Below are 51616 nucleotides of genomic sequence, written 5' to 3'. Positions count from 1 at the left end.
TTGAGTATTGAAATATCTGAAAATTCGAGCTATATAAAATGATGGAATACTAAAAAGCCTCGTAACGACTCGCGAAATTTCTAGCGTTGTAGACATACCCGGTTTCAACGTCCATTACGCACGATCAAGATCAACAACTTTCCCAGACAGGATAAATGGACGTGGCGGTTTGCCAACACAAAAGGGTCACAGCCACAATACTGACAAGAAACCTTGGAGATTTTAATCGAGGACAGCCTAGTTCCCAAAAGGATTTTATGTGTACAGGCGCTATTCGAGTGGTTCCATTTTTGTATGTTGACTCCATTATGAACCCCACACACTCTCGTATGATTTATTGATCATCTGCTGTAGAGGAAGGCAGAAACAACATTTGACGCCTAGGATCGCAAAAATGAACCATATTTGACCCAAAAGTGAACAAGAGATGTGGTGTTTAGATTAAGATTGGACGCGATGCTTTAGTCAGGATTGTAACCTTTTCAGCCCTAATGGGTATTTTATAAGTTTAAATACTTTAACTTTGTGCGAAATTACGCGGCGGCAAAAAAACGATTTCTAAAAGTAAACAATTACGTTTTTACGGCGGGTAATGTAAGTCAGTCCGAATGAAAGCCCGGAGCCCTTTAATCCGTGCATTTAAGACCTCCCGTAAACGGATTTCATGCGGATCGATTTTGCGCCAAATTTGCAAAAAGCCGAAAGCGTGCGATTAGAAGGAAAAAGCTCAAGGCATTTACGCCAGCCTGTCCGTCTATGCTCATGACGCCCGCTGCAGCCGCCGCATGCACTTAAACACGGGGCGCCAAAAACAACATTATAGCCCTGTGTATAAGGGGGCACGCGCCTCGGTGGTAGGGAATAGGGGAAGGCGGAGGTTGTTTGCGCGAGGAAATCCGAAAATGAGCGTGATTAGAATCGCAAACATCGCTTGGTGACTCGCAGGCGTCGTCGCTGCTTCTTCGGTTTCACTTGCCGCAATTTCGCCCGCCCCCGAACTCCCCTTGACCCGCTGTGCAGCGCTGTACGCCGTAATTCCCCTTGACCCGCTGTGCAGCGCTGTACGCCGTAATATGCCTGTGACGTGGCAGCGGCCTCTTGTTACTGTGCAAAGGTCACTGACACCGCTGCAACTGGGGCGTCTTTTAGATCGCGCTTACAAAAGCATAGGATACCTTAAACGTTTTCCAAAATATAGAACTTTGGCTATCAATGAACGAGCTCGGAGACAAGCGGAGATAATTTAGCTTGTCTGTACAAAGCCTTGTTTATTTTTGTTATCTAAAAAGTTTTTGTAACAAGGGTGGTAACTTAAATTTTACTTTCTTTGCCCTTGAATAGCACGCTTATAAGTGCTTGGCAAATGTCACTGACATCGCTTATAGCAGCGCTTCTTAAACTTTTTTAGTTTTGTTCTCCCCTAGCATCTATTTCCAGATTTCATTCACCCTTGTTTCATATTAAGAATTTGGAAATTCTCACCTGTTCACTGAACAGGTTGAACACTCGGAAAATCCACCCTGCTCGCAAGCTATCATCTATTTCTGACGGTTCACCCTGGGGTGAACGAGTCACCTTATTAGGAAACACTGTTTTAGATCGCGCTTCCACACTATAAGAGACATTAAAAGTTTTTTTTTTAATATAGAACTTTAGCTATTTATGGACGAGCTCGGAAATAAGTGGAGATAATTTTGCTTGTCTGTGCAAAGCCTTATTATTCATTTGTATACCTAAAAAAATGTTGTAATAAGGTTCGTAACTGAAATTTACTTTCATTGCGCTGTGATAACACGCTAATAAGTGCTTGGCATTTACTTGACTGCCAAATAACCCGTTTTACTTCCTAAGTAGAACTAAATGAAAAGCCTTTTCGAGCAAATTTGTTTGCCGACCAATTCAACCCAACTAAATTAAAAAAAGAGCTTGCGGCATAAATTGAAATAAATGTGCGGTTAACTTCTAGCAAAACAACATATCTTAACTTGGCAATCGCGCCTAACACACCGCAAAGCAATAGATATCCTAATGGTAAAAATGTGACGCCACAAAATAAGTCTTCTTGGGGTTCTTAAACTTTGTACTTTTTATTCTCTACGACAGTAAGTAAATATAGCGTTATCGTTTATCTTGCGGACAGTCTTCATCCTACGTCTTACATGCTTGCCTATGTGCCAATTTGTATAACAAATAAGTTTAGAAAAGGCAAAATTAGAAAGAGTTCTGCGGCACACTTAAGAGCCTCTCAGGCAAATATTTTAAGAATAGCTGTTTGAAACGAGCACATGATATAAGGTTTTATGTTCAAGTAATCATACAATAAGATATGAACAGGCTGGAAAAAAAATTAATTAATAGAAAATCATTCATAAGCCAAGCAATGTAAATCTCTTAATTCATTTTTATCTTTCGTATTAGGTGGGTTAAAATCTTCGGGAGATTAAGTGGGCGTACAGATTACGATGCGATCGCTTGCCCCAATAAATTGTTACGATAGGCCGAGACTAAAGTTTGTGTATATCCTGGCATTACGCTTTGCTAGCAGTGCGTCAACAAATCACGCTGCCTTATAATGAATTGCGCAAATTGCATTCTGTATAGGATTTTCCGGTCGATGCGTACAAGAAACATTGCTTGACTGACAGCTCAAATGCAAACTCGTCGCATATAGTCCTATGGGATCAGGCGTATACGAGATATTTCCATTATGTATAACGATGTGCACTTGGGCAACGAAATGCTCAAACATGTTTACGAAACTCTTTCAATCAAGAAATCCTTTAAGCTTTGCAAGTGTCAGAGCGCCCGACGAAGAATTTATAAACACATTTTTTCGAGGTACCCCGCGCAATGCCAAAATCAATAGAACCCAAACAGAGTTCGTTTAAATGCAATGTCCGCACTTGAACTTGAAACGCCTCCCGCGATGAGCATGTATTGCGTTTGTGTGCGTGGAACCTTCGTAGCAATTTGGAGAAGTAAATTGATTTCGAAGTTCTGAGCCACTTCATCGAAAGTGGAAGCATGTGACTTTCAGCCAAAGTGCATTTCTGACGTCAATAAAACTCAGAAGTAAAGCTTGAATCTTCGAGACTCGACGAAAATTGTGTAGCAAACGATTTGTTTTTGCCACGAGGAATAGTTCCCCAGTCTTTTCCTTTGAACGCAAAAGACGCAACCGCTGGGATCACTGATACTGAAAACTTTCTCGAATCTTGCAAGTGCAATTTCGCGAATTATCTGATCGCGTGTCCGGCTGATAGCTTATGTCTACGGCACGGCAATGCACCGCAGATAAACCGTTGAACTTGTTTTTCGGCTCCGGCGCATTTACTAGGGTCCTTATCGCTGGGGATTATTTCTAAACTTGAATGCGAAGGGGCGGTTGCGGTAAAACTTTTTAAATTGCTTGAAAACCCTGTTTTTATTGGGCTATATACACGATGTTATTATGGGCTTTCGGAATTTACTTTCTGATTTTCGCTTCAGCGGAAGATTGTGTTATTTTACCAACGGCTAAGCCAACCTATTTAACTCTCGTTGCTTTTAAAACTTTTTGAACAAAATTTATGTTAAACCAAATCAACGTTAATTGCCAGAAAGAAAGGCAGCACCAACAGGTCCATTCTAAGAATCAGAACAATTCTGACCAAGAAAATTTTTATATTAAATGTTTTGGAACCACAGGTTTAAAGCAATTGTCAATGTCTGTGAAAACCGAAAAATCCCAAAGTTTAGTAAAATAAAAAAATAACTTACTTTTCAGCAAAACCAATTGTGTTAATGTGGTTTAATAAATGTGATGATCATTTGTCAAACTGTTTAATTGTAAAACCTAATTTTTTAAATGTATTACAAGAAATAGCTGAGAGAAACAGTCACTGCATTGCGGTGTCAACAACATTGCCAGACAATCAGTCATTGCCCAAGAAATCAGAGACCTGAGCTAAACCCATTTATCTCGAGGCGCCTTTTTACGGGGATTCGGGACTTGACCCCGGACAATGCAGAGGTACTCGAGTCGCGTTGTTCCGCCGTTCGCAACAGATTTACACGTAAATACCCTCGATGGAATTGCGTTTGTTCGAAATGCACGACGAAAAGCAACAGCATCTCAAATTGAGCTGAAGCTATTTGTTATATGCCAGAACAGGGAACATCTCACAGCAGAGATAAATCGGCGCAAAATTTTATTCTGATAAACTAGCAAACCGCCAATAAGCCAAAAGTTATACGTGTAAAGTCAGGAGACATTTTTAATAAGGTTTATTTTAAGTATATATTGCAATCAACCTATAGGGATTCATGTGACCTCTAATGAATTCCAGAAGAAAAGAACACATCTTCTTCCAGTACTCCTACAAGCTATATACACTTGTTTAATTCAGAGATTAGGACAACCCAGATCTTTTCGGCTTTTTATTGCCACCGCAGCCGGTGACCCTACAATAGATTTAACGTTTCAGTTTCGTTTTATTCTTTTGCGAGATATTGACGAAGCATTTACGCGCTAATTACAAATTTACAAAGTGAATCCACAAAGTACTAAGAAAATGATGCAAGTATTGGCGTATGGTTGTTTCTCTACTCGCCCCTCACTGACCCTGCATAGCTCAGTTGGTAGAGCGACGGTCCCGGCTTGACCGGAGGTCGGTCGTGAGTTCGAACCTCACTGCAGGCCAGTTGTTTTTCTGGCTTGCTCTGCTTGCATCATAGATCGACAGATTCGGCGAGTCTGCGATGGCTTTTCGGTGAATCCTCAAAGTTAACATCTTCCGTTCTTTTAGAAACTAATTCATTTCCGCCCGAATTACTCGAAAAAAAAAACATAAAATTATTTTTTAATCTAGAGCATTGTACTCAAACATTAAGACAGGTAAAATACTCTTATAAGCAGCCTTTAATACACTAAGTAGTTAATTTGTAAACCGTCGGCAGTCGGCAGTTGTTACAAGGTCATTTTAGTTCTGTTTGTATCGAACCACAGGTGAATCACCCCTTAACACTCAAACCACCAATAGCGATCGATAAATGGCTTAATCCGCTTGATCGATTCCACCTAAAAAGTCACTTGGTGGGCAAGGCGTTAAATTCTCGTTTCGGAACGGTGAAAACTAATTATTTTCGACGAATTGTTTCGGAAATCAATCGATAGACGTTCAAACACTCACCCCTGATCAATATTGAATCGAAGCCCCTTGAAGATTGGTTTAGCGTCCTGCTGCTGAACTAACGCAATATAAAAAAGTACTACATACTGTTTATGAAACGACGAAGTTGGGAAATTGGCAACACATGCTTCACAAAGGGGGTTTCGGCAGTACCCAATGCCGACCACTTGGCATAGCAATTAAATTGAGCCGCCTTACGTTTCCTTAACCAAGATTTAGTGCTTTCTTTCCGGTTTAGTAGTTGGATAAACATTGGGAGCCATTTTGCCCTTTTGTCACGTGGCTATGCCCACCTCCCCCCCACCAAAAAAAACTGTATTTTGTGCCTATTTTAACTACATAAATTTATAAATTTTTTGCGCTTAGGTCTAATCTGGAATGCGTTTTTAGTTTGTCTTGTCCTATTTCGATCGAGTTATTTAGCTCACACACTTTGAAAATTAACGTTTGGGCGACTTAAACGATATTTAGGCCTTTGTTTCGCTTTGCGCGAAGCGATAACATCTTTGTAATATATAGCTTTTGTATCAAAAGTGAAACCTACTCAACCTAAAACTAAAAACAGCGTTCCAAAAAGTATACTTTCTTTAGGAAGGATTAATTTCATGACACCACGCTATGACGTAACTTTGTGACGTTATCTCTAAAAAATAAATCCTAGATCCACTCCTGCTCCTATCCTACTGTTTTAAGAAGTAGGCTGGCGAACAGGCCTTTTAATACTGGTTCAGATTTCCATCACATGTCAGTAACGACGCAAACTACAGAACAGGTCAAAGCGCGAGCCAGAAAGACAAGTCACCCATTAGCCGCAAGCCGTTGTCTGCGTGTTCCACTGTTTACACCGCACGAATGGCTAAATATAAGGTGCATTACACGCGGGGAAAGTTTCACGTTTAGGTGCGGGCATCACTTTTAAATGAACTCTGAATTTGTGTGTAATCAATTTTGGCATACCGCGAGGTGCCTCGACAAATAGCGCTGAAACGTGTTTATAAATACTTCGTCGGGCACCCTGGCTAACAAACTGATATAAAAGAATATTAGCCGAAAAATAGTAATTTCACAAATAAAACTATGAATACAAAGTTTACCTAACACTAAAATGTAACAATACGAGACTTCAGTTGATACCAACATGCGATGAAGTAAATGTTTAACAATCAAATTTGGTTTGTGAGCAGTATGGGTAAATCGGTTTGCCGAAACAGCGCCGTAAGTCAGAAAGATTCGGAAACCACTTTATTTTTATATTGGCTCGAGCAATATTTATCCACACGCTGTCGAACGAGCTACAATGCTGGACGGGGTTCCGAACTTTGTCCTTCGATTTGGGTCGCATATTCTGTCAGACGGCAGACAGGACGGCAAATAAAGGTGTCATAGCTGGCCCGGAGTGAGCAAACACATGAGCGATATATTATAACGTCAGCTTGCCTGTGCATAGGCACATGCCCGCAGCTAAAGAACAGGTGAGCTGCAGTCGTACTACGCAGCCTGCCAGCGGGAAAGAGCCGGTCTGCAAGGCCAGCCCTTATATTTTAGAAATGTTTCCAAAAGCCTTAGGAACTGAATCCGGTCGTTTTTATATGGCCATATCCATATTGGCCTTAGAAAGGAAAATTGCACCAAAGGCGTGGCATAAAAAATGGGCTTTTCGCCCTTTCAAACTCTTTTTGAATCATCAATTTCTAACACCGCTCATAAAGAGAATATGACGCAAATGCACGCTTGAAAAAGAGGTGGCTTGCACGTTTCGCAGTAGCCTTGTAACTTGTGCCAATACAGGCAATCGCTCTGTTGGTTGTTTGCTCTGAGTATGTGCAATGTTTTTGGCTTCGCTGATGGTTGTTCATCTTATCAGTTGCGGGCGCCTTGCAGTGACGAAAGCAACGCCAAGAGCGACAGCAGCCACTGCTCTGTTACGTCACAGGGTCGCTTTGATGGCGAATGAAACGTCACTATCTTGTTGTTTCGTTGGTTTTTCAATCAATTGCCCAAAAGTTTGCCTTGTAACATTGGGCTGTTGTTGGTTTTTCAATCTATAGCCCAGTGCTTCTCAACCGGGGTGCCGCGGTACCCCTGGCTGGGGTGACAAGGGTGTCGCGAAATATTTGAGAATCTTTAAAAATCTGATTTTTGCTTAACTGTTACAACTTTTTGTGTAAGATTAGAGTGGAATAAATCCACTTAAACTTCCTACGTTGCGCAGAGTTGATGTGTGTTGTTTCCAGTTCCGTTTTGTAGCATTCTAGTGATTTACTCACGGAAAAATGTTGTAGGGATGCCGCAATCTATTTTTTATTTCTGAGGGGTGCCGCAAGCCATAAAAGGTTGAGAACCACTGGCCACTGCTATAACCAAGTTTGTCTTGTAACAATCGGCCCTAACCGAGCATAAATAACACAAGCAGACTGTGTTTGAGACCAACAGCTACTAAATCAGGAAACAGGGTTTTCCCAATATAGCTGGCCATCATTCGACCTAAAGACGAACTCTATTTTAATAAACCAACTGTATTTTGTCAATTTCAGTTGTACCTCAGTGCCACTTATCTCAATTGAGATTATAAATAGTGTTTCCTCTAGGTTTTTAATGAATCACACGTAGGATATGCACTACACTCCATTGTTGGTGTTTAAAAATACTAAAAATTAGTTTAGCGATCGGTTGGCGGCTTTACGTGGCAAAAATAGGTTCGAATTTAAAATAGCGGTGGCTTAGTCTCACTCAGAAAATAGGTAACCTTGTCTATCTAGGGTTGTTTTTAGTAATAGCGTAAAATTGCTTTTGCGGATTCACAACCTGAAGCGTTTTTAGAATCCCCAACCCGTGTTCAATTGGCGCGTTCACCCAGTATTATTGCTGTTGGTAAAGAAATTAAAATTACAACTAAACTCATCGAATTTTTAAACGTCGTAATTTCACTGACTTTGAAAAAGTCTCCATTTACTTTTGCAGCGCAATTTCCAAAAACGCTGCTTTGGTGTACTTCTGGGAATTTGTTTCGTTATCCTGTGGGACACCGTATACGTCGCTTACCGGGGCGTGCCAATGTCTTTTCCCGGGCGGGAAACATAAAACCAAAGACATGACGGTGTCAAATTTTGACGACCCTCCGCGGATTAAAGTGTAAGCCATCTGATAAATGAGAGAGCGTTTTGTACGCACCCTCTGTGCGGAATTCAAGAATGGTTATACGCGCCCTTCCAGCAAAGAGCAACTTGGCGCCCGACTAGCAAAACATTATATTGGATTAAGATTTGTCAAGAAAATTATTTTTTTCACCCACAAAAATAAGAATTAATTTATCTAATTGCGTGTTTTTTTAATACTGGCACTATCGTCCCGTTTATCCTGCATTAAGTTTTCCTTCAGTTTTGTGCGAATTTATTAAGCAGAACATTTTGTGTTTGTTTTTTCAAAGACTGATAATGCCGGATTGGCAAAAAAGATTTCTCTAAAAAATAACTAGAACTTATAAATGACTGATTTTGACTCAGACAAGATAGTAAGTCTAAAGTATATTGCTACCATTTGAAGTCATTGTCGTCATTAACGTGCATTACGGCGAGGAGTTATCTTCTTTTTTGCATATCAGTTTGCATTGATTAGACAGAAATACGAAAATAAAAGTATTCAGGCCGTTGCATTGAACTTTTCTTTTTAGCTGTCTTAAATTCATTCCACGACGTTCAACGGTAATTGTTTTGTCCCACAAATTGTTGAAGGTCATGTTGGATTTACCGATGTGGAAACTTCTGATTAGGAACACATAAACCGAACTGTCAAAAGTTATGGGAACAAACTCAAGGTGTAAAGATAATCGTTCTCCCGCCCTCAAAACAAATCGCTTTATTGTCAGGATACGCATCCCATTTTTTTTACATGTTTTCCCGATCGCGCCGCGGACAATAGGAAAAAAAGCAGAAAAACAAAACAAAGCAAAACATCAACACAAAGAAGAAAACAGCGAGGCGGCTACAAAAGCACCAGGCAGTCCCCGAGTCTACTTTAGTGGTGCTAGAAATTGCACGAGGACAGAGTATTACAGGTTGTGTGTGTTCGGCTGTTCTCTCAGAAATTAATCTTATCCAGCCATATAGCAAGGGTGGAAAATGTGCTTTTATCGGGCATAGGTAAACAAAATGCAAGGCTAATATGCGGCCAACCAAGCTCCCTGAAGTGGTTTGCAAAAACGTATTTAATATATTTTGACAACTTTTTTGTTAGTAGTATGTTTAGTAACAAATGACAGCTGGTGGATTTACCTAAATTTCACTTCAAACGTTACATTTTATACTAGGTGAAGCATAGCGATTGCATCACAACAAAGTCAGTGTTTGAACAATTTTGACGTAAAGAATCTTTTATCACGCTTTACAATTTTATCCTGAAAAAAAAAACTAAAAAAAAAAAAACGCCGTTGTCTTAAACGCCGTTGTCTTTTCTAATGACAGTTGTGGCACGCAAAGATTTCGCAAAAAAACTGAGCCCACGTTCAGTAAAACTTTTAGGCAAGCCTGGGTTACATTGTTGCACCAGAAAACGACGTTTCATTAACGTGCAAATGTGAATGTACGTCGCGCGAATCGTTGCGTTTCTCTGGAACTGAGACCGCTTTGTGCAAGTCGCGAGAAAAGGCGACGCTCTATCGCCGATCACATCACACCCGGGTCGGGCTGCGCCTTTTTTCGCGCGATGTTTACAAGCCTACGCGGGGCTGGCGGTGCGCGGCTCTCGGCAGAACATCGCAGTGCGGTGCCGACAGCACCTGAATGCCGCGGCGAGAGAAGGTCGTGGTTTTAAGCTGTGCTTCTAGGCAGGTGTGTTGTAGAATTGTTTCGCAAAGGGCGCGTTTTTGCGCCGGGCGTCGCCGTTTAAAGTTTATGTTTGTAACCCGCGTCTTTTTACTGTTGTTGCTGGACAGACTCAAAACAGATTTTGAAACGCAGTTTGAGGGTTTCGGGGACTGCGTTGTTGCTGTGTGGATTTCTCACAGTTGCGTGGTATCTACTGAAAGGAAAATTTCGTCTAGTTTGTTGTATTGCGAGGAAAAAGTTTGGTAAAAATCGAGTCATAACTTTTCAGACAAAGGCATTTTTTCGAATTTTTTTACTTTGTGATGGCTGGGTTTGTTATTCCGGATTCGTTTTTAAGCATTAGGGCGTGAGAGAAAGATCAGTGAATATCGCTAAACCTTAAAGTCGTACTACGGACATACACAAGGGCGAATGAAGCAGTTATATTAACTAGACATATAACGTCTCAAACAAAGATACTATCGCTTATTTTACCCTTTCAAGCAGTCATCGAATACCAGTTGGACGTTTAACAGTGAACCAAAGTGGTTCGAGTTGCTCAACCATTAGGTTGTTTATCGCGTGCCCCGTAATAACGAATACCAGTTTTCAAGGCGTGTTATAAACCTTGAAGAATTCCTCTCAAAATTCCGTTGCCATGTGTTTTGCCGAACGCGTCAGTTGGCGACTTAATGGGCGTTAAGTCGCCGACCTGCTGCGTCGTGTAATGCTGAACCAAGCAATCCGATTACGCGTAGGGCTTTCGTTCATCGAGCTAGGAGCCTCAAAGAAAACGTGCCCGGTGCTGCCTAGCGTTGTCTCTATGTTGGTCCACTGGATTTGCCTCCTTAAGCCGACTAAAAATAAGACGTTGGACACCGTCTGATGCTTTAATGTCCAATGTAAACTTGCCTAGTCATTTGCGACCGCTTACTGTCACTTAAAGTTAAAATTGTGTTACAGTTCAGATTTAGCCAGAAATGTAATGCCGTCCAACGGCCACACAAGTAGCCTGAAAAATGAACCGTTCTCCTTAAATAAGTCCATCGTCATTAAATCTGACATATTGTTCTAAAATGAATACCTTTGCCAATCCCCTTTGAACGAAATTGTAAGGTATTCTTCAAACAATATGAACTCATGAAGACGGCCAGAGTAGCACTGTTTGGTTTTGGCTGGTTCGAAAATTGTTGGTTAGTTCGAAAATTGTTGGCTAGTCGTTAAATTGTGGGTTGAAGCAATACTATTTAAGAGCGCGTTGGCCTGACGTACATTTACCGCTCACACAGAAGTAGTTCGTCGTTTTCAATTAAAAACCTCAGGATAAGTATGGGCTACGGTTTTTAAGCACTTGCGTCTTGCGTGCGTATAGAGGCTTTTGCCAACTTGCGTTTAATTGCAAACTTGAAAAGAAAATCCAGAAATCGATTGCGCAAATGCAAGCGGAAATCAGTGGCTTATGGGCGGGCCTTTAACGTTGTCTTCCATTAAATACATGAAACGCCATTATTATTGCGCCTGAGAAATATTACCATTACCGGGCGTAATCGTACGTTTTAAGGCTGATTGTTTAACACGTGGCAAGGGTACAAAGATGTGTTTCTGTACAATATAGCGCAACATTAGGTAAGTTAGCGCAATAGTAAATAATTGTGCTAATGCAAAAGGATATCAAAGTAGACAAATAGATAAGCAAACACAAGAACTGTCGTCAGCTAATCTCATCGAGTTGCTGGTTTTGTTGAAAAAATACGGCGCTTGCGATTGAACGGAAACTTTGTAGAGTTACGGTGGAAATAGAATCCACCAAGCGAGACAAAAAAATTTATCAGTAATACCATGACGTATAACCGACCAAAATGAGGTAAGCCCTTTCAGCAGAAATTCTGTTTTAGCCAACCACTCTTTTGTTTTGCTAGTGTGTGTAGTGTGTGTTGTGTTTTTAGCTATTCGTTCTAGTCCTCAAATGGCAGCACGCGAATTTATAAATAGCAAGTCAGTCTACACATATACGACAGGCAAAACTAATACCAATCATGACTAGGGATGTCCGATACTGTTTTATTCTCATACCGATACCCGATATTTTATACAAAACCTATCGCGATCCGATACCACATGACGTCATTACCATGTCCAGAATAAGCAATAGAGATCAAAATAAAACGTTTGAGGTATTTTTCTCGGTTATTAGAATAAAATCTGCTGCAGCGTTGAGAAAGGTTTGATTACATCCAGTTGTTGCTTATTATTTTAAGACTAATTTATCTTTAAAGTTCGAATCACTGTGTCGGATCGGCACTCAAGTATCGGACGAGTACCGATACTAATCCATGGTATCGAATATCGGCCGTGATCCGATATTATCGGACATAACTAATCATGAAGGGTGGTTTAGGGCTGGGGATTTAGCAGCAAAGCGTTACCATATTGTAAAAAGTCGTCCGTCCGACTTGGCCGGTTATCAATCATATCGCCTTCCAGCTTATTGCGCCGCTGTTGTGGTATAAGTTGACTCGTGGGACGTCCGATCAATGGAAGTCAGGCGGGTTTGCAGGCCGGGCGTGGTTCTGGCGTGGTGGTAATGTGTAGTGCAGTTGCTACATCGCGTCTTTCGACTCTCCGACACGTGTTTCGTTTTTAGACTTGCACGTAATCGATACGTTCGCAAACCGTCGGCGTAGTTTACATGCGACCATTTTTTTTTAATTTTTTGAAAACTTTGAATATCCAAGGGCAGAATTGCAAGTGGTAAAGGTAATAGTAATGTTAAAGGTTTTGCAAGATATCGAAACAGTCTTCCAAACTTTCTCAGTGGTCTCTTTATATATGTTTCTCTTTACACAGCAGAAAATAAACAGTTTAACCTCAGTGTTATAATATAATAGTGTAGTGTGATTTGGGTTAATTTCGTAGCTCTTTTAGAGTTAAACTGAAATAACAGTGGATTTTAATACCCTGAATCATTATTTTGGATAACAGGTAAAAACAGAATGTTTCTTTCTTGTAGATCCTTAAGAGCTGGGAAAACTTTACGCTTTCCAACCAAGTTTAGCTATTCGGACTTAACGCTCCGAACTTGGCAATCTTTTTTCTTAGTAACGTGGGAAAAGCCCGGCGGTCGCGATTCGCGGGCAAATTGAAAGCCGCCTTTTGGGCGGTATAATTACGCGGGGCTTACGGTGGCGAAAAATCCAATTGTGTGTCGATCTCGCGCTCCAAAGGGTAACAAGAGAACGCTGCTGCTGCTTTTGCTGTCGATTGCTCGCGCTTTCCAGCGCCATTGATTAGACGCGCCTGAAAAGACCCCGCGGCGACGCTCTAATTAAGTTCAACGCATTCAAATGCCTTCCAGGCCCCTTGCTGCCCGATTCGACGCCCGCCACTGTTGCACGCCGTCAGTTTCGATTCTAGGAGGTTTAACTGCGCGTTTTGCAAGCCGCTTGCTTATTATTATTATTGAGAGGCGACTGCGTTCATCAGCTGCAAATTCACTAAATCTGAGGTTAATGTTGGGTGAGCAATATTTATAACAAAGTATGCCTGTCAATTCTTACACTGTGAGATTTTCAGTTTTTTTGGTTAGCTCATATGGTGTTAAACCTCAGGCAATCTTTTCACAAAGTCTTCTCAACTGACATATCGGTATTTTTAAGATAAGTTGTTAGGTTTATAGTGGTTTATCCGTGGGGTGCTGGTTATGTTATCAATTTCAATCACAGATGCAATTGTGATATTTACCTGAAGATCGCGTTGCGTTCTAACGGAGCTGTGTATGTAAATGGCAGCGAATCAGTGAAGGAAAGAGACTTTGAGCTTTGAGGTGAACCTATTGAGAAACTCGATGTTGTGGACTGCTTATGTGAGACTTTATTCTGCATTCAAGGCAAACTGCGATTGATCTGTATGGACGATAATTGAGTTTTAATCACAGCCAAGATAACGAAATGTCTAGCTCCCCCAACTTAACAGCACGTTTCGGAGATACAATCACACAGTTGAACGGTTAAGGAGTGGCGACGCAGTAAAAGTAGAACGTAATATGTTTATGTTAACTGAATTCGGTGAAATCCTTACAGGCATTATTTGTAACAGCATGTTTTAAAAACAAAACAAATTTAACGCGAGAACACTAATCAACAACGCGGTACCTGATCAACACCTGAAGGTGCTAATAATGCTAGAACTATAGAAACTCGGAATGATAACAATTGCGTCCAACCTTCTTTAAGTGATACTTGAATTACTTGAAACCTTATAATCTAGATGATGTCGATCTAACCGACTTTTTTAGCTTTGCAATTCATTATAAAGCGATATTACAGATGCATAGTGTATCCAACACTGTAATGTTTGACCTGAGGCAGGCACTTTTAGAAATTGTGTGGGTTGGAAGGCAAAGTATTGGTTTTGCCCACGTCTGTTGTTTGGGGCTCTTGTTTGTCCTCGTGTCGCCGGCATCCAGCTCTAGACTTTATTTACTCGAAAATATTCTTTCTGTTTACGAGCGCGTTTTGCGACGGGTCTGTTAGCTAAATCAGCAGTGGTCAGCCATTTGCCAGTCAAGATTTAATTTCGCCCCGAAGCGCAAGTAGCCTAATTGCAGACCTGTTCCTTTCGAGAGCCCACTTCCTAAAGCTTTTTACCGTATTCGGAGAGGCACAGGCGTCTAACTGATATCTCGGCTTGCCTATCCTACACCTGGAGGTGAAAGCGTAGTTAAAATCCAATTAAGGGACCGCACACCGTACAGGGGATTGGGCGTGAATTTCGACAGACGCAGGACGCGAAAATGTTGTGTGTTTAGCGTGTTTGTGAATGATTTGTTCGGAGGCCGCACGTGACATTATAGAGGCACGCTCCTAGGATGACGAACCCGTGTTTTTACAGCTATGTCACAGACAGAAAACGAAATAGAATTGCAAAAAAATGGACGCTTAGTTTTTGTCCCCTTTATTTCTTTGAGAGTAGTGTTGCAAAGAGGGAATCTTTAAACACTCTTTGTTTGTAGTTGTTTTTAAATTTCTTTCAGGTTTTTAAAAAAATAACGTTTTTAGTTTGTTTAAAAAAATGATTACTACCATTATTCATCAATTCCAACTATGTAAAAAATGCTCTCAAGACTGTTTTAAATTGCAGTTCGTTAATTCGCTCCAGCGATGCTCAGATACAGTCGCTATCGCGTATACAAATCAGCAACAAAGTTTCAACGAAGGGCTTCGGCCCGTTTATCAGACACTTCTAAGTAATACCTCGAAGCTATATAGAGCATTCCTTCGACAGAAAAAAACTATTACTCAAGACTTTCTGTTTACTTACCTGAAAACCTAATCAACTTGACATTTTCTGCCAGACGTCGTATAGGCTTTATAAACCGCTCAATGAAAGTGCGATCTTAAGTGTGTCCCGCCAGTGTCTTGCCACCGACGGCGAAGATGCGGAGAGGAAATGTACGGAGCAACTCGAACCCCGCCATACGGATCCTCGTTCTCGGAGACAAGGGGGTCGGGAAATCAGGTGAGTCTCCTAGATGTGTCTATACACTAATTAGTTGACGACTATGTAATTGTCACGAAGTGCTTATATTGCCCTTGACTAGTTTTCTGCGTTATGCTGTTTTTTTACTATTTTACTTTTCTACATGTAGCGTGTAACATTCGATAGGTTTTTTAAAGCGCTTAGAAAGCCCCTCGCCCTTTTTTAATGCCAAGATCGTTATATGTTAAAATATGGACACAGTGTTTTTCTTATGGAAACAACCTTCTGTAGCTGGAGATAGGATGTGGGATGTTCGCCAAAAAGCTTCGATCAATATGGATAGTTATTCAAAGTCAATCCTTTTATTAGATACAATTTTCATCGCGGAAACATTGCCACGATCCCAAGTGATTTATGCCAGAATTTTCAACGTGTCAAGTTAAATCCGCAGCTATGTTGAAACTAAACAAATCCAAGGGCGCCCCACATTTGTGTACTCCTGTATATTAGGCTGCCTATTCAACCTAGAAAACCCTACACTGCCTTGCTAAATGATCATTGCTTAACTTTGCGTGACAAGGGCGTGTGCACACCCGCATGCGACCTGTCAAACGTCGGGCTCTTGTTTAAGGCGCAGTCGCTGATTGCCATCGAACGGCTTAACCGGGAATAAAGAGGCTCCATAGCAGGCGAGATGCAATATCGCGTCCGGACCGCCAAGGGGCCATCGCCCGTTCGTCTTTTATCGACTCGCCTGTCAATCAAACCCGCGTAAGCCCAGGAAAGTTGCTGTATCACCGCAAATCAGCGCCAGGCCGCTGGAGCTGGTATCCGGATTAACGAGGCGATAGCGACCGAATCCTAGGGATTTCAGATCGTTTTCCCCCCTTCGAAACCTCGCTGTATGTATACGTGCACAAGTTCGTTATTTGCCGTTGGGATTAGGCGGGGAAAGGGATAGGGCCCGGTGCTAGTCAATAAAAGTCTAAAGCCGGTGGATTGGCGTGATACAACACCGGGATTTGGCCTGTTCTTTTGGCGATAACGTATCTCGTACACACACTGTGTCAAGCACGTCTGAAAACCGCTTGCACGAATTGAATGGTCTCACGCCATTTCGACGACCGGCCGAGCAGATTACGCCCCGATGTTTATGAAGGGCTTTGCGGGATAACGATGTTAAACGGTCGAATTTCGCTTGCAGTATTAGTGGGTTGCTCACCTTTTTTGCATTCACCTGGGTCAGTTTAACACTTTTAAATGGACATGCTGTATTCAACGTCGCTCGGTTATCTAACTTTTGTATAGGCCTATAGTTAAAATGGTAAGGGTAAACTGATATTAATTTGGATCATAGCCGTGATACATTTTTGTAGTGTTCTGTTTCGCTTTATACAATTTATTCACAAAAATCCACCTTAATTAAGTGTGGTAATAAAATTATGAAAAATACGATCTTCTAAAATTTAAATTGCAGATGAAGATTCCAGTTGTATTTTAAAGCAAAAAATCACAGCCTTGAATGTAGCGGCATATAGCGTTTCACTTTTAATAATATCTCACAAAACGTTAGCAAATATCCCTAGCCCGTAACAATACAAGAGAGGCCAAAAACGGTGCGAGAAAAGTTCGCGTGCCCCGGTAAACGTTAAAGCACGCTAGCGGCGTTAAACCAAGCCCTAGTAGCTGATCTGTAACGAGCAGAAAAGCCGCGGCGCTATCGATTGCATTTTGTTTGCACAGCGCAGTAACCGCCGGCTTTCGCTTTGCAACAGCTAAGTCCGTGACTCGGTAACCTTAATGCGCGTTTTGTTACATGCAGTCACTAGAAGAAAAAAACGCGAGTGGGTAACCGGCGTTGGGCCTGGCGTCCCTCGAAAGCGATTCGATTGAGCTGTGACGTCAAGGCACTAGAGATAGCGGGGGCCGATGACCAGTCAGATAAAGGATACTTTTAAGCCGCGCGAATCTTCGCAGCGCGTCAACTGCCCGACTTCTGACAGCTCTGGGCGCGATTCTGGGCGAGCGCGTTTTGGCGTCGCGCCAAGGCCGCTGGCCTATGGGTGCGATGGGGGGCCTTGGGACTCGATCTCACGTGCGCAAATATGTGCCCAGTCGTCGGGCACGGGTTGGGCGCAATAGACTGGTGCCGAGGCGAAAGGCGAGCTTTGACAGACGTGAGTGAAGCCACACACGCGCAAAGTGACACGCGAATTCTCGCGCAGCAAAATGTAAATTGTTTTTCGCCGACGTTTCGCCTTTCACCGATATTTTTGTTCCTATAAAATTGTTCTTATATCAGCATTTTGTTATTTTAGCATTGAACTTTTACTGCCTTGCCTAATTTAAAATCGTATTTCTATGCGGACTGGTTTTTGCATCTTTTCATGATTTTGCGTGATTTCATGTGAACAAGAGCGTTTAAAACTTAACTACAGTCTTCAGTAAAAATGTTTGAGACCAAGATATCACAATTCTCATCTCCTCATGTTTTTTGTTGATTTTGTAATTATAAGTTGGTGAAATTAGTTATTGCGTTTAAAATTGTGCACTTAGAAAAGGCGAAAAAAGAATGTGCCGAACAAGCAAATCTACACCGATAATTACTATACCTAATAATTAGTCCGGTAGATTAGAGTTCTATGTCTCGATATTTTCCGGCTAGCAGTATTATGCCTTACGGGCCTCTATGCCTGTATGCCTTACGGGAACAGTATGACCTGCACTTCACTTGGTAAAGTTATTTAATCACTTTTTAAAGGGAATCCACGCTCACTCTTATGCGCTGAAAATGTGACCTTAAAATAACTGACAATGATATAAACCAAAATTGTAAGATCACTATGTCCACCTAAATAAGTGAATTGGCCTGAGTTTTTTTTAAGAATTATTAATTATACCGTTGGGGAGTAGTTTATTACGAACAGAAACTTGACCCGTGTAACGATAAAAGTGGAGCAAACTGTGGGTCTACTAGCCTTTAGTTCGAAACTGTCGCCTAAATGGAAAACATTTATTGACAAGTAATGATGGTACAAAGCCCCCATAAATAGACTCTGCGTACCAAAAATACGTTTTTCGCAGTTCCCACTATACTGGAATATCCATCCTTAAAACAGAAATGACAAATTGCAAGCGAAAATAAAGTGTTTTGATTTGCTGCATTTCACAACAAACCACCTGTTTTCTAAACTTAAGGAATTTTTGCATCCCAGCGATCGCTCGAATTTTAGCATCCGTCCTAGCGTCGTCAGTAAACCACTTATCGCGGTTTTCCAGGCGCCTATCGTGGTCTATAGGCACTATAGGCACTCGTAGCAAGCGTGCCAATGTCAGCTGGCGAAATTATCAAACCAATACTGTAACGATTGGAAAGTCAACAGGGGGATAAGGCGAACTTAGCGAGACAACCGCCAGGCTTTAATTATAGTTGTCGAAGCGACATCCGTCTGCAAAGCCGTGCAGTACACCTATTTTCATTGGGACTTGTTGTCGCCAGATTTCGCGTGTTTTTGCGATCTCGTGGAGGGGAGGGGAAGTCGAAAATCGCGAGCGTAAAAGAACAACAGAGTGATTCGGCCGTGACAAAACTTTCTGCCCCCCCCCCCAAACCCCCGTGACGTCAAAAACTCGGAAAATTTCCGGTCCCAGGGAAAAAGCGTTACAGCAACGTCTGGCATTCGGTTAATTTGGCAAAAATAAGTTATGTTACTTCGTGACCGCGGCTGAACTTGCCTGCTCAGTTATGTTTTAGCCTTTATTACGGTCGGTGCGCAAATATAAGATGCTTACTAGAGAATTCGGATGGAAAGCAAACATGAGCAATTGACTTTGTATGTGCTCTTTATTTTTCTGCGCTGCGGCGCTTATAGCACGTTATGCACACGGCATTGAACTTAACACTGCCCAAAGGTCAAGGCGATGCTATGGGCACGTACCGTATACTTTTCAACTGATAACGCGTTACGGTATCGGTATCCACATATTACGAGGGTGAAATTGATGCCGGTGCAACACACAGTGATATCAGGTGTTAGATCACGTTAACAGTCATATGCAACATTTTTCACCTGTAACTTCTACGAACTATGTTACTGTATGTCGCTGTTTGGTAACAATTCGTGCAGTGTGAAACTTTTGTTCGTTTGACCTTATTTTACCAAATTGCTCGGGTTATTTGAACCACCATTTATTAAGTTTTTTTAAATCACCCTATGACGGATAACAGGCCATGCTTTTACGTCTAAAACGCATAGTTTCCAACATTATTCTTCGTATATAGAGAGGAAAATGCCGCCCGCCGACCGTTCCCTAAAAAACCCAAGTCAATATTATACGTATACGTGATATTTATGGATATAATTAAGCCCAGCGAACTATACGCAGTCCTTAGGTGTGCGGTCTCCACCGTGTAAATTGCACCGAATTGTAAGTTCGCTGGTGGAACAGCACAGCCATCTTTGTCTTGATTTGGCATCTGCGCGGTTACGACGAAGCCAGCCAAAATTGCCGGGTCAAATATAGCAATGCAATTATCGTAAAGAAACGCAATTATTGTAAGCGAAACGCTCGCAATTATAGATTTAAGGAGGTACGGTGCGTGTGCTTTTTGTGTTTCTGGGCAGTGGTTCCATACGTGGTCAATATACAGCGAACGGCCTGCGCAAAACAAAATAAAGACTTTTACTCCTGTATTTGAATCCAATAGGAGGCCCGTCATTGTCTGTCACAGCAAAAGCTCTGTCCGCGATTTTATTGCAGTTTCTTGCGGAAATAATCTTCGAAATCGCGTTTGTCTGGTTCCGATATCTGGAAATTGAACCCAGTAGTCAGAAAAACAGATTTTCTTATGGAAGCGCACAGATTGAGTCGCTAAATCACGAGGTTTTAGCAGGACGTTTTTTTATTTAGAAGGCCTAGCAGTAAAAAGTCATATCTTACGCTATTCGTACGTTTACTCAACAGCATCTGTTTTTCCTGTCTTTCCGAGTTTTTGGATAGAATTTATTTTCGGCACTGTTCGTTTAGTTTTACAACTTTTCCCACTTTAACGTAAAACAGTCACGCTTCAGTATTGAGTCTAGGCGGGCGAGCGGTTGATTTTAGAGACGGCTCGGCTCGAACCGGTTTTCCGGTTGGCGACCGCGCTTTGCTTTCGAACCCGGCAAATTGCGTCCATAAAAGCGTCGCGCGGTCGCAAACCTGTCGCCTGAACCCTCGTAAAATCGTCGGATATATACGACGCGCGATGCAGAAACGTCTGCCTTTGCCCGAACGCCTAGAGTCTGTTTACTTTCTTTTGCGGCGGCGCAACACAACGGATCGAAATACATCGCACCGCTGTTTATTTCTGCTCTCAATAAACCCGACGACCTCGGATACCCTTGCTTGTCGAAATAGAGCGTTCTGATTTATGCATACAGGTTGCCGCGATTCGCTGTGCGCTTGTGTTAGGCACTGTTTATCCGTTTAGAATTGTAAATCGTTGTTTTTAAGAATGTTATCGTTTCCTGCTGTCTTTGTCGGCCAGCCTTGTGCCGACTTTTCCTGTTTCCGCAACTCAATTATTTTCCTGGTAATTTTATTGATTTCCATTTGCCTCAATAGTGGGGTTGTAATCCTCGCTAAATTAGGGTAGTAATTCCCACAGGCACCGGATATCTGGGGGTTAATTAAGAGTATAAACTGACACCTGGGAATTTCAAACTGGTCATACTTCTATAAATAGCACAAGCGCGTAAACTCTGTGGTTATAGTGTATATCGCAGAAGTCGTGATGTTAGTGTTTAGATCAGGGTTTTTTAAACCGGGTCCATGGACCCTTAGTGGTATGTGTCTTTTTGTATTGCGACAACAATTTATGACGTCATCTCTAAAATTCCTTGAAAATACTTGTCCATGCAAAGCAAAAATATTTTTTAGGGGTCTGCAGTAAAATAACCCCTGGTTTGGACATATTGTGTGCTATATAAATATTGAAGTTCGGACTCTATAAAATCATTCCCCACAAGATTCACTTTATTTACACATTGTTGACTTTTTGTCATTCTAGCGAGGACTGTTAGGGGGCACGAAACGCAAAAACCGACAAGAATCACTGCTCCAAAACAAAAACACACAAACTCGATTAAACATGCTTTAGTTTGTGATTTTTTTTTATTAACAGGCCCACCCAACCTATTCGCGTATCTTAGCCTTGGGTGATAAATCCCCATCTATCGGTTCTATTAAGCCTTAACTATTTTTTCGTTTTTGTTTTGCAGCCCTGGTGGTCCGCTACTTGACGAAGCGATACATCGGCGAGTACGTTTCGGGCACCGGTAAGTCATTTCTTATCTCAAAACGCCGAGAGTTTGTTTTAACCTATGCAGTTGCGCCGGAATCCTGTGCAGCTGGTCCACTTCGAACCAGGAGTAAATCAAATCCGACACTGTCTGTTTACTTGTAGAATCCGCCATTAAGCCCGCGCTGTTATCAGCTTCGCAATGCTGGTTGTTTTGTTAGAGATTTTTCCTATCGCCGGGTAACAAATTGGTTTACAGTCTAACTTAAAATAGATTGCATGCAGCGGTCAAGGTCAACCCTAAAATAACCCTGGAGAGTTATTTCGGTGTTTTTGAGCGCCGACACGCAATAAGTTGAGTGTAACCAGCATACACAGGCTAGTAATTTATCACTAGCAGAGCAGTGTTGAACAGTGCCCACTCTGTGTGTGGCACTTAAGTTACTTGCTGCATTGCATTCCTGTTGACTTCCTCTGGGTCTTTCGTCACTGGCCGAAATAGAGAAAACATTACTTATCAGAAGGAAATGCGCCTATCCAAAGTATTGCAAATTCCGAAACTCGTGAATTAACGCATGAATTACCGCGAGAATACCGCAAATGATCGACGGGTTTAGACAATAAATGAGAAATTGGTTAGACAGCGCCAGAGCAACTCTAATGGGTTACGTAATATTCTTAAACAACTTTCTAGCCATACCATTTTTTATTTGAATTGGGTAACCGAAATTGGAGTCAGTTTGTGTTCCATGTTATCAACGCTCACAATAACACAGTAACTGTATTCTTTGTACTTGTAGTAAGAAATCACAACCTTGTAAAATGGTCATGTGAGCAGCCTTTTTAACACTTTAACAATCGTTTCCCAAATTATTTTTTTAGCTGAAGTGTTTGATACGAAACATATTAATTATAGTTCTTAAACATATACGAGTTTAAACAAGTTTTGTTTAGGCTATACGGAATATAATGTTACGAAAATTGTCAGATTTAACGACCTTACAATTTTTTACAGAAATAACCTATCAACATGACATCACGCTTGCCGGCAACCACATAACGGCGGAGATATGCGACGCCACCTCTTCTAAGGTAAGAGAACAGAGCACTCGACATTTCACACAGTCGTCCATGCTGCTTCGCCGTGTGTCAGTTTTACGGCGTCTTGATCCGTAACCATTACACGAAATGGGCCCGACGCTGAAATTGGTCTCGTTTTTTTTAGTTCTTTTGCGGGCAATTTTAGTGTTTCAGTGGCAGACGCTCGCAAACCCGTCGAGGCGTCGTAATTCTACTGGAAATGGGCGTGAGTCATGGATTTTGCGATTTTCCGCCACTTGTGTTGGCTGTACACATGGAAAGACGTATCTTAGCTTATTGTCTGCGGGACAACAGACCGACATCAAGCTATTTATATCTGTGTTGCAATAGAATACATTGCAAAGCCCCTTGCAATGTTTTCTTGTGTTCTTTACCTACACAACATTTTTTCTTAGCAAAGAGCATTTCTCCAATGCTTTAAAGTCCAGCTTGTGCAATCAATACAAAACAGCTTGCCAACGTGCGCTTAAGGCGAAATTTGGAAAACAATATATCAGCGTTTATTTGCTTTAGAATTTACGCTCGCCAAAGGAGACATTCAATTCCGTCTGTTTGCTTGGCTGGACACAAATAATCTGCGCGAAAGTGTTTATCTGGCAAATAGGATCGGAACAGTTCCGATGTCAGGCCAACAACACGCGTCAACAAGTCTTTGATGTCCTGTTTGCTTTTACTTTGCAGGCGCATCTTTGTATTTGCCTTTGTCCTTAATCACATTGGAAAACGCTGCGACGCTCGCGACTTTCCCGTTCGAACATTGCCCCACGATTATAATATTCAAAGGCGGTTTACGGGAGAAAAATTAGCCGATTGATCGGGTCGGTAGAAAAGTAAAGATTTATTGTCCGTTATTTACCTCGATAGGCCACGACCTTTGGTCTGTATAAAAGTTGTTGGTGGAATTTGGCAAAAGAATTAGCAGATTGCTTAACATTTCTTCTCCTCTGACATCATGGGATTTGGTAGTAATAATTATAAAAAAAACTGTCGAACAAACTGTTTTTTCTCTCTGAGATAGGAGTAAGATTTCAAAAGCGAGACACTCTGATTTATGGCGAGATTTTATCACATAATTTTGTGACTTCATTTTTGAACGAATGTTGGGTGCCTTTAACGCAATTGTCCTAAATTCGCCAGTGTCCACTACGCCACTTTTTCAAATTAACACGTTTAAATATTTTTGATTCAAATAGGAAGTAATTTAGAAAAGTTCAATATTACATAGTTTTGTTGTTTGGCAAACTTTGGCGCATAAAAAAAAAATAATATTTTGCACCTTAGTATATATTAGTTGTGGGTCGATACAGCACAAGAATCGATTAAATAACGCCTCTTTGCTCAACATGTGTATTACAAAGAGAAAATCATTTTTAAGCGTACTAAATTGTGCCAAACACGTATAGTTTATTTGTTCGTCCTACAGCCTTTCCAAGTATCTTTCAATATTTGGATTGCAAATAGTTGAAAAGCGGCCCCAAACCTCCAAAAATGGCTTAGCGTAACCCTGGTTAAGGTGTCCGACACCATCAAACCGTCATCGGGCAAAGACATCACAGGGGTCGTACGCGTGCTGGTCGCGGCAAATCCTCAACGCCGATTGACAATCGCCTGTACAGAAGCATTAGCGCGAGAAGGGTCCCACGTAAATCAAATAGACGCCTGCCAAGGTACCGCCTTGTAAATGCTAGGGATCCATGTGGTGCGTTATACCTCGACAGTGGACTGGGCTTTTATTAGGAATGTCCTATTTACGTCGCATTTTACTCCAAATCTGATACCCTCAATTTTGAGTAGGAGGTATAGTGATGTACGATCCGATATCACACGACGTCACATTTATGAATAAATGAACAATATTAATGAAATTCGTTTCAAGCGTAGTGTTTTTACGACTGTGAAACTAATTTGCTTTTGCGCTACGAAACGTAACTATAGATTTGAATGTAGTTACATTTTTTTAAAGATTAACTTCTGAATCTGAGCAAATTTTCAAGTAAAAAAACACTAAGTAAATAACAGACATTTACAAAATTTATAAATCCATTTGGTATCGGATCGGTACCGATACCACCCCAGTATCGGAAGGCTACCGATACTATCGTACTTGGCATCGTTGTTTGTTGCGATCCATTATTATCAGACATTTTTATTTATACAGCGTGCGACCTCCGACCCCTTTTAGCGGTGTTGTAATGACTTCCAAAAAATCACTTGACCCAAGACACTTAAGTCACTGTTTTTTAAATGATCTTAAGTCTATTGAACAAATGACTTAGCTTGAGATAAGATATGTTCATTAGGCTTTTTTTTATAAAATTGAGTTATTTTTCTTAAATTTTGCTCAGAAAAACAATTTACTTTTTATTTTTTGAGTTATTGCTTATACTTGGCCGAGTATACCAATTGTAACAGTTTAACGTTTCACTGTTATAATATAACTGTTTATTTGTTGCTACAATGCGAACACAGTAGCTCGTTTCTAAACTGAATTTTAGGCCCCAAACTCTACTAAACTCGTCATACTATTGCAATCAATATAAAAGGGGTATGAACATTCCTTGCGTTCCCTTTGGGTATACGATCACTGGCAGAAGTCAAATAGCTCAATCGATCAAGCATTGGAGCGCTCGTATAATAGCTTCGACTATTGCGGCTGGAATTTGTCGATTGGACTGGTAATGATTGATCGTTCGATCTACCGATTTGATCGATCGATTGATTGCGTTAAAACATCACCTGCACGTTGCACCGAGCCACGAAATGCAATTAGCGCGCGATTATTATTGTTGTACAGTTGTTCGGCAAATTTATTGCCAGTTAATGTAATTTATGCCTGTCGTTTCAAAATGAATCAATCCGATTCAAATGTTTTGCAAAACAAATAACCAATCAAGTCCCAGTCCAAGTCATCTGTTGCCCAAATCAAGTCTTAGTCAAGTCATAATAAAAGCAGGTCAACTTGAATTCAAGTCATTGGAATAAAAACAAACCTTAAATCATTATGAGCAACAACTCAACTAAAACCAAGATAACGCAATATACAGCAAATTGAGATATAAATTATTTATTAAAAAATATTTAGTGAAAACACTTCACTAAATATTTTAACCCATGTTATTCGACAAAATAACTTAAAGCCAAGTCAAGTCATTCGTCCAAAATATATAAACTAAGTTAAGTTATTTTGGCTAAGATACTTACGTCAAGTCATTTGAACACAGAGACCAGACTGCCCTTAGTCAAGTCATTGACTAAGTCATTACAGCACTGTTTATTGCCTTCGCAAATGGCAACCTTACCCTTGTGTGCTCCAATCGTTTTAAAACAAACACGAATCGATCAATTCGAAAAGCGAGTTTGTTTCTCTAAGACCTTTAATCCGCTCGATTCCTAATGCACGCAGAAAAGCTTCCTAACGCGATTTGTTCGAGCTGAAATGGAATTCCAACGCACAATTCGCAAGTGAAATTTTGCCAGTCCCATTTGGGTAATTACGGGGGCATTTATTGCGTTAACTTTGTTTTGTTTGTTAAAACGTAGGATGCAGGCAGGGCCGATGTGTGCCTACATGATTATATATACCGTTCCTTACACATCAAAAAAGATCAAGGATCCGACAGTGTGGTCACGCTTAGTTTATACCATGGACATAATCTATCTTCTTTTTAGAATTCTATACCGTAATAAAACACATTCGCGCCCGTAAAGTCTTGATCCAGGGTAATTGACATTGCACAGCCAGGAAACACACATACGACTATTTGCTTTTTGCAGCAAGAAATCTCTGTGTTAAGGCAGCGACTCTTTGTCGATAAACGACATGAACCCACAGGTGTGCTGCGGGCAGATCGAAAGGTTTCTAGCACCCTTTTGTATCAACATAGGCGCGTCTTTTTGCCTATTTCCTTTTAGAAAAACCGAAATCGTGGTTAGTCTGTGAACGAGTGAAAGGTTAACACTGTTGATAGTTACCGGAAAAAGAGCGGCATTCGCTGTATTATAACAAAGCAGGTTCCTACGAGGTCGTATTTGCGGCATACTTTTCAAAGCGACTTCGCGTTAAATCTAAATGCGGCAAATCGGCGGATCGATTCGGCGAAAATTCAGCCTCCGCAGCGTCGTTAATCGCGTCCCTTCGGCGGAATCGCGTCGGCCGCACTTTGACAAAGCCCGGGTCGCACAAAAAACGGCAAATATTTTGCCATTCGTATCGAAGGGTTATGGAATAGGCGAGGGCCTCGATCGTGTGACAGCAGGTGTTTGAACGAAATACCGCGAAAATACGCCGTTGATTATATTCCCCTGAGGCTGATACTGATACTGGTCGCAATGTCAATCGACCAATTGACACGGGTCATCTTAAAAGCAGTCGTATACGCTCACTTCCTTTTCCTAGCTTGCAATTTCGCGTTGACCATGTTTTTACAAGCTGGTTTAAAACGACAATGCAAATGATATGAAGGAAAAATCTCGATGTACCGTTTACAAGCAGAGCAACAGAACTTACCAAAGTGTAGTTTGGCCGAGGGCAAGAAATATCATTAAGTCGCAGTACAAAAGAAGGTGCTGGTAACTGTCCGAAGTAAAAAGAACGGTTATTAGGAGCGGTTAACTACTCCTTTATTTCTGCAAAAATACTGTCAAGATCTCTGTCAAATTGGCGCAAGAAAAATTTTATTTTGGTAAACATTTTTCTTATAGCAGGTAAAAAAGTTTACCTCATAAAATAATTTTTGGTTCTGATTTGTTTCAAGCCGGGACCGTGTATTTTACCCAGTCATTTCAAGTTATGTTACTGCCCTTTAGATAAACGCATATTTATCATTTGGTCATGGGTGCACCATAAATCACACACTTTTCCATCTTTCTTCAATGTGGTAAAAGTGTCGAAACAAAACCAAACGCTCACATCAGAAAAGTCTTCCTTTAAATCGGGGTTCCCAACGTTTTTTTACACTGCGGCCCTCTTTGAAAATTCTGAAAAATAAATGACCCTCTAGTTTTTTCAACCTTGTAAAAAATTACAAACCCACGGTTGGGAACCCCTGCTTTAAATGAAAGGACAAAAACGGGTAGCATGCATTGACATTATTTATATACGCTATCGAAGCCATCTGCAAATGTGTTCCCAAGCTGTGCTTTACCCGAGATCAAACAGGCGTTAATATTTAAACCCTTTTGTAAGGCGTTCAGTATTAGCGTGGGGTTTCTGGTTGCTATAAATATCCCACGCCATCGCTACAAATGTTCATGAGGTAATCTATTGTCCAAAGTGCTAACCCTTAGCAATCGATCGTGTAAAAACACGTCCCTGTTACGAAGATCCCGTAACAGTCTGTCAGTTTTACAAGTGTTTTCTGCACCTCGCAGGTGACTTAAACCCCAATTGAACCGTGTGATTCCGTTCGAACGATTCCCTTGAAGCCGTTAAGGCATTTTTATTTGATGCGGTGTGAACTGCGCACGCGAACAAGTGAGCGATGCCCAAACGCAGTCTGCTAAATTACAACGCCGTTTGAATAGCGTTGTTTAAAGTACATTTCTTAAACCATTATGTTTTAGTGTGCAAGCACAAGTTTTGGCTTTAATTGAATTTGTTGATTTCAGTTGCTGCTACGATATGTTTAATTGTGTTGTTTAAAATACTTGGTAAATAAGGCCAACCCGAAACTTATACGATATTTATAGGCAATACACCGTTATACAAACGCAACCCTTCGTCCAATATGAAAAATAATCAAAAAAAGCAAAATCAAAGCGCTTAGTCTGTTTTAATGTTTGACTACTTCCCTTTTCATAGCTGTGACATATTTTGACTTTTGAAACCGCCAAACTTTTTAACCTCCCGCTCATATACAACATATATTTCATTCGACAATACGGTAACCAGTAAAATAATAAGAGAAAATAAATGATAGAACGCTGGATAAACGCGACCCACGACTCAACCACATTGCTCCTCCATATCTACTTAGTTTTTATTATAAAGCTTCCGACCTAGATCGAACCGGAGACCTTTCGCGTGTAAGGCAATCGAGTTAACAAATACACTACGGAAACATTTGGTATATATATATATATATATATTTATATTTTATATTTTATTATTTTCAGAACCGGGAGATCCCGTCTCGCAAGAGCGCCGCCAAGTGTGACGCCTACATGCTGGTGTACAGCGTATGCAACCGGGAATCGTTCGAGTACGCGTGCTCACTCGTGCATGACCTGCGCGCCGAACGGTCAACGGAGCAGAACGCGGCTCCTGTCCTCCTAGTGGGAAACAAGTGCGATCTGGATCACTACAGGTGAGCTACATTAAAATTCTTCTTTCTTTCACGCTTGTACGTCCTGTTGAACCAGTGGTTCTCAACCTTTTAAGGCTCGCGGCACCCCTCAGAAATATTAAATAGATTGCGGCACCCCTACAAGTTTTTTTCCGTAGGTAAATCACTAGATTGTCACAATAAACGGAACTGAAACAACACACATTAACTCTGCACAAAGTAGGAAGTTATAATTGTATTTGTTCCACTGTAATCCTACATAAAAAGTGATAAGAGTTAAACAAAAATCAGATTTTTAAAGAATCTTAAAGATCTCTCGGCACCCTTGGGCATTAGAAATGGCACCCGAGATGAGAACCACTGTGTTAAACCAATAGTCCTTTTGTCAAAACTCATACCGGTGTCACTCCAGCACCTTTCAGGTCCTGTGAGGAGTTTAGGGAAACCGATTTGCCACATTCAACTGCCCAATATACAAAGCATAGGTGCGCATTTCGCGCAAATTCACACGATCCCGCAAGTAATACTTCCTCAACGAGCCTTACATTTCCCACGTTGATTTTTGGCGAAGGTGCCGCTTAAAAAATCACTATGAAATTTATTGCATAGCGTTGTAAGCAAGTTTTTGTCTTTGATCAACACAAATAAGTTTATGCGAATTGGTTACTTTTGAATACACGAGGTTAGCAACAACAGTAATGGTTAAAATATCATCATTTTAAGAGTAATACTTGTTTCTATACTGACAAGCAAGTTGCTTTACTCCTATTAAAGATAATGCTAATATACAGACACCGCATCTGTTGTAAACTTTTTCAAACTTTCATCCAGATGTCCCTAGATAACTTTTCACTCTTTTCTCCATTCAATTAAGTTACCACCAAACCAGGGTATTACACACGACCCGGAGATAAGTTTCGCCTGACCTTTCTATGTGCCTGAAATGCTGAATCGTAGCCCGCCTGCAGCCTTTGTACCGCGCCTAAAACGAATATCTGACAGACGAATCACAGTGTTTGCGAATTAGCCAATTACACGGGGTTTAAGGTGACTGTTGAATCAGCATGCTGTCGTATTTTGTGGTTTTCGTCTGCGGAAAGAGTGTTGTTCGCTTGAATATAATACGGCACATATCATATGGAAAACGCCAATGGCGATAAAACGAATTTTTCGGAATAGAACCACAGGAATTTGAGCAGCTTGTGTTTGTACAGTCAAACTAAATTGATCATTTTAACAAAAACATCTAAATATAACACAGAATACAAAAGTCCTCGAAATCTACCAATGTTTTTTTTCTTACATGTACAGTATAAAATAACACTTGTTGAACTACTTAAACTGGACGCCTTTTCTATAAATGACATTACTTACTTTTGGTGAAAAACGTTAAATAGTTGTTTTTCCTAATTTTTAAAAGGCGCAATTTGTTCTCTGTGAATACCGAGTTTTGATGCTTGTTTACCGAAATGTTGGCTGTGATTGATTTCGTTACATGCGCTACGAGCATTAGATTTAGGTGATCTAAAATTAAAAGTTCAAGAGCCGTATCTTGACTTGAAACACAGTGCGATTTTAGTTTAAAAAGAGCTTTTGTTATAATTTGCTTTACAAATTACCTGTGTTTCATTTATTTGCAAGAACAATGCGGTGTTTCTAAACCTCCAATGACTGTTCTAAACCTCCAATGGCAATTATTTTGATATTATGCTGCCCTATAAAATTCAAGGGTTAGTTGAAACCCTAACAAGTTTCTAACTAATGCGAACGATTCGCTGATAACTAACCCAAGATTCTTGTATTGACAGGGAAGTGAAGCGCTCAGACGGGGAGAACATGGCCAGCACGCATCAGTTCTGCTACTTCGCCGAGACATCGGCCGCTGAGTCCTTTCAGCAAGTCGAAGAGGCCTTCGAGCTCGCCTTTCGTCTGATCAGCGTACGCTGGCATTCCATGACCGCTTCACCAGGCATCGCGCCGAAACGCGGCAGCCGCAAGAAGAGCTTCAGCCAGGTGGCAAATCTGATCCGCGACCACTGCAAGAAGCAGACTCAGCCCCCTCTAGAGAAGGGAATAACCTTTGAAGGATTCTCGCCCATGTTCCGCAGCTGGTCCATGTCTTCAGATAGGAACAACAACGCCGGTAACCCCTTCCAGGAGTCTGGTGGTAGACGGCGATCGCGCAAGTCCGCTGTGTCAGCACTTCGCACCAACGCCGCCTTGCACCAGTACACTTACCAGCGGCCAAAATCCAAGTGCATGTCGCTTGAAACCTTAAGCGAAAAACCGGACGCTGAGGGCGGCAACGGAGAGGTGTGCTCAACTATGCCTCGCTGCTCGTCGCCCATGCGCCGCTCCAACAGCCTCTACCAGCACAGCAAGTACCACACGATCGACAGCGCCATGGCGTCGCGTTTTGCCAGCGACGAGGTGAAGTCGAACGGCACGAACCGACGGCGACCGCCCTCCGAGGGAAACCAGATGTCGGTGAGCACGGACGAGAACTTCGATCTGAGCGACTTCTCAACGGCCGAGGACGATCCTTTTTCATCCAACCTAGAGTCGAGCCGCTCTTCGAGCGTGTCGCTATGCGGGGAAGATGACATAGCACTTCCACCGCTGGCCAGTGCGCCGCCCGATATGAACGCCGACGCGCGACGCAAGACTTCGCTGAACAAGAAATGCCTCAAAATCTCCATCCACTCCGACGGCGAGTGCAATGATGGTGGAGGCAGTGGTGGTAGCGAGGCCATCTCATACCCACCCAAGTCCGCTCCGCTCCTAGCATCCTCCAATAAGTTCCTCTTCTTCCCAAACGGCGCCCTAAGCCGCCCGCAGCAGCCTGAGAACGGCTGGGTGCATTTCGGCAACGCTAATGCCCCGGTGTCGCCGCTACTGGACGGACGTCGCAGCTTTCGTGTCAGGATGGACGAGAAACGAAGCCCGACCGGTGGCCTGCTTAAGCAGTTCTTTAAAGGCTCGCGCGCCTCCACCAGTCCGCCTCAGGTCCCGAGTTCGAGTCCCGTGCAGAGCCCATACGCGTCGCAGAACTCTCTAGCCTCGACCTGCACGATAGCCTCCTCCACCAACTTCCTAGCGGCTCCCGACGATCCCGGACTCACCTTTCGCGCCTCCTCCACCTCCCTATCTTCCTCCGTCGGCAGCGAACACCAGGACGGCACCTGGGCGGTGACGTCATCAGCACCTACGTCACCGCGCGTCCAGGGCGCCAAGAAGTCGCGGCGCTTTCGAGAGGCGGTCAGCGACCTGATTCGGAAAAGAAAGAAGTCGCACGCCTCCAACGAGATTTACCGCCACAAAGATCGCGTTTTCTAGTTCTTATTTTCTTGAAGATAAGGTGGAAGGTTTGGAGTCGTAAGCACAGGAAGGGATGTAACCAGATCAGTGCAATTGCTGTTACACATCGCGCGTGCACTTTTTTCTGTTAGTGGTGTAAACCGACGAAATTCATTTGCACGAGCCACCCATAAGCAGATGCAAGATTAAACAAAACACCCAAGCAGACAAGTCTTCTTTCCGCTAAGTGTGAAAAGTGTTCAGTCCTTCAGGTCGAATAAGCGTTTCTATAGTTCAGTCGTCGCTCAAAATTATTGAATTTTAAACTAATTTGTTGAAAGGGTCTCAAAATCATTGGAAGGATCTAAGTAGAAATTGCTAAATACTCGACCTACATTTTCTTTCCACTGCTGTTAAATGTCCTGATGCTGTCTCCTCTTTTTACAATCCGTAAGAGTGTATCGATTCGGACACTATGTGACCAACGAATGCACTTTCGCTGTTGCTTTTTTCCACCAACGCAGGTTCAAATACGTATAAATGCAAGCTATTCACAAACGTTGTGATGCCAACCGTTTCGCTCGCGTATTTTAAAGCAAGTTTACAGTCGCTTATGTACATTGTACAGCGCGCATCATGATTATATTGTCTCTCTCTATCGCCATGCTGTGATTTCTTGAATAAAAGTTCCCGTTTATCGTTCGATCGCTTCGTATTGATTCTTGTTGGAAACAACAGTAACGCAAAAAATGATTTCGGTACTTACTTTGGTAATGCTAAAACTAATTTAAGTCTTGATCAAAGAATAAAAACAAAAAACATTTAAAATTAGAACCGAATATTTGTCAATCATGTAAAAAAACGTCAAAAACGTTCCGAATGAAGCTGACAATCGATATTAAATGGCAAGTGGTATCGGAACGCGTCTAATAGTTTTTATTTTTTTGGGAGTTCAGCTGTATTCAAGTACTGAATTGTTAGTGCTTCAGTAGTAATTTTTTACAAATTAGTATAGTAAACAACGTGATTTAAGTAAAGTTGTGGATTGAAATTAAGATTAAAATCATTGAATTATTTAAAACACGCTTGTAGTATCATTTCCAGGATCCAAAATGTTAAATTTCTCAGTATCTTATTTCGTTTTAAATCCCTTTAATTCATGCTGATTTTGTCTAGGTCCAAATTCCCTGTTAGTGCACACTCACAGCGTTTATTTAGAGATGGGACATCCAATAAGATTGGGTCGCTCCCGACCACTTTTTACAATTGGTCGTATCGACATAATTCAGATAAGAGTGTGTTTCCGCTGTCCACTTCAAATTCGTATGGTTTAGGTTTTGCGCAGTAAACCATGTTTTTCATGTAGATCGTGTTAGCTTTTTTAGCTTATTGAACAAAGATTGCTGTTCTTGTCTGGCCCGGGATTTTAGGATCTCCTTCAGAGAGAGTAAAAAAGGTATATAATAGGGCACAAGTAAAGGGGTAATTGATACAATAAAAATATTTAGCTACCGCTAGGTGGAGACATAGAGTAAGTACAAAGGCAACAAAGATTGCTAACACCTCGATTTTTTTTTACAAATCAATTTTACGTCTCAAGTAACGTTTGATTAATAAAGCATAACAATATGATAATTTTAAAATAGCAAACGTATGGCTTCTTATTCGCTATTTCGCTTATTAACAGCCTAATTACTGAAAAATATCAAGTAGTAGAAAATTACCTAAGTAAGTAATACGAAAAATTTTCAATTAGGTAATTGTATGATAATTACTTACCGAACCCAGCCCTACTTTTAGGCAAATATCGGGTTTTAACAGGAGAACCAATACGAAGTATTGAACAAGCCAATGGTAGAACGAAAATAAGGATATGGCTACAAAGAGTAACATGATGTTGTATTTAAAGTAATGTGTTTCTTTTAGAGTAGTAAATGTTTCTAGGCGTATAATTAGTTACTTGCAGCATTAGTATTCAGAAATCTCAACTCGAATTTCTCAACGACACCTTTTTTATGTTTCCTAAACACGGGACCAAAACAATTGCTAACCACCAAAAAAAAATAAATTGCAGAACATACTCCTACAACCTGTACGAAACGTTAAATCCACTAACTTTCTTTAATTGTGGTCAAATATTTGATACCTACTAGTGTGGGGCACGAGTTTAGATTGTTGAACTTATATTAGTTTATTCAACAGAATAGCGTTCTAATTGACGCGTTCGTTCTGACTCCAACTTCAAGGCGCGTATCTAACTCGCGAACCGCCACGAGAAGTTCAGGTTATTAGAATTGTATTAGCTGATGAACGAACAACCAGTTTCAAACTATAGATCGGGAAGCAAGTTAACATATAGCAGATGCCATTCAGCACAAGTCGATAGCTAAGAAGAAGTTGTGTGGGCCCAGTTGAGATACACTAGTACGTATCCACAGACGTATTCACGTACAAGGGCGAAAAGCATTAGTACGTTTTCACAGACGTATTAACATATCATTGCAAAAGCATTGACCAGCTGACACTACAACCCTACACCAGCTAATATAGACGGAAAGGTTAATTTGCTCAGATTCCGTTATTGGTAGCAACGCAGAGGAGCATAAATAACTGCAATACGATGTGAAGTTATGTTTTAATTATCCTCCAACTGGTTAACTACCTTAGCCTACTTAGTAAATCTTTTAATTCAGAAAGAGCTTGTAACGCTTCCTGCTAGTTCGACTTCCACTAAGCGACAGTTGTTTCATATAGCTTACTAGATGAAATACCCGGCGTTGCCCAGGTTAAATCGGGTATTAGCTTGCAACATTAAAATGCAGATTTTTGCAATAAGCGCGGTATATCACATGCATTCTTAAAATGCCACGATTTTGCGTGGTTAAAAATGTATAAAGACATCAAGCTGTTAATTGTTAACTACTTTAACGATGTACAATTCCGTGTAAGTGTAAATGAATCTGGAGTTTAAAATAGACTGAAAGCAATGTTCCTTATTGTTTATAAAATAAATCGAGTCACCTAAGTAGGCCTACTTTCTCACAATTGAAGTAGGATGCGGCCCTTTTGAAAGCAGCAAAAATATTAGGCCCTACAATCCTACATGTTGGCAATGGCGCTTTGCCCATACCAAATGCGTATTTCCCGGGTCAATACACCCGGCGTTTCCCAGGTAAAAATACGGCATTTACTTGTAACATTAATATGCAGCCTTTGCAATAAGCGCGGTATATTATGTGCATTCGTGCAATGCCCCTTTTTTGGTGCTTAAAATGTATGATGCCATCAAGCTGCCGATTGTTGGTCTCCGTCGCATACTATGGTGTACCATTTCCGTGTAAGTGTAAATAAATGTGTAATTTGTTCGATTTGTGTGATATTCAAGCAAACACGTAATCCCGGTACCAAATGGCGCACAACGTAAGAAAAATCTGTATCGTGTATAAAAGTGAAAGTTGCTAAACCTCTGCACTAAACGCCACATTAAGTCGCGTCCAACACCAGACAAACCCGTAACCCATTTGAAATTAAAATTGCTTACTGTTCGAACTGCGTCAACAAATGCGACTTCGCGAATTCTGCCTAAATTTTGCGTAGTTAAGCATACTTCTAGAAGTTTTAAACTTAAGTCACCGGTCCTTTTATGAGACAACAATACACTCCTTAAATCGAGCGCCGTACAATGTGACGTCACCTCCTTCCATAGCCTATAGCTTCTCGCTTAAGAGGGAGCGGTATGACCGACGTTTCTAAGGACCACGAGCGACGTTGCTACGACCAGGCGAACATTTCGCCACGATCGTCCGCCATCTGACGGCCAAGTAATGTCATTTATTATAAGAGATTGAGGATTTATAAAAGTACTTTTCACTACAAATCCTCCTAAATTGTGTTTGTCTAACCAAGTGTTTTTAAGCCTTTTTTGGCAAATACCAAGCGTAAATATAACAACTAAGCTATGGCTATATAATTCTCTTTGTGTTACTTTACTGATTTAAACATTGACAAATGCTTTATTTATGGAAGGTGCTAGCAATCAATGAACGTTTACGTGTAAAAATATTTATCTGAAATCTTAAAACAAATATAGAAATGGCTAAACATTTTCTGCTGAAATTGCTTGTCGCTAACTTACCAAGAAATGGTCAGAGATATTCCAACAAAGCTATGGTTTCATTGCTTAAATTACAATAAGCTCAGAAGCATTTAAAACACTACTCGTTTAACCTTTTTCACGAAGAAACAAGCAAAATGTACTTGTGTTGAAATATATTTAATTACAAATAAATAAATTCTTAAACAAAGTTAAAAACAACATTTTAATTTCTGTTGAAAAGCTCTAAAAATAGGTTTTGCGCAAACCAAAGTAGGAACAAATGGTCGTACTTATTATACTAAGGTTATGGGTAGTACATTGTTTAATAACAACAAAAAATACCACATTAAAAAATTGCAAACTATAAACTTAGTTTAATTATAGAAGTGAAACAAAATCATTAAATAAAGGCGGCCCGTTCTGGTTCAATTCAGTTTCACTTTTACGGTTTAGACAAGCAGCATGGGCATACAAATAGCAACAAATTCAAAGTTTTACTATTTTAAAACATTTTAAAACACAACTTTTAGATGAGCTGAAATTTAGCGAGACACATTCCCGTTGGGTTCAGTTTCGCTGCTAGGGTTTTGCATCCTGGTCATAACAAGATTTTTGCAGCGAATATACAAAGCGTCAAACCAGTCTGAGTAAAGTAATGGGTTCATTGCGCTATTAATGGGAAGCAAAATGCCAGCACTGACAATGTAAACATCTTTCGAAGGGGAAAAACCAGACACAGCCAAGAAGCCACAAATGCATAAAGGAATCCAACAACAAAAGTCGGTAAAAAGCAAGCGAGAAATACGCCTTTGCAAATTAGTGTTGGCTTGTTTCTTTTAAGCTTTCGACATGTTGTTACTTTTAATGTAAATTACAACATAAGACATAAACACAAAAAGGAATAAAGTACAGTTAAGGGTTATCAGAAATGCTGAATATTGCCAAGAAGGATCGTTTACTGATGCAAATAATCTAGGCATACAAACGCTAGTTTCACTATAGTAACCAAATTCAGCTTTGATCGGAAATCGTGGAAATGTTGAGTTTATTAGTTGTTTTATGTCGTGCCAAGTTTGGTCAGTAAAATTTTCCTTCAATATTCGTTTTGCCAGAAGCAGTGTTTCGTTTCGGGAAACTCGGTCGGTTTTATAAAACAGATTTGGAAACCAAACATGAGAAATAAAGTAACCAGATGGGTAAGGGAATAAGGGTGCTGCTGCAATCAAGACACTTACAACCCATGCAGAAATACACGACAAATAAACTTTATAGAGTTTTATATCCCTAGTTTCAAAAGGATTACACACAGTATAAAGTCGATAAGCTGTCATTGTTGCCATAATTAAAGAACTGGCATCAGAAGCTAGGATTACCAAAAAAACAACTAAACTGCAAGGAATACTGGTTCGCCATGCGACATCATTCAAACAATAATCACCTGAAATTTGGGCGCCTTTAGCAGCTATACCAAGCAAATAAACACCATCAAAAAATTGGCAATGGACAAATTTAAAATAAAAAAATGATTCATTTTCTTCACTTCACTGGATTTCTTATGAGTAGCTATTTCCTTAAAGGTGGAAACAAAAACCACAAAGTTTCCTCCAACAGCTATAAATCCTATGACCCAGAACATTACTCGAAAAACAAGGTTTGCAATCATTTCTTTGGTGTTTGAAAACACGGTGTCATACTTGCTAACAGCCGGGCATTCGTCACTTCCGTCCGAACACTGTTGTAGTCCATCTTCGACCAATTCGTTGTCGACCGACAATGGTTCTTTGTTAACGCAATAAAACCTAGTTTTCTTGCATCGAGACTCCAGTTCATCTGTTTCGTCGTCACAGTGGATTCTTCCGTCACAAAGATGAGTAACGTCAATGCTGGTAAACTTTGAGCTGTGACGACAATTGTAGCGTTTCGGGCAAAGGTTTTTTCCGGTTTCGTTACAAAATGGTTCCTGTTGCTGTGCCATCAGTATACCCCTGCAGGCAAATACCTCCAATATACTACTTGATGTACACAAGTCATCGCAGAAAGGGGGTCGGGTTGCACAGTCATCACATTCATCAGAAAAATGTTGACATTCAGGTCTTCCGTCGCATTTTGTTGCCTCTGCCAACCTATACCAGGAATAACTGTAGTCAAAAACATTGCAGGTAGCTGTTTCTGACCCTTGATTCTGTAATCTGTTGCACCAAATGTTGGACTGTCTCGCACAACTGACGTCTTCATTACATAAAGCTTCTTCAATATTCACGCAGTCAGTTTCATTGTGGCAATGTATTTGGTTGGGAGGGCAAGTGTCTCTAGCGTCGCCCAATATTGCCTCACAAACAGTCTGGTTTCTACATAAACATTCATCGGAAAGATCGTAGCAGTCCACAATTCCGTCGCAGACTTGCTGTTGAGATATCACCAATCTTTTATCCAAGCACAAAAAGCACTTAAATTCACCCTCAACGAAGCACAAATCCGACTCGTCTCCACATTAAGCAAGATCGTCGTAAAGATTCGATTGCGGTAAGAGACATGTATTTGGCTTATGCGATGAGAGCGTGACTTCTAAACATTTAAATCCAAAGTCAAGTTTAAAATTGACGCAGCGGTCGTGTTTATTGCCGTACAATCCGTTATTTCGCTCGTACAAATTTTTAATACCCGAGTTCGAGCAAAGCCACTCTCCTGTGTAGCAACGTTTGTCTTTTCCGTCTTCACAAGGTCCAAGTATTTTGCTGCAGTTGAACAGTTTATTGTAAGACCGAAACGAAAGCAGAATGTCCATTTTAAACTCATCCGAACAGCGCCAAGAATTCAGAAAGTAACTTGCTTCAGACCAAATACAAGGTTCGTCGTCTCCTTCCCCACAATCCTTACCTCCATCTGCAAGTTGATGCTCCTTTATACACTTTCCGTTTGGCTTGCATGGACTTAGGTGGGACAAACAACCGCACATTAGATTTCTACCAACCTGACAAGTTCCGCAATTTGACTCGTCGCTATTGTCGCTACAGTCCTTCACTCCGTTACAAACATAGCATTGATCGACACAAACGCTATAATTTCTACATTTCCATCGATCGTCGATGCAAGTCGTACAGTTCATCTCGTCACTGTAGTCGTCACAATTTTCAATTCCGTCGCAAAGCCAGCGTTTAGGAATACATTCACTCTTATCTTGGCATAACCAGTCATCATTAAAGCAATTTGCATTACAGTTCATCTCGTCGCTGTCATCTTTACAGTCATTCATTCCGTTACAAATCGACTTGTTATCGATACATTTACTCCCGTCTTTGCATCTCCACTGAAAATTATTATCACACGATATCGTGCAGTTCAATTCGTCACTCTTGTCGTCGCAGTCCTTACGCCCATCACACATCGACCTTCTAGTAATGCATTTGCTGCCAGTTTTACATTTCCAAGGCCGATTTTTGGGGCAAGTTGTACAGATCGACTCATCATCGCCTGTAACACAAAGTATTGAACCGTCGCAAACGCGACTTGGCAGAACGCAACGTCCTTCCAATTCGCATATAAACGCGCCTTGCTTGCAAGTTTTGCATTCCAATTCGTCGGTAAAGTCGTCACAGTTGACAAACCCATTACAAACATCACATTGGTTGATGCACGCTTCTCCATTTTTACATAGCCACTGGTAATCTTGGCATGTTGAAGAACTGATTGACAGTTTTACAAAAGTGAGTAAAGCAAGAAATGCCAACCTCATTTCTAAATATGTAACTCTTTCCCTAATTTCCAGTGGTTTTCAAAGCTGTACAAAAAACATGCAATTCGTCAACTTTTCTTGACGAAATAGCCGACGTTGCCCAGGTTAAATAAAGTCTATACATGTAACACTACTCTGAGTAGTAAGCTACATGAATATGCCTTCTACATGAACATGCATTCAATTACTTGATTTAAGTTCACTCAAGTCACTGTTTTTTTTTAACTTGACTCGATTTATGTCTTTCGGACAAACGCCTTGGTTTAAAATGTTTCTTATTAAAAATACCGTACTTGCAGTGTTTTTTTTAAAGGGGTTTTGGGGGACCGAAACGGTCCCACAAATTTCTCCAGCGGTTTCCCAAATTTTGGACTTGCAACTTTTTGGTATTTAAATGAAACACTTGTGGTCTCTTAAAACTACTTAGCGGTCACCCAAACCAAACCTTAAAAAAAACCTGATTACTTGGACAAGGTATTTTACAAATGACTGGATTGAGACTTGAGTCATTTCAAAATGACTTTTAACGACACTGATAGGACCAATTGTCTTGGTCGACTTTCATGTTTCGTAAAGCTACAAACGATTTTACGCTTTATTTCGTTGTTTTTAGTCATTCTATATAATATTGAACATGAAATAAAATTAGGAATATTCATTGATTTGAATTTAATTGTGATGACAAAAGCACCTAATTATTTTAAATGCCATTTAAAAGTTTACTAATACACTTAAAACTTTCCCAGCGGCTAACCGAAATAATTTGTTTTCCTAATTTTTTTTTTTTTTAGCAAGAAACACCTTATTTAAGCCCAAGTTTGTTATAAATAAAGACATATTTTTTTAATTTTAAAAATAAGGACTTGTTGATCAGTATCTACATAGATAACAAAATAAATCTTCAGTCGAACTTGATAAAAGTAGTTTTGCTGATATTTGATAATAAACTTGCAATAAATACAAAACGTAATCTGTCAACGCAGAAATAATATCTTAATAATGGATAAAAACACCTCAATTGCTAAAACATAACTTTGAAATAATTGTAATATTAATAATGAACCAGTAAATGCACTCTTTTTCTGCAAACTTGCCCTTTGTAGAAGAGTATAATTCTCACTGGCGATTGTATTTGCCAACGCAGCCTTTTATATCCAGTCGTTTTACTGTTTATTAAGGTGAACTGGGTGTACAAAGACAAATCTAAAGCCGATCTCAATAAACGTAGTATTACAGCCAATATGTTTGCAGTTCAACTTTCGATATTTAAGTCTTGAATATGGCAACGCAGATTTATTGAAAAATATTTTAAATGATTGACACAAAACAGCTAAACTGGGCAACAAGGAACTTCTTTCTTTTTTAAAACCTTGTTTTTTGTAGAAATATTTATTTATAACTGACAACGTCTAACTAAGCATAAATAATAACAAAACATATAAAATTAAATAGTTTAAAACTCAAATATTCGAAATCCAATAAGAGTTACTCAGGATTTTTGCTTTAACTTTCCTTTTGTAAAAGAGATTAGCTTTATCAGTCGTCATATTACGGATGTGCAGCCATTTAAGTTCGGGCTTTCTCCTCTTTTTCAAGGTGAACTGCGTGGATTTGTCGGCGTTTCAGTTTTATGACATATTGCAAATGCGGTATCAACTCGCTAGGCCAAATTGGCTCACTGTCAACTGGGTGCAACATTATAATTTACACCGTGCACTTGAATGGATGTATTTCTGTCGGTAACGGAAGCTTCAGTGTTAAAACTATTTTAGAATAACATGTGATGATTGCTATGATGCTTTGGCGTAACAATTTTAAATTAAGGATTTATTTACTGTATAGTAATTTCACTAAAAATCCTCCCTAATTGTTTTTCTCAGTCTTTTTCGCAAATACCTAGCGTAAAATAACAACGAAGCTTTTAGCGTAAAATCACATTTACCTGCTTTGGTTCTAAAATATAACAATATATTATAAATAAACTAATAAGTAAAACAGACGCTTCACTATAAACAGATAGTCAATCAACATTTTTCAACAATAGAAAGGAACCTGTAACATACATCAACTTAATATAAATCGAATGAAACAACGCAAATTTCATTGAGCAAAAGCAAATAACTATTAAGAAGTATGTTAACCCAAGACAATACTATACCATTCCGTTTGCTGAAATGATGCCACATGCTTCAAAGTTCCAACTTGGTAGGTCAACTACGCCGAACAAACCCTGGGATACTGAGCTGATCAAACCTGTTTGTGAAATTCATGACATTGGACGGGATACAGACCTTAAAAACGGTTATCACTCGGGTGATATTTGAACTAAAATTTACTTTGTTTGTGGCTATGATGCAATCTACGATCAAATGAAAATAAAATCAACTGACATCTTACGACCAGACTTGGATCAATTACATTAAGTCAGTTCAATTACAATTACTCCCTTGAATCTTTCAATTACAGTACTATAATTTATTCACATTTAAAATTACAGTACAATGAAGTGAAATGGCATAGACTACACATACACACTACGGTCAAGTCAACACCCACGTATTTAAATTTTATTTAATAGTTACAAATACTAAAAAATAACATATTATTAACTTACTACAAATTATAACATTTTGGTTCGTATTTACGTTTTCACTTGCTCAAAAAATGTTGGATTGCACTTGATGAACATAAGGCTGCGAAAAGTTTTTGACTCCAGTAAATTTCTTCTTGCAGTATAAAAGTTATTCGCAATAAAAAAAACTCTTTCTGACTTTACTGATGTTGCTTTTACTTCCAAAAAATAGTTTGCTAACGAAGCAAGAGTGGGGAATTCTTTTGATTTCTTCTTCCAATACATTAATGGGTCTTCAGCAAAATGAAAAACTTCTTTCCCCAATAGCTATCTACTTTTCTAGTTTTGCTTGATATCGTGATATACGTAATACCAGTGCTAAACTGCGTCAAACGTGAAAAAAATTCCTATTGAAAAAAACAAATGCGTACTGTTAAACTGCTGCAATCAACTATTTTTCGAACTCTGGTATGTATTGCGAGGTTAAACACATTGTAAGAAGCAATTATAGGCTTTGGCATCAATCACTATCACAATATTGTAGGTAAGGTTCGTTGTACAATATCCGTATAGGTTTCCTGGTGTTTAGTCAAATTATGTTTAGTTTACGACTTGACTTGTATGATTTTTAAGCCAACACGTAATTCCGGTATCAAATTACATACAACCTAAAAAAAACCCGCTACCATACTGCTTCCAGGTTAAGTAAAAAAAAGACCAAAACTGAAAATTGGTTACTATTAAAACAGAGTGAAGGGAAAAATACCCAACGGCTAAGCACGTCAAATATCGTTCAAGTTGAAAACATTAAGTGCGCCCGTGTAGAAGCAAGTACACGGTGGGGAGAAGCCGGTCTCCTTAAGATCCGACCGGCGAACATGTCGAATCGTTTGGCTTTTCCGGTTCAGGTTCGGTTCGGGTTCAAGGATTTTTTTGGAATTCGGTTCAGTTCCGATTTCGGTCTCGAGCAATTTAAAAATTCCGGTTCAGCTCCGGTTCGATCATCGTTATTTCAAAACCGGTTCATAAAGTTCCGCTTTGGATGCAATATAAGTTGCGTTAAATAAAAAAAATGTGGGGTCAATAAATGTAGAGAATAATCTTTGAATTGTAAGTCATTTAATCTGAGTTACGTGTTGTATTAAAAAAACAGCAACTCATTATTGAAATATCTGTAAAATAAAAAATCAACCCGCCAAAAAGATCGAGCAGATCGACATTATCTTAATTGATTATTAAGACATTTCGATACGAGCTTGTATCATCTTTAGTTAATGTGATTGAGAAGCAGTTCAAACATCACAAGAGATGGGACGCAATTGTTATCAGTCTGAGTTTGGAAAGTAGGAGCATAATTTAGCACCTCCAGGAGTTGAACAGGTACAAGTTCGCGTCCCATCCCTTTTTTTGGCTTAGCAATTTATTATCATATTAATAATTTTTTCATAAAAATTCAAACATGGAATAACTTGAGTCAGTAAAATAAAAGTTGTGATTTCATGCTGGAGTGAACGTGAAACTTATTGTGTACAGGTTCGGGTTCGGTTAAGGTTCATGTTCGTTCAAATTATTCGATTCAGTTTTGGTTTGGCTCCTTAAAATTTTACAACAAACGGTGTAGGTTGGGTTACGGTTCGAAACAAATGACCCCAAACCGGGTCATAAAGTTTCGGTTCGGTTCCGGTTCGACTCCCTGCGACCAACTTTAAATATATATAAGGTAAGATAAGATAAGATAGTCGCATTTTCGAGAATAGAATGCACTTGAAACATATAACGCAGTAAAAACAAATGAAAAAAATTTTGTTTTGGTATAACAATGTTGGTTTAGGCAAGTCAATCATTGCCTTGTTGCACTGATAAATGCGACTTAGAGAAGATAGATTACACCGAAAAGTTTGGTTTAGTTTACCGTTTGTCGATGACAAATAAACATAATGAGCGTCCGAAAAGAACCTATTATACAGTATAAGTGTTACACCAAAGTTTCAGGCGTAAACTGCATTAACATAAGATGACGTATAAAACAATAAAACACATAAAACAATAAGAGCAGGCAACGTCTGAAAAGGTGGCAGAAACGTCAGTTATCAAGTTTTCTAAAAGTTTTCTTAAGCTCGCTCAAAATCCGACTGTCCACATTGGTTTTCGGTACGCCAATCACCACAAGGAAAAATGGTGCAAGTGTCAAATGTAACTCTAATTGTTAGGTGCCAAATGAAAACGTGGTAAGATAAGAAATAAAGCGTGAAAGGTGAGGTTCAAAAGTGGAAAAGCGATATAACGTGAGTGAGAAAGAAAGAGTGAAAAGAACACCAAGCGCACAAACGATAAATAAGACACAAAACCACACGCAAACAATAAAATAATCGGTGCAACATAAGCGAGAAAGCTAACATACCTATAGCATCAACTTTTATAGGTCTGTCGTCACAAAGATTTTGGAATTCGATAATACGTTTCTATTTTAATTGGACTTAAAGGCCCTTGTATGTTAATTAGGTCGAGCTAGACAAACCTCTTAGCTTGATTTAGAGACAAGAAAGTAATATTGCAGCCTAAACAAATAGGGCATTAATAGAGATACACAAATTGCTTTTATTCCCAGAGGGATATTTCGCTGACTTTATGTCAAGCGAACAATATGCTAGAGTGAGCCTGTTATTCGAGGAAATCAATGGACAAGAACTATAAAAGAACTCATTTGCAAATTGCTACGCGGAAGGATAAATCAGACTGACAGTGCGATTCCTAGATCGCTTTCACGCGGATATCACTGTATACAGTTGCTGAAGCGAGTTAATGCAATGGGCAGGATTGACGATGTTGCAAAATGCTCAGGGAAACTTAGTCAGCAAACATGGCGTTTGCTTGTATACAGAGTTTAGGGTTGCGACCAAAGATTGGTTCGCCGTTTGATTAGACTGGGTCGCCAACTAGTTAGTTTTGTAAAGCCAGATTTGTTGATTTTAATAGGCCTACTGAGCTCAATTTCTCTAAATTTCTCCGAACTTTGATTAAATTGCGTTAGCAATATACGAAAACATGACTCATAAAAATTAAGTTCGAACTGTATAATGCAAACCTTTAGCTGTTGTACACACCTTAATATTTCGGCCGTCGTAAAAGTTGAGAAACATGTAGGCTTATAAGCAGTGCTTATAATAAATACCGACTAAAAAATTTAACGACCAGGTTGAGGGTCAGCTATATGACAAAAACCGATGTGTTTAATGAAAAAAATCGTATAGTAGCCTGCGCGAGACAGCAATTTTGCAAACAAATCGGAAATATTTGCAGGTATGATTTGTTAATTTTGAACGTACAACTTGAACGTTCAAACAGTATTAAAAGCGGTAAATTAAATTAGACCAATTGACCAAATTCAGTTCGCCAATCAGTCAATTTCATAGATACGGTACATACAAAATTCTAAAATAGTCAAACTATTTTCCGTATTCGCGCGTCTGGTTTCATACTAAAAATGGATAGAGTCATCAACTACAACGCAAAAGCGTTAATACACTTATTGGCCTATGTACTATAATACTTTTTAGCTTAATGGTATTTCTAACTAAAATAATTATATTAACAAAACACACAAATAATTACATAAATTTGCCAACCCTTATCATCGAATTAAAAATCACGTGCCGGCAAAAAAAAATTTTAAACTTTATTACCTTGATTATTAAACGAAGAAAATATAAATATTGTCAAACAAAACTATAGTGATTTTTTTTAAATTGTGGAGTTTGTTTTCTTAACAAAGTTTAGCTTGCAAATGCACCCGACAACAATTCAACTAGATTCATATTGATTAGGGCAAAATGCCGCCGAAAGAATTAACTCTGCGGGTCGTAGTTAGTGACTCCTTTTTTACACAAAAAAGCATCATCGAGGCCCAGCAGAAAACGTTAAACCAAAATAGTGACGCAACAAACGCGTATAGAAACCTTAACTGAACCAGTGGTTCCCAGCCAGGGGGAATACACCACTAGGGGGGAATTTGGTAATTTGTCGGGGAATTCGTGTCACAATATTAATCTCTCACTGGTTGTCTGCGCTATGTGTTATTGCTGCATTTGTCATATATGAGCTGAGAAAAATAAAGTTCACGCATAGAGGCTTTATTGCTTATAATCGAGATTTTAGTTTCTGTTCTACGAATTACATTAAAATATTATTGTAAACGATATTTTAAAAATTTAAATTTGTAGGGGGGAATAAGATTTGAAAAGGACTAAAAGGGTGCACAGGACGAAAAAGGTTGGGAACCACTGAACTAAACAAAAGGCACTAAATCAGGGTGAATAATAAATTTGGTCAAAATCAATTAATTGCCTCTATTTGAAAAAAGTGATCGAAAAGGGTATTGTACGGAGTGTTCAAGTCGATTTTTGCGTGTAAAATATTCCCCTTGTTGCGCAGTTAGGCATATTTGTAGCCTACTCACTAACAGTCGGGCAATTAGCATATCATCCGTTAGGATCGGCTCTAATTAGCTCACCACCTGTTGGAATCCACACAATAGTCGCGCGTTTAAGCTTTGTTGGCTGTTCAAGCACGACGTTAGATTGCTTCCGCTCGTTTTAAACGACAACAGCACATTCAGCAGCAGGCCTATGTAGTCAGCAGCTTTATCCAAGAATCAGGAACAAAGCGCGAGCCGCTGGCCTCACTTACACAGCAGCGTCCGCGCTTGGTACAAACCAGCGCGTATCACAACATTACTCACCTCACCCTTTAGCAGGCGACTAGGTGCTATACTATAATTAGCTTAATATCTTGCGCGCCGAATTGCTGACTTGGTACAATGCGAGGCAGCCAGAGAGACCAGCAGGAAACGCAGCAGGATCAGCACAAATCGACGGTTATGGACCTGGACAAGGCGCTTCGCTCGACCTACAAGATTTTTAAGCGGTTTGACAAGGACAGAAGCGGCACTCTGGACAGGGAGGAGATTTTGTCGCTGCTGAAGGTAAAATTCGGCACAAAAAGTTTCGGCGCTGGTCTAGAATCATAACACTTTTTTCTACAGCAACGAAATTGAAATTGCAAGGAAGAAATATATTATTGGAGAATAAATATAATAATAATAATTGACCCACCTAAACCCAAACGCTAACTGGCAGCCTAACAGAAATATTGTTAGCAACGTAAACCCCACGAAGAAAATGTGGTAGGATTCTATACCAGGGCTAAAGTTTCACTTTCAAAACACGAAAATGTTGTCGCTAACATGTGTGGCATCGTTATGCTAAATTTCAATAAAATAATTTTGTACCCTTTGAAAGCTTCTATAATGTTAATATAATAGATCAGTGTATTTTTGATTTCGATAAAATCCCATGAATTTGATGCCAAAAGTGGCTCTATAGGTTAAGGTTGGCGGTAGGTTAAAACTCTGTAGGTTAAATCTTTAAAATGAACACGCGGTGCATCTCGTGGTCTTAGGGCGAAGGCTTTTGTCGCCCTAAACCCTTGAATGTGCTAAGGCTTTATTTCCGTTGCATGTTTGCGGAGTAGCTTAATTTAGGGCGTCAAGTTTTAACCATGTCCCCTCAAACAAGCTACGAAATCCACTTCCGCTCAGATCGCTTTACTTCTTATTGTAGAGTGTAATTTAACAGATCTTAGAAACGTTGACGGCGTGATGACATTTAGTTTAGAAGTCATGTAGTGTGAATAAAAATTAACTATTGCCTATATGCATTGGTGTTAATGTACTACATTTATATTAAATCTAGCTAAGCTATGGTGCGTGTGTAAATGACGAAGAAAACAGGTCGATATTCATTTCTGTTAATGTGGAAATTATGAATCTTTACTGTTATGTAAGAAAGTTGTCTCTTTGCCGCTGATGGCATGGTTGACCAGTGGTCACCCTTGTTATATTTATCGTGACTATTGGTGATGTTCGTCGATGTATTTAGAAATGATCAGTTTAGTTTGCATGTCATGACTAATATTTTGTTTCTGTTAGGCTTGCAACATTGCTGTCACCGAAGCTGAATGCAGTGATTGCTTGGCAGGACTAGACAGCAACGGAGACGGTGGGTAAATTTAACTTCGACATTTATGTTGTCGAGCCGTTTATTGGTCCATTTATGATTTAACTTTGGCGGCCTATTTCTCTACCTTAAAAACATATGTGCTTATATTTGCTTTATTACTATCGCTGTGAGTACTTTAGGTAGCCTAATTTGTTCGATTCCAATAAAGTTTCTCACAAACGTTATGCACCTTAACACAATAAAAAGTTTGGCACCGACACCGGAAACCTGAACAACGAAAGATAATGAGACAATTTTTTTATAAAAAATTACATAATTTTAGTGTTTTATGTGATTACCACGGTTCATTTCAATTTCAAACGCTATATATTGCATTCCATTAAAGATCGAAATTGGAATAATATTTTGTCTGAATAAGACTTAAATCGGAGTAAGGTTCAAATTATAGTAGGCTACGTTGCTAAATAGTATAACTATAAGTCGTTATCGAAGTATATGACAAATATAGCATACGACATCCGTTACTCAACAGCAGGTTGCTAATATATTGGTGTAGGCATTGTGCGATATACAACCTATTTAAAATTTACAAGCCTTTTAGACTGCCTCCCACAAATCAACTTAATTAGCCCTTCCTTAATCGATTCAGGCAGGTTTGTCTGTTTTTCAACCTACGCAACCAGTCACTTTTGTGGTACAGTGAATGGTGGGCAGTTTAGTCGTCTTCAGTAATCTGTATGGAGTGTAACATAACCGACCCATTTAACCCGTGAAACATTTCTTCTAGTTAACCTTTTGCACCAAACTAGTCATACCGAGTCACTTTCAGCCATAGCATTGTGACGACATACATGTAATCGTTCTGTCGCTATTAGGCATCACATTTGTTGTTTGTGTATTGTGTATTGTGTTGTAGCAGGTCTAGCTAACGCGGATGTGTTTAAAATAAAAGACACATTGCTGTTTTGGGGTCAATGTTTATGAATGTTTAACACTTTTAATGGCACTACATTAACTATAAATGCCACACTTTTAATAACAAGGCTGTATTGATGCACAAAGATTCGAAAGCGGATTTATAACTTGGGTATTTGTCGTATTGTTGCATCGGGGCTTCTTTTGTTTAATTGTTTCGGGGCAAACTTTGCTTTATCTTCACACTGGATCTATTAGCCTGCGTCGATATTTAAACAATATGGTTGACCAAAACATTAAGTTTATACCTATTCTGGTATCACACTTTAGGTTTTCCACTTGGTTATACATTTTAATCTTATAAAGTAAATAACAAGTCCGACCCTTACTTTTTACCTCTTTGTTAATAATGAAAACAACACTAACATAATAAATTTAACAGTACTAGTGAACTTGAGATTTTTTTTGGAGAATTTTGATAATTCAATCTCGTTAACAACTTCTGACAAATTTGACAACTTAATAAGATGTAATTGCTATAGTCTAACTTTAAGTGACTGAATTACCAGCAGCTGATAAAATTACTAAATTTTACTTATAACCGGTGGTGGATCTAAGCAAGAACGTTCCGGAACGGCTTTTGGCAAAAAACGTTGTATATGAACGAATATTTCAGTTGCATATTTGTGCACCACATCAAGTGATAACATTAGACTTTCGAAGGTTACTTGTTATAGATGTCAAGTTGTGACGTAAATTTGTGACGTTATCCTTAAAAATTTCACTGCGTTCCTGTATAAAAAATATTCTACTTCCACCCCTGCTTACGACTTAAAGAACGAATTATGATTTAAATATTTTCGAAGGCGTTTGGGACTTTACCGAGTTCATGACGTTTCTCGGCATGATCTACTCAATCAAGCTGGAGTCTGGCACCGCTCAGGAAGCAGAACCAGCAGAGCAAAGCAACGGAAATGAACAGCGTAAAGCTAAACCTAAAGCGCCTCCCCGGAAAGACAGCATCAAGTCAAATTGAAGCAAAAAAGACAAAGTGAAGCAAATACTTTTGGCCAATTTCTAATTGTCGCTCGAACTATTGTGTTATTGGGGCCCTGTTTTCTAGGTGTCACTTTTTGCTCCATTCTCTCTTATAACCATGACGACCATCCTATATTAAAAGTTTTTGCAAAACAAAAACTAGAAGGGCGTCACCACATTCTATCTGAGCCTATCATAAGACATGTATTGTTTTACTCAACGATTCACAAAAGGGGTTTGCGCTTCGCGGACTTATATCTGTTTCTTCTATGTTGTTACCGGTTTTAATGAAATATTTTGAGCTCACTAGAGCTATGACATTATCACATGTTGTATTGCGTAACTCTTAAACTATATAATGTGCAATATCTGTCAAATTAGACTATAAATGCGGTTATTTCAAGTAATATGCGAATCTCGTTTAGGTGTCACAGAATAGCGCCAAGTATATCCTTTTTAACTAGCAGTTTTGCCAATTTAAACCAAATGAACGCAACTTTATTAGCGCAGAGTTGACTAGTTTTTTGATGCGTACAGTATTTGTGCACGAGTTCGCTAGAGCAGTTACTTTTAACCGGTGTTCCGCAGAACACTATGTTGTTCCGTGAAAGATCGTCAGGGGTCCGCAAGAAATTCATTTGCTAGATCAGGGTGTTCCAAACCCAGGCCCGCGGGCCACATGTGGCCACATGTGGCCCGCGAGCACTGTTCAAAAATTGGAATGCGTACCTTTAAGGCAGGGGTCGGCAACCTTTTTAACACAAGGGTCAGTTAAAAAATGTTCATATTTTCAGCTTTTACTAGATTCATATTTTCAGCTTTTACTAGA

The 51616-nt window shown here is 39.9% G+C and overlaps 2 protein-coding genes across 2 annotated transcripts; both read left to right on the top strand.

Moving 5' to 3' along the window:
• The first annotated feature begins 11538 nt into the window (after positions 1-11538).
• On the top strand, positions 11539-33104 carry LOC146166847 (uncharacterized). Its single transcript, XM_083380388.1, has 5 exons — positions 11539-15490; positions 21715-21771; positions 22750-22826; positions 28950-29140; positions 30928-33104. Exons 1-5 carry the CDS (start codon positions 15409-15411, stop codon positions 32453-32455), a joined length of 1935 nt encoding a protein of 644 aa, XP_083236514.1. The 5' UTR covers positions 11539-15408; the 3' UTR covers positions 32456-33104.
• A 14457-nt stretch (positions 33105-47561) lies between these two features.
• On the top strand, positions 47562-51288 carry LOC146166846 (uncharacterized). The gene is made up of 3 exons (XM_083384296.1): positions 47562-47798; positions 48804-48873; positions 50616-51288. The coding sequence occupies exons 1-3, from the start codon at positions 47634-47636 to the stop codon at positions 50783-50785; spliced, it is 405 nt and encodes a 134-aa protein (XP_083240422.1). The 5' UTR covers positions 47562-47633; the 3' UTR covers positions 50786-51288.
• The last annotated feature ends 328 nt before the right edge of the window (positions 51289-51616 follow it).

This window comes from Ascidiella aspersa, chromosome 1 (genome assembly GCF_963924565.1).
Source record: "Ascidiella aspersa chromosome 1, kaAscAspe10.2, whole genome shotgun sequence".
In the NCBI taxonomy this organism is placed as follows: Eukaryota; Metazoa; Chordata; class Ascidiacea; order Phlebobranchia; family Ascidiidae; genus Ascidiella; species Ascidiella aspersa.
Note: the sequence above shows the minus strand (reverse complement) of the source record. Positions and strands in the feature narration are given on the sequence as shown.

Bases quoted from the DNA above. Each gene is read 5' to 3' on its own strand.
- LOC146166847 (XM_083380388.1), top strand. From the start codon at position 15,409: ATGCGGAGAGGAAATGTACGGAGCAACTCGAACCCCGCCATACGGATC. The intron at 21,772-22,749 runs GTAAGTCATTTC...AATTTTTTACAG, and splicing joins CGAGTACGTTTCGGGCACCG to AAATAACCTATCAACATGAC. The intron at 22,827-28,949 runs GTAAGAGAACAG...TATTATTTTCAG, and splicing joins GCGACGCCACCTCTTCTAAG to AACCGGGAGATCCCGTCTCG.
- LOC146166846 (XM_083384296.1), top strand. From the start codon at position 47,634: ATGCGAGGCAGCCAGAGAGACCAGCAGGAAACGCAGCAGGATCAGCAC. The intron at 47,799-48,803 runs GTAAAATTCGGC...TGTTTCTGTTAG, and splicing joins AGATTTTGTCGCTGCTGAAG to GCTTGCAACATTGCTGTCAC. The intron at 48,874-50,615 runs GTGGGTAAATTT...ATATTTTCGAAG, and splicing joins ACTAGACAGCAACGGAGACG to GCGTTTGGGACTTTACCGAG.